This window comes from Talpa europaea (genome assembly GCF_964194135.1).
Source record: "Talpa europaea genome assembly, chromosome: 1".
NCBI classification, from domain to species: Eukaryota; Metazoa; Chordata; class Mammalia; order Eulipotyphla; family Talpidae; genus Talpa; species Talpa europaea.
In genome coordinates, this window is record NC_140073.1 from 62,772,999 (window position 1) to 62,844,698 (window position 71,700).

The 71,700-nt window shown below is 47.0% G+C and overlaps 2 protein-coding genes across 4 annotated transcripts; both read right to left on the reverse strand.

The window, feature by feature from the left end:
- Positions 1-19,537: 19,537 nt before the first annotated feature.
- On the reverse strand, positions 19,538-27,356 carry POLR2D (RNA polymerase II subunit D; the record flags this gene model as incomplete). 2 transcript variants are annotated; one of them, XM_084246866.1, is made up of 4 exons in its annotated part: positions 19,538-19,616; positions 20,936-21,031; positions 24,463-24,643; positions 27,284-27,356. In XM_084246866.1, 4 exons carry the CDS (start codon positions 27,354-27,356, stop codon positions 19,538-19,540), a joined length of 429 nt encoding a protein of 142 aa, XP_084102992.1. The 2 variants fall into 2 exon arrangements, with proteins under 2 accessions (XP_084102992.1, XP_084102993.1); XM_084246867.1 differs by lacking the exon at positions 20,936-21,031.
- Positions 27,357-34,294: 6,938 nt separating this feature from the next.
- Positions 34,295-40,904, reverse strand: AMMECR1L (AMMECR1 like; the record flags this gene model as incomplete). Of its 2 annotated transcripts, XM_084241047.1 has the most annotated exons (6): positions 40,449-40,904; positions 38,626-38,736; positions 38,212-38,326; positions 37,506-37,596; positions 36,072-36,168; positions 34,295-34,406 (listed from the first exon to the last, which is right to left on the reverse strand). In XM_084241047.1, exons 1-6 carry the CDS (start codon positions 40,853-40,855, stop codon positions 34,295-34,297), a joined length of 933 nt encoding a protein of 310 aa, XP_084097173.1. In that variant the 5' UTR covers positions 40,856-40,904. The 2 variants fall into 2 exon arrangements, with proteins under 2 accessions (XP_084097173.1, XP_084097174.1); XM_084241048.1 differs by lacking the exon at positions 38,626-38,736.
- Between the last annotated feature and the right edge of the window lie 30,796 nt (positions 40,905-71,700).

Below are 71,700 nucleotides of genomic sequence, written 5' to 3' on the forward strand. Positions count from 1 at the left end.
CATGATTTCGATCCCCAGCTGACCAAGGAGCTACCCACATGGCACAGCAGACCTCTCCTGTCTCGCCCGCTGCTCCCCTCAGCAATGTATTTCAGTAGATCCGCCTGTTCTGTTCCCCACTCTGTCTCTGGTGTATCCTCTCACCCCTGCCCCTCTGGCAGTTCTTGTATGCATAAATAAATCTTAATATAAATAAATCTTAAAAAAACAATTGCAATGGGAGAGGGTCTTCTTACTGTACATAAGTTCACTTAGGGTAATGAGTTTGGGGTTGGGCAAATGTTTTACAGGTTCCTTTAACCAGTTTGTGTGTTATTATTGTCTTTGAATTAAAGTAACTTTCAGAAAAAATAAACTACAAGTCTACAACAAAAATAAATAACCTGGGCCTCCCTGGTGGCGCAGGGGTTAAAGTCTCAGCACTATCAAGCTACTGTCAGCCACTGTGACATGAGTTCACTCACATGGCTGACTCACATGGCGCAGCAGACCTCTCCTGTCACATCCCCTGCTTCCCTCAGCAGTGTATTTCGGTCAGTCTGCCTGTTCTGCTCCCCACTCTGTCTCTGGTGAGTCCTCTCACCCTTCCTGCAACTCTGGCCTACACCCCAGTCTTGTATGCATAAATAAAATTTTTTTTTTAAAAATCAAATAACCCAATTAAAATATGGGCAAAGGACTTGAACACACATTGCTCCAAAGATGATATACAAAGGGACTCTCTGGAGGCCTAGGGGTTAAGTTTCAGCTCTATCACTGCTATGGCTTAAATTCGATCCCTAGCCAGGGAGCTAACCCACATATGGTGCAGCAGACCTCTCCTGTCTCACCCGCTGCTCCCCTCAGCAGTGTATTTCAGTAGATCTTCCAGTTCTGCTCCCCACTCTGTCTCTGGTGAAGCTTTTCACACACACACCCCCGCACCTCTGGCCTACACCCCAGTTCTTCTACACAAAAAGAAAAAATATATACAAATAGCCAACAAGCATATAAAAAGATGCTCAACATCATTAATCACCAGAGAAATGCAAATTAAAACTACAATGAGAGGGCCTCCCCGGTGGCACAGCGGTTGAGCGCTGAGTTGCGAAGCTGCCCGCGGCCTCTGCGGCGCCGGTTCGATCCCCGGCTGCTCCCCGGCCACCGAAGGAGGGTCCCACATGGAACGCAGACCTCTCCTGCGGCCCGCTGCTCCCCTCAGCAGTGTACTTCGGTCCTTCTGCCTGCTCTGCTCCCCACTCTGGCTCTGGTGAATTCTCTCACCCTCCCGCGCTTCTGACTGTACCCAGTGCATGTATAAACAAAAAACAAGCAAAACAAACAAACAAATAAATAAATAAAAACATGCCTCTATTAAAAAAAAAAAAAAACTACAATGAGATATATTCTCTCACACCTATTAGAATAGCTACTATCCAAAAACATTAAGTGTTGGTGAAGATGTAGACAAATTTTAAACCCTTTTGCACTGCTTGCGAGGCTGTAAAATGATATAACCACTGTAGAAAACAAGGCAAAATTAAAAATAAAAATGTGATAAGAAAATAAAAACATGAGGCCGACAGGAGGAGAATTGGAACTTGTGACTTCGGTGTGGTCACATTTATCCAGAAGGGACATTAGGTCTATAAGGTGAAGCCTGACTCCATAGGTCAACAGAGACCTGCTCAGTCCATCCTGCTCAGTTCTCTCCAGAAGATAAATACTCTTAAAACAGAATGAGCATCAAGAAACACTTCAAGGTGCTTATAACCCAACAACCAAGGCCCAGCCTCTGAGGGTCCCTTAAATGTCAAGTCACTTCGGCCACCTTTTACCCCTCAGAGAATTTCTGTAACCAAGCTCTTCACTGAGTTTGAAGCCATCCACCCTTACTCTCTCTGTAAGTCAGTCTCACTGTTACCTTTGATCAAACTCCTGTGAAGCAATCATGCATGGTAGTATGCCCTTTAAAGGGAACAAGCTTGAATCTTCTTTTCATATTCTGAATTACAGCCAGGTTATTAAAATGATTTGAAAGAAAAAAAAATAAAAATACAACTACTATATGATCCAACAACCTCACTTCTGAATACTTATCTGAAAGCAGGATCTCAAAGACCCATCTTCACAGCAACACAATTCACAATAGCCAGGAGATGGAAGCAAGGTACATTTAAACAAAATGTGGTCTATGCCTACAATGGAATATTATTCAGCTATTAAAAAAAGAAGGCCAGGGCCTTCCTGATGCCCTAAGAGGTTAAGCACAGCACTTGTGAAGCTATCTGGACCCTCTGCAGCACAAGTTCGATCCCCAGCCAGCCAGAGAGCAACCCACATGGCGCAGAAGACCTCTCCTGCCTTGCCCATGGCTCCCTTCAGCAGTGTATTTCAGTCTCCCTGTTCTGCTCCCCACTCTGTCTCTGGTGAATCCTCTTATCCCACACACCTCTGGCCTACACCCCAGTTCTTGTATGCATAAATGAATAAATCTTTTAAGAAAAAAAGGATATCAAATCACGTTATAATATGAACGAAACTTCAGAACATTATGCTAAGTCAAAAAGACTAATATTGTGGGCCTCCCCGGTGGCGCAGCGGTTGAGCACTGGGTTGCGAAGCTGCCCGCAGCCTCTGCGGCGCCGGTTCGATCCCCGGCTGCTCCCCGGCCACCGGAGGAGGGTCCCGCATGGCGCACAGACCTCTCCTGCTGCCTGCTGCTCCTCTCAGCAGTGTACTTCGGTCCTTCTGCCTACTCTGCTCCCCGCTCTGGCTCTGGTGAATTCTCTCACCCTCCCGCGCTTCTGACTGTACCCAGTGCTTGTATAAACAAAACAAACAAACAAATAAGTAAATAAAACATGCCTCTATATGTTAAAAAAAAAAACTAATATTGCATGATTCTGACCTTGAGAGATTTAAAGCAGTCAAACTCCTAAAAACACGAAGCAGAAAGGGGACTACCAAACTGGATAAGAGCAAATGGAGAGTTGTTGCTCAAGGGCGCAAAATATCAGTTGTGCAAGAGGAAAAAAGCCCTGAGATCTAAGGCACAACGCCTATTTAACACTATTAAACTGCACACTTAAAACAGCTGCGATGGTAACTTCTACCACAATTTAAAAAAGGGGTGGGGAATCAAAATTTTTCATGGGGCCTCCCTAGTGAAGCAAGCGGTTAAGTCGCAGCACTATGAAGCTATCGGCAGCCACTGAAGCACAAGAGTTGATTCCTGGCCAGGGAGTAACCCAATGGCCCAGCAGACCTCTCCTGTCTCGCCGGCTGCTTCAATCAGCCTGTTCTTTTCCCCACTCTGTCTCTGCTGAAACCTCTCACCCCCATACCTCGGACCTGTACCCTAGTTTGTGTATGCATAATAAATCTTAAAAAAAAAATTCATGGTATGCCACTTTTATAAGAAAGGGAAAATAAGGGCCTCCCTGGTGGTGCAGGGGGTTGGGCACAGCACTGTGAAGCTGCTGACAGCCTCTGCAGCAAGAGTTCAATCCCAGGCCAGTTAGGGAGCAACCCACATGGCATGGCAGACCTCTCCTGTCTCGCCAGAGACAGAGTGGGGAACAGAACAGACAGATGGACCGAAAACACTGCTGAGGGGAGCAGCAGGCGAGACAGGAGAGGTCTGCCACGCCATGTAGGTATCTTCCTGGCCGGTCAGGAATTGAACCCATGCTGCAGAGACTGTGGACAGCTTCACAGCGCTGTGCTCAACCCGCTATGCCACAGGGGAGGCCCCATTAATGAGATCTTAAATGACTTCATTTCTTTATAACTGGTTCCTCCAGTTAAGCTAGGGTCTGTGTAACTGCCTTTTGTTACTTTATGTCCCCTACTCCTTGGCACTGTGCCTTAACCATTTGGAGCAGGTCGTAAATACAAAAGTGGGTAGGATGGTAAATACAAAAGTGTTTTAGGCTGAATTTGTTACAGGCATCTACTCTGTTTACTGTCTCACTTATTAAGATGCTTTTAAGAAGCAATTTCTGTTTTTTAAAAATGTGGGATATTGGGCCTCCCCTGGTGGCACAGCGGTTGAGCGCTGGGGCTGCAAAGCTGCACGCAGCCTCTACAGCGCCAGTTCAATCCCCGGCCGCAGGCGAGGATCCCATATGGCGCAACAGAACTCTCCTGTCTCACCTGCTGCTCCCCTCAGCAGTTTATTTCGTCAGTCTGCCTGCTCTGCTCCCCGCTCTGGTGAGTTCTCTCACCCTTCCGCACTTCTGACTGTACCCAGTGCTTGTATAAATAAATAAATCTTTAAAAAAAAAAAAAGTGGGATATTCTGGTAACTTGTTTTCAATCCCTGTATGTTAGGAGAAACTGTAAACATCCAGAAAAGTTGAAAGAATAATTACCTTTCATTTAGATTTATCTGTTGCTAACTAGCATTTTGCATTAGCCCTCTATATGACTTCCTCTGCCCCCAACCAACTGAAACTGAATTGTAAATATCATGCTCCATAAACACCTCAGGAGGCATCCCTTTAAAATAACACTATTTTTCTACACTTTCCACCTTTTTTATTTCAAACTAGGCTCCGACCTAAGATCACATAAAAACACACTATCCTTGTTATTATGCCTAAGGCAATTAACATTAAATCTCTGGCATGGACTTTTTAAAGAATGTTCACTTTGGGGCCTCCCCAGTGGCACAGAGGTTAAAGACACAGTGCCATCAAGCTATCATCAGCCACTCTAACATGAGTTTGCTCCCAGGAAGCTAACACACATGGTGCTACAGCCCTCTTCTATCTCACCCCCTGCTCCCCTCAGCGGTGTATTTCAGTAGATCTGCCTGTTCTGCTCCCCACTCTGTCTCTGGTGAATCCTCTCACCCTCTGCACCTCTGGCCTACACCCCAGTTCTTGTATGCATAAACAAACAAATCTTTTTAAAAAATTTCCATTTTGGGGATTTTCTGATTGAATGCATAAAATGTCATTTACCTTACTTCCCCAATCCTTTTATTTCCTATTACATGAAAATTAGATCTACAGAAGTTTGATTAAATTTGGGCCAAATATTTTTGGTGGAAATACTTCATAGGTAATGTATGTATTACATCAGGAAGGACATCTTTAGTCCTAGAGATGATGCATTAATGTTATGGGGACTGCCTGATGTTAGTTTGCTCCATTGTTTGCAATGTCGTCTACTTGTTTAGTATGGTGTCAGCCAAATTTCTTCATTGGAAAAGTACATTATTGGGCCTCCCTGGTGGCACAGCGGTTGAACACTATGTTGCGAAGCTGTCTGCAGCCTCTGCAGCACGGGTTCCATCCCTGGCCCTGGCCGCTGAACGAGGGTCCCACATGGCATGACAGACCTCTCCTGCCTCCCGTTGCTCCCCTCAGCAATGTATTTCGTCGGTCTGCCTGTTCTGCTCCCCACTCTGGCTCTGGTGAATCCTCTCACCCTCCCACGCTTCTCACTGTACCCAGTGCTTGTATAAATAAATAAATCTTTTAAAAATATATATATACTGAAAAGGAACATTATCCTGGGCCTCCCCAGTGGCGCAGCAGTTTGAGCACAGCGCTGTGAAGCTGTCCACAGCCTCCGCAGTGTCTGTTCGATTCCGGCCGGCCAGGAAGATTCCCACATGGCACGGCAGACTTCTCCTGTCTTGCCCGCTGCTCCCCTCAGCAGTGTATTTCAGTCCTTCTTCCTGTTCTGCTCCCTGCTCCGTCTCTGGTGAATTCTCTCACCCTCCCGTGCCTCTGGCCTGTACCCAGTGCTTGTATGAATAAATAAATCTTAAAAAAATAATAATTCCAATACCATAATTTGGGAAAAAAAAGAAAAGAAAAGGTACATTATCCCTTTATACCTAATAGCTGATGATTAGGTTTGGCCTAGTCATTATTTCCTGGGGGTTTTCTAATTCTGTTATTTGTTTACTAGCTTTTTTCTGTAAAAAGGAGCTTTCACTTTTCATATTTTAAACTTGTGAGTTTTGAAATGAACTTATGGGAAAGTTGAAATAGTAGTACAATAAATTCCATACACTTTTTCATTTCTATTCACATAGAGCATTTGACACCTTTTGACGCATTTGTTTAATCCCTCCATCCATCTCTTCCTTTCTTTTCCTCTTGTGTATTTTTTCCTGAACTCTCTAGAGCCTTTCAAAGACATTATGCACCTTTCCTCCTAAGAACCCACAATGCCAACAAATTCTGGACAGTTAGTTAACATTGGTACAATATCTAATCAAGTTTCTCTAGTTGCCCCATTAGCGTATCTTCCAGAATTTTTTCCTTGTAAGTCAAGACCCATTGTAATTGTCTCATCTCTTTAGTCTTTGATTAGAACCACTTCTTTGCCCCTTTTTCCTTTATGACTGGCATTTTTCACAGCACTGTGAAGCTGTCTGCAACCTCTGCAGCACGAGTTCGATTCCCCTGCCAGCTGGAGAGCTGCCTACATGGCACAGCAGACCTCTCCTGTCTCACCTGCTGCTCCCCTCAGCAGTGTTTTCAATCAGTCTGTCTGTTCTGTTCCCCACTCTGTCTCTGGTGAATCCTCTCACCCTCCCACACCTCTGGCCTGTACCCCAGCTCTTGTATGCATAAATAAATAAATCTTAAAAAAAAAAAGGCCTCAATGGGAGATTTAACTGGATTAAAGAATGAATAGAATATGAACTGTCTGAAAGAAGGGAAGACAGGCAAAGAGGTCTTATGGTCAAGGAGCAAAAACAAACCAGGTCAATGTGACATTCCGATTCCCATAGTATCATATGGAGAATTTTTCTAAAAAATCCATTCCTCGGGCCTCCCCGGTGGCGCAGCGGTTGAGCACTGGGTTGCAAAGCTGCCCGTGGCCTCTGCAGCGCCGGTTGGATCCCCAGCTGCTCCCCGGCCACCGGAGGAGGGTCCCGCATGGCGCACAGACCTCTCCTGCCGCGCTGCTCCCCTCAGCAGAGTACTTCGGTCCTTCTGCCTGCTCTGCTCCCGGCTCTGGTGAATCCTCTCACCCTCCCGTGCTTCTGACTGTACCCAGTGCTTGTATAAACAAATAAATAATCTTGGGAAAAAAAAATCCATTCCTCAATTTTTACAATGCCTAGGTTTTATGACTATTAAAAGATAAGAGGGCCTTCCTGGTGGTGCAGAAGGTTGAGTGCAGCACTGCGAAGCTGCCCGCAGCCTCTGCAGCAAAGGTTCAATCCTGGCCAGTCACAGAGCAACCCACATGGCACAGCAGACCTCTCCTGACTCTCCCGCTGCTCCCCTCAGCAGTGTATTTCGTCAGTCTGCCTGTTCTGTTCCCCACTCTGTCTCTGGTGAATCCTCTCACCCCCCCCAACACCTCTGGCCTGTACCCCAGCTCTTGTATACATAATATTTAATAAATAAATAAAGACTAATATAAATCATTTGCAAATGAGGAAAAATGTTACCAACAAGCAGAAGAGTTTGGAACCTACATCACTAACAAAGACAAAATACAGTGAAGTGACTTATCATACGTATATCAACAGAGAAACTTTCACCAGCCTCCCCCCAAGCCCAAGAAACAATTAACATCTCTTATGAGCAAAAGTCTGGACACAGAATCTGGAACAATATATGGCGGAAAACTAGGACAATCTGGAACCTTGAACAACAAATCTGGACTGTTTCAACATCATGAAAAATTAATAATGAAAATTTCTAAACTGCATGCTCATTAATACTACTTAATCTAAGTAGATCAATACCACTTTATCTAGGGGCTCCCTGGTGGCCCAGGGGGGTGAGGCGCAACATATGAGGCAGTCTGCAGCTTCTGCAGCACGAATTCGATCCCTGGCCGGCCAGGGAGCAACCCACATGGCGCAGCAGACCTCTCCTGACTTGCCCTCTGCTCCCCTCAGCAGCGGATTTCACTAGATCTGTCTGTTCTGCTCCCTACTGTCTGTGGTGAATCCTCTCACCCTCCACATCTCTGGCCTGTACCCCAGCTCATGTATGCATAAATAAATTTTTAAAAAAACTATCTAAATTAATACTACTTTATCTAAAAACACTCATAAAAGTCCTAATCTTTGGCTAAGTAACTTCAAAGGATTACATAAAAACATGCAAATGTGAAATTTTTTCAGATATCTTTGTCAATGTATTTGCTGTAGTTATAAAGCTTTATTTTGACTTTTATTCTGAAATATGAAACAGTGTGAACTTCTATAATAATCAAAAAACAAGGCTGACCCAAAGGAATGTAAAAAATACATGCAATTATTACTTAGCAGAATTCTAAATTACAAAAATATAATTAAAACCTTTGGTCAAGATTAAACTGGGATGTCAAAAATCTATCCTTTGGGCCTCCCCGATGGCGCAGCGGTTGAGCGCCAGGTTGCGAAGCTGCCCAAAGCCTCTGCTGTGCCGGTTCGATCCCCGGCTGCTCCCCGGCCACCGGAGGAGGGTCCCACATGGGGTGCAGACCTCTCCTGCCGCCCGCTGCTCCACTCAGCAGTGTACCTCAGTCCTTCTGCCTGCTCTGCTCCCCGCTCTGGCTCTGGTGAATTCTCTCACCCTCCCGCGCTTCTGACTGTACCCAGTGCTTGTATAAATAAATAAATAAAAATAAATCTAAAAAAAAAAAAAAAAAATCTATCCTTTTAATTTTTCCCCAACCAAGGAATGTAAACTAAAGCCAGCAACTTCATACAAGGACTTCTTCCTGAGGCACTGAGATGCAACGCCAACTTTCTACCAAAATTCTTCCCAAGAATACAGAAAGATAAAATTTTTCCATAAATTTCAAGACAACTGGCTAAATACAGAACTTCAAATCTAAACACAAATTCGAACGGATACAGTGTTTTACCTCCTACTAGACAAGACCAATTAAAAAGTGCAAAAATATCTCATAGTAACAAAATATGGTTGTCAAATGCAATTAAGATTAGGAAAAGAAAAATGCCCCCGGGGGACAATTAACAAGTTTCCTCTCGGCGCTCAGCCTCTGGATGTCGTGAGAAGATGAAGGGACCTGCCGCGTCAGGAGCCACCCCCGGAGCGTGCTGCGGGCCCCGCGCTCCCGGAGAGGTGACTCCTCCCGACCCCGGCGTGCGGCCCCGCTCCGGCGGGCTCCGGAGCTCCCGCGCGGGTAACCGAGCACCCCTGCGCGGAGACGCCGATGACAGCCCCCGCCCGCGCTGACTGGCGGTCAGGACCCCGCGGTCTCCCCAGGGCCACGACTGGCGCCAGCGCCGACTCCCCCACGTCCTGCTCCGAGCGCGCGAGCACGGGTTCCAGCCCCCAGCGCCGACCGCAGGCGCCGCGCGGAGGGCAGGCGCGAGGAGCCCCCGGGGCGCGCTCGCAGGCGCCCGGGCTGCGGCGAACCCCCGCGCCCCGCGCCGGCCCCCGGACGACCCCGCCAGCCACGCCGTCCGGGCCAGCAGGGGGCCGAGCCTCCGCGGAACTGCGGGCGTCGCGCTAACGTCCCGCGCCCCCTGCGGCCACGGGCGCCGGAGCCACACCCCGCCCCGAGGCGGCCCCGCCGCCCCCGCGCCCGCCCCGCCGGCCCGCTGCGCCCTAACTTCTCGTCCTGCCCGCGGGCCCACCGCCGCCTGCGGGCGGCCGCGGTCCGGCGCAACCTCCCCGGCGGCGCAGGCCCCAGGCCGGCCCCGGGCCCGCCCCGGCCTCAGACGCCCCGGCCCGCGCCCGCCCCCGCCGCCCCGAGCAGCCCGCGGGCGCCCGCAGGCCCCAGGCACGCAACGGCCGAGCCCGAAAATGGCGGAAAGCGCCGCCGCCTGCGCAGGCGAGGAGGCCGCCCGCCCGCGCTTACCCCGGCGCGGCGCAGAGCTGCTCGCGGACGGTGGGCGAGGGTCCGTGTCCGCGGCCAGCGGCGTCTTCCCCGTCCGGCTTCCCCTCCGCCCCTCTCAATCCCTCTCCTCCAAGGGAGCAGGCGCCATCTTCCCCTGCGAGCCACCGAGCGCACGCCGTTGCGTCATCACGCATTGGCAGACGGTACTACGTCACGTGCGCCTGGGCCGCGAGGGCCTGGTCCTCGATCTGCGCATGTGCCGAGCTGGGGGCGGGGCCCGGCGGCGCCGCACGCGGCGGGCTGAGCTCTTTGTTCTCGCGGAGCGGCCGGGCGCGGCGCGGGCACCGTGGCCCCCTCGTGCGCGCGCATGCTCCGCGGTCGCTGCTGCGGGACGCGCTGCGCGGGCATCGGCGGCCTCGGCAGTTTGTGGGCGACGCGACCCCCTAGCCACCTGCCTTTCCAGCTGTGAAATGGGGTCTCCTAACAGCACTTACAAATTTGAGTTAATCGGGGCCTCCCTGGTGGCGCAAGGGGGTAAGACGCAGCCCATGAAGCTGTCCACAGCTTCTGGCGCGCGGGTTCGAGACCCGGCCAGGGAGCTACCCACTTGGTGCGGCAGACCTCTCTTGTCTCCCCGCTGTTCCCCCAGCAGTGTGCTTCTGTCAGTCTGCCTGTTTTTCTCCCTACTCTGACTCTGGGGAGTCCTCGTGTTATAGAGCAACCCCGATATTAAAACGGGTTCCTGGCTGTGGGTCCTCACCCACGCGCGCTTTAAAGGGACTTATGAATACTCTACTACACACACACACAAAAGGTTAATAAAAGGTTTATTTACAAGAGAAAAGGAAATAAGGAAAATGTACAACTCAGGGAAAAATAGGGAAATAAAGTCTTTAATGCGTCCTACCCGATCCAAAGACCTGGAAACCCAAAGTCACTCTCCGAGCTGGCCGGGCGCTGCGAGCTGGCGGAGAGCCAAAATGGGGGACCCCCTAAGCCCACGTGACTGCCTTTTATATCCACCTGGATGCTTAAGCCCACCATCAGGTCCCAGCCACCTTCCTTTGGTGATGATGGGATTTGGAGTTCCCAGTGTCTTTGACTTTGACCTAGGGTGGGGGTGGAGTCCACAAAGCCTATATGGAATTAGCTTTGGGACATCCTTTTCCCCCTAACGCACCCTCCCACACCTCTGGCCTGTACTCCTGTTCTTGTATGCATAATTTTTTTTTTAAAGAATATTTTTGGGGCCTCCCCGGTGGCGCAGCGGTTGAGCGCTGGGTTGCGAAGCTGCCCACAGCCTCTGCAGCGCCAGTTCGATCCCCGGATGCTACCTGGTCACTGGAGGAGGGTCCCGCATGTCACGCAGAACTCTCCTGCCGCCCACTGCTCCCCTCAGCAGTGTACTTCGGTCCTTCTACCTGTTCTGCTCCCTGCTCTGGCTCTGGTGAATTCTCTCACCCTCCCGCGCTTCTGACTGTACCCAGTGCTTGTATAAATAAATAAATAAATATTAAAAAAAAAAAAGAATATTTTTGATAAACAACTATTACATTGGTATTGATGGCAGGAAAATAGAAAAATACAACCAACTTAAATGCCCATAGTAGAGAATGGTTCGATAATGGCACATCCATTTAACATGTTCTTGTGTGGAGCATGAAGCATGGTGGCCTGAGATAAGCAGCCTGGGGCTCTTAGTAACAACCTTTTTGCTCGGTTCCTGATATACAACTTAGTCCCTGACATGAATCTTGCTTCACGTTAGACCATGAGGCAGAATGGACCTCAGGGGTCCCATGACACTGACTCTTTACTCACTCCTTGGTATGCAACTATACGACTCACCTTTTGGTATGTAGCCACATCATGTCTGACCATGCACAGCTAGCTGCCAATGCAAACCCACCAGGAACCTTGTAGAAACTGAAAGTGCTTACATATAAGCCCCTGACTTCCTACAAATTGGGCTCAGCCTTTTGATGCAAATCCACTGAGTCAGCATCAGTGCAAATAAACCTGCATTTTTTTAAGATTTATCTATGCATACAAAAAGTGGGGTACAGGCCAAAAGGGGAGTAGGGGGGTGAGATGACTCACCGGAGACAGAGTGGGGAACAGAACAGGCAGACTGACTGAAATACACTGCTGAGGGGAGCAGCAGGCAAGACAGGAGAGGTCTGCTGGGCCATGTGGGTCAGCTCCCTGGCAGGGGATAGCACTCGTGCTGCAGTGACTGCTGATAGCTTCACAGTGCTGAGACTTCACCCCTTGCGCCACTAGGGAGGCCCTAAACCGGCTTCGTATTAGCCCTGGTGTCTAAGTTTCCTCAGTACCATATAATAGTGTAGCCTTTAGAGTATCTATACAAAGTTTCAGTGGTAACATCAGAAATGCCCATCATCTAATTGTAGTGGGCCATAAACAGCTGTACACATGTATGTGTAATAAATATCTAAGGAAATAAAATGATAGGATTAAGAAAGAATATGGAAGATCTGAATAGACATTTCTCCAAAGAATTGTAGGTCAGGTGCAGCAGACCTCTCCTGTCTCCCTGCTGCTCCCCTCAGCGGTGTGTTTCAGTCAGTCTGCATGTTCTGTTCCCCACTCTGTCTCTGGTGAATCCTCTCACCACCACCCTCTCCCAACCCACATCTCTGGCCAACACGCCCAGCTCTTGTATGCATAAATAAATAAAATCAATCTTCAAAAAAATAAGTAACCAAATCTGCAGAGGGTTTAAAGGAGTTTTGACAGAGGAGAGCAGAATCTTGGAGGACTAGAAGGCATCTGCCAAGTGGAGAAGAGAGGTAGGGCATTCTAAAGAGGGCGTAGTATGCTCCACTCAGGACAGGCCACACTAGTGGGCCTGACAAGTTTACTGTGGCTGAACTGTGTAAGGATGAGTGAGATGTGAAATTCTCTCACCTCTGTCTGGAGTAGCACTTGTAGACTAAACAAACTCCTTATGTGACAAAAACCTAGAAACACGTATTGATAGAATAGGCCTACCTACCACCATGGCCACAACCAAAAATAAAATAAAATTAAGAAGTGAATGTATTGAGCTTTTAGGAAAACAAGGGAAATCTCCAAGGGCAAGAAACCAACTGGAAACTGAAAGTCAGAGTGACTAAGTTCAAAGTAATGCTGCAGCAACCTTGGTGGGAGTCAGAGTTGGTATCAGGTCTGACTGAGAGGCTTCAGTGTATCCTCCACGTGCGGCTGTGAGGCTGTGCACAGTTAGCACTGAGCCCTGCTGCACAAAGCAAGGAATTTGAGGGCCTCCCTGGTGGCGCAGCGGTTGAGCACTGGGTTGCGAAGCTGCCCGCGGCCTCTGCAGCACCGGTTCAATCCCCGGCTGCTCCCCGGCCACCAGAGGAGGGTCCCACATGGCGCGCAGACCTCTCCTGCTGCCCGCTGCTCCCCTCAGCAGTGTACTTCGGTCCTTCTGCCTGCTCTGCTCCCCGCTCTGGCTCTGGTGAATTCTCTCACCCTCCCGCGCTTCTGACTGTACCCAGTGCATGTATAAACAAACAAACAAATAAATAAATAAAACATGCCTCTATAAAAAAAAAAAAATGAACAAAGCAAGGAATTTGAAAAGCTGTCCCCTTATTGCAAGGTGGGATTCTTGGGCATATGCAGGAAGAAAAGGATGCTTTTCACAATCCAAGGCTTTGTGTTAAAAAAAAAAGAAAGAAAGAAAGAAAAGAAAAAAGAGCAACAGCAGCAGTGGGGCCTCCCTGGTGGCATAGGAGTTAAGCCTCAGCACTACCACTACGACCACCTACCTTTGATCCAGAACAGGGAGCTAACATACCTATGGCGCAGACCTCTCCAGTCTTACCCGCTGCTCCCCTTCAAAGTGTATTTCACTGGATCTGCCTTTTCTGCTCTCCACTCTGTCTCTGGTGAATCCTCCCATCCCCTGCACCTCTGGCTTGTACCCCAGTTATTATATGTAAAAATAAAAATAAAATCTTAAAAAAAAAAAACTAGCAGCAGCATCCTCTGGGAAATCAAAGCTTAAAAGTTGTGCCACATGTGAGATTGAATTAAAATAACATAGAAGAGCCTCCCCAGTGGTACAGCGGTTGAGCGCTGGGTTGCGAAGCTGCCCACAGCCTCTGCAGTACCAGGTTCGATCCCTGGCTGCCAAGCGAGGGTCCCACATGGTGCGACAGACCTCTCCTGCCGCCCTCTGCTCCCCTCAGCAGTGTACTTCGTCAGTCTGACTGTTCTGCTCTCCCCTCTCGCTCTGGTGAATTCTCTCACCCTCCCGCGCTTCTGACTGTACCCAGTGCTTGTATAAATAAATAAATAAATCTTTTAAAAAATGGGCCTCCCCGGTGGCGCAGCGGTTGAGCGCTGGGTTGCGAAACTGCGCACGGCCTCTGCGGCGCCGGTTCGATCCCCGGCTGCTCCCCGGCCACCGGAGGAGGGTCCCACATGGCGCGCAGACCTCTCCTGCCGCCCGCTGCTCCCCTCAGCAGTGTACTTCGGTCCTTCTGCCTGCTCTGCTCTCCGCTCTGGCTCTGGTGAATTCTCTCACCCTCCCGCGCTTCTGACTGTACCCAGTGCATGTATAAACAAAAACAAACAAACCAGCAAACAAATAAATAAAGCATGCCTCTATTAAAAAAAAAAAATAAAAAAAAAGACTGTTTAAAAAATAAATAAATAAAATAACACAGAAAACTGTACTAAAAAAGGAGTGTTTTCATATTTTGATCCCGAGGCTGCAGACTGAGAACTGGCACCCTTTCTTATTTCTGTACCCTCAGTGTATACAACAGCATGTGACACAAAGGAGATAGTCATTAAATAATGTGGAGCAAAAATCACCTTAAAGGCAAAAAATCACCTTATTTTCAATACCTTTGAAAATTAATTTTTTTAAAGATTTATTTATGTATACAAGAACTGGGGTACAGACCAGAGGTGTGGAGGGTGAGAGGGTTCACCAGAAACAAAGTGGGGAACAGAACAGGCAGACTGACTGAAATACACTGCTGAGGGGAGCAGCAGGCAAGACAGATGTCTCTGCGCCATGTGGGCAGCTCCCTGGCAGGGGATGGAACTCGTGCTGCAGAGACTGCGGACAGCTTCACAGGTTGCCTCTTAGCCCCTTGTGCCACCAGGGAGGTTTGAAACTAATTTTTTTAGCTTTTCCTTAATAATTTGGTGATTGAATATAATTATGCCTATATTCCTTGCCCTTTTAAAAACTGAGGTCTTGGGGCCTCCCTTGTGGCTCAAGGGGTTAAGATACAGCAATATAAAGCTATTTGCAGCTATAAGAGTTCAACCCCAGGCCAGGGAGCTACCCACATGGTGCAGCAGACCTCTCCTGTCTCGCCCGCTGCTCCCCTCAGCAGTGGATTTCAGTAGATCTGCCTGTTCTGCTCCCCACTCTGTCTCTGGTGGATCCCCTCAACCCCCACACCTCTGGCCTGTACTCCAGTTCTTATATGCATAAATACATAAATCTTTACAAAAAAACTAAACTAAAATTTGGTTTTTCTGTCACACTACCTTCAAATGCTCAATACCTTTATGTGACTATCATCAACCATACTGGACAGAGGAGATATATAGAGTATTCCTATTTTACAGAGAATTCTGTTGGATAGTTCTACCTTGTCTTTCACAACTTCCAGGTGTCTTCTGGGCTCTTTCTCCTCTGAACCCTATCTCATAAAACCCTCCAATTTTATTATTTCAGACGCAGTCTTGGTTCTCCCTGCAGCGCCACACTGAGCCTTCTCAAAATGGGACTGTGTTTTTGCCCTTACTCAGTTCTTTTTTTTTTAATTTATTTATTTATGCACACAAGAGCTGGGGTACAGGCCAGAGGTGTGGGGGTGAGAGGGCTCACCAGAGACAGAGTGGGGAGCAGAACAGGCAGACTGACTGAAACACACTGCTGAGGGGAGCAGCGGGCGAGTCAGGAGAGAGCCATGTGAGTAGCTCCCTGGCTGGCCGAGGGATTGAACTCGTGCTGCAGAGGCTGCAGATTGCTTCATAGGTTGTGTCTTTTTTTCTTTTTTTAAAAAAAGATTTATTTATTTATACAAGAACCAGGGTACAGGCCAGATGCACGGGAGGGTGAGAGGATTCACCAGAGACAGAGCGGGGAACAGAACAGGAAGACTAAATACACAGCTGAGGGGAGCAGCAGGTGAGATAGGAGAGTCTGCTGCACCCTCAGCCGGGATTGAACTGGCGCTGCAGAGGCTGTAGACAGCTTCACAACGCTGTGCAACCGCCTGTGCCACCAGGGAAGACCCCACAGGTTGTGTCTTTTTTTTTTTTTTTAAATTTTATTATTTTTTTTTAATAGAGGCATGTTCCATTTATTTATTTGTCTGCTTGTTTGTTTGTTTTGTTTATACATGCACTGGGTACAGTCAGAAGCGCGGGGGGAGGGGTGAGAGAATTCACCAGAGCCAGAGCGGGGAGCAGAGCAGGCAGAAGGACCGAAGTACACTGCTGAGGGGAGCAGCGGGCGGCAGGAGAGGTCTGCGCGCCATGTAGGACCCTCCTCTGGTGGCCGGGGAGCAGCCGGGGATGGAACCGGCGCTGCAGAGGCTGCAGGCAGCTTCGCAACCCAGCGCTCAACCGCTGCGCCACCGGGGAGGCCCTCACAGGTTGTGTCTTAACCCCTTGGACCATCAGGGAGGTCCCTTACTCAGTTCTTAATAAGTAGCTCCTAAGTACCATTCAAGGCAAAATGAGGAACACAAAACTCCAACCAAGTATTACCTCACCTTTGATGGTGGACAGCAGACATGCCCTCACTGCTGGCAATACTCACCCATTCTGCCTTAGTGCCAGGCAGCCCCTTCTCAGGATGAAACCAGAGCGTCACAGGGGGACATATCACCAAGTAAACCCTACTTGGGGCTCCAATCTCTGTAGGCCCATTTACAGCTCTGGTTTGCAAATACAGGTATTTTTTTTCCTAATCAGAGCTCCTTACAGCAACTAGAGGGCAGTAACCAAATGCATTACTTCATTATTTTTCACAAGTCAGGTGTCAGTTTAGATCCTTAGTAACTGCTTTTGTGTAACACTGCATTATCCCAAAACTGGGAATAATCTTTGGCAGGAAGGCTCCCCCGGGGTGTAAAATTCTTGTCAATGCTCATAAGTGTAATAGTGTGAGATAAGTGTATTTTTTTTTATTTATTTATTCATTTATTTGTTTGTTTTTGTTTCTACAAGCACTGGGTACAGTCAGAAGCGCGGGAGGGTGAGAGAATTCACCAGAGCCAGAGCGGGGAGCAGAGCAGGCAGAGGGACCGAAGTACACTGCTGAGGGGAGCAGCGGGCGGCAGGAGAGGTCTGTGCGCCATGTGGGACCCTCCTCCGGTGGCCGGGGAGCAGCCGGGGATCGAACCGGCGCCACAGAGGCCGCGGGCAGCTTCACAACCCAGCGCTCAACCGCTGCGCCACCAGGGAGGCCCGATAAGTGTATTTTTAAAAATGCAATGTATTTAAAAATGAAATATCATGTTGTCTTTCAAACGCTTCCTAGCAAAAAATATAACACAGATACAGCAAATAGTAGTTTGTTAACTGTAGATGATGAAAACATAGGTGGGTGATATACAAGATATTTGTCTTAAATTATTTTAGAAAAAAGTCACCATTAGCATATCCTGTGGAACTGTTTTTTTTTAAGTAGCTCATTCCTACTTAATGTTAAATGGTGTTTCACTATATGGATAAACATTTAGTTTACTCACTGGGTGATAGGGATTTAGACTGTTTCCAGTTTTTTGACTATTATACTGCAGTTTGTTTCCATCCAAGTATTTATGTTGGCTTCAGTGTTTTAAAACTAAACCTAAAACATTAATGTTTAATAGACTCTTCTGCGTTTAGGTCCTATCCAGTAATGTTTTTTTTTTTTTGGATTTATTTATGCATATAAGAGCTAGAGTGCAGGTCAGAGGTGTGTGTGTGGGGGGGTGAGAGGATTCACCAGAGAGGGGGGAACAGAACAGGCAGATACACCATTGAGGGGAGTAGCAGGTGAGACAGGAAGGGTCTGCCTTGCCATGTAGTTCACCTCCCTGGATGGGGATCGAACTCGTGCTGCAGTGGCTGTGGATAGCTTCACAGTGTTGACACGCAACCCCTTGCATCACGAGGGAGGCCCCAGTAATGTTCTTTTTCTAAACTTTAGTTTACCAGATTTTAATAAAACCAGAATGACTACAATTTTCAGAAAAGGCTGATTTAGCTTTCTGGAGGTTTGACATCTGTTTCATAAATGAAATAGGGTCAATTATATGATGAAAGACGAAACTGGACTTTCAGTGGTCCACTTAATGCAGTATATATACACATGCTGATTTTTAAAGATGCGCGCCTGAAACCTGTTACAATGCAATGTTAAGGCAATGAAAACAAAAAAATCTATGGAATAGACACTTTTGTTATCCACATTTTTCTTTTTTTTTTTAGATTTTATTCATTTATGCATACAAGAGCTGGGGTACAGGCCAGAGGTTAATGTTAAATGGGGGTGGGTGTGGGTGGGTGAGAGGATTCACCAGAGACAGAATAGGGAGCAGAACAGGCAGATCTACTGAAATACACTGGTGAGGGGAGCAACGGGGGAGGCAGGCGAGGTCTGCTGCACCATGTGAGTTACCCCATGGCCTGCCAGGGATAGAACTCGTGCTGCAGTGGCTGTGGACACCTTCACAGGCTGTGTCTTAACCCCTTGCACCACCAGGGAGGCCCTGTTACCCACATTTTTCAATTGATAACACTGGAAAGTATCAAAGAAATGAGGCTGCCTAAGGACACAAAGATTATTTCCTTCAAATATTAAGAACACTGGTGATTTAGAAATCTTATTTCAGATACTGAAATAATTTATAAAAATATTTTATTTTTGCCTTAGTCAGCAGTTGACATAAAAAAAGCCAATGTTGTTCTTTCCCCAACTTTTCACTTGAATCATGAATGTATTTAGAGCCAAAGATGTTCTTCTAAACAAACCAGAGGTTCAGACACGAAGCTTCACATGAAGGTCCTTCAAAGATCTTTGTGTCTGGCCTGCAAAGGAGTCTTAATTTGGGAGTGACAAAATAAGTGCTTTAGGATTATTTACTCCAAATCTACATTTAGTAATAGTCTAAGGAAAAAGGCAAAGTACCTGTCAACCTCAAGGCTTGGCCCCTACAATACATTTATCTCCACATCTAACTGCTTTCCATAACAGGCTTTTCCCCAACCTGCTGAGGTAAAGTATGATGATGCCAAGGGTTTCTCAGTCATTAAAATCATCATCCCTTAAGAATTTCAAACAATGATACCGATGTGGTTTAATTCTTCTTTTTGCATTTAGGTAAGACTATATCCTATACCAGTCTTATTATGTTCTAGTACAATTTCAAAAATTAGAAAACACACTGAAATTAAAATATGAAATGTTAGGAATCAAAAATAACACAGGGGCCAAAAAGTACGGTATGAGGTAGTCAAGACTGTAGCTTATATGCACATCACCCCACCTCACCCCAGTGACGAGACCAGGAAGCCACAGACAACCACAACATCGCCTCACCATAATTACATGGTCATTATGGTCCATCAGAAAGTCTGAAATAGCAACCTAGACCAAGACAAGTTGCTCATCCAAAGGAAGCCTAAGTGTCCTCTGCACTAGAACTTCCACGCATGGCGGCTAACACCCTGGGATGGCAGTGCTGTACTAGGGTGGCGGTTCCTTCAGCACTATGTCAGGAGATCAATATTGAAAGCTGCGCTTAGTCTGGATATCATCAAGTATCTGCTGGAGTTCCTCATCTTCAAATCGCCCCTCCAGACTAGAAAAAGAAAACAAAGAGTGTTTCAGCCATAACATTTCTCCACCTCTGCATTCACCCCTACTCACTGACACCTTCACCCATCAACTCACTTTCCTCCCTTTCCTTTTAAAAACATCATGGTTTTTCAAATACATAAAGGATATAGAAAATATGGGCTTCCCCGGTGGCGCAGCAGTGGAGCGCAGGGTTGCAAAGCTACCAGCAGCTTCTGCCATGCCGATTCGATCTCCGGCCATGGCAGGAGGGTCCCACATGGTGCACAGACCTCTCCTGCCGCCCGCTGCTCCCCTTAGCAGTGTACTTTGGTCCTTCTGCCTGTTCTGCTCCCCGCTCTGGCTCTGGTAAATTCTCACCCTCCCGCGCTTCTGACTGTACCCAGTGCTTGTATAAATAAATAAATAAATCTTAAAAAAAAAATTACTTAAAAAAAAAAAAAGATATAGAAAATAAGTTAACTTTAACAGTTATCCCTATTTTATTTGAATTTTAACAACATAACAGGAACTGATGGCTCTGTGCAAATAGATGCTCCTCCATTCAAATACCTTCCCCCCCTCCCCAGAAGTAACTACTTTCCTTAATTTGGCATTATTCCTATGTATAGTCTTTTATTCTCATCTCTCTCTCACACATAAGCAATATGCAGCACTGTATCAAAACTTTAATAGGGCCTCCCCGGGTGGTGCAGCGGTTGAGCGCTGGGCTGCAAAGCTGCCTGCAGCTTCTGCAGCGCTGGTTCAAGTCCCAGCCACCCGTGAGGGTCCCACATGGCGCGCAGACCTCTCCTGCCGCCCGCTGCTCCCCTCAGCAGTGTCTTTCGTCGTTCTGCCTGTTCTGCTCCCCGCTCTGGCTCTGGTGAATTCTGTCACCCTCCCACGCTTCTGACTGTACCCAGTGCTTGTGTAAATATATATATAAATCTTAAAAAAAATTTTTTTAATAAAAAAATTTTGGCACTTGTTGACATTCTAGATAATCACTTTCTTCACTGCGATGTAATAAACAGTATATGATCATTCCCTTGTTGTCTGACAATTGTCAAGTTTTTGCTACCACTAATGATGAAGCATGAAATACGTATCTCCTTATGAACCTGTGTGCACTGTTCTCAGGGCAGGTATCTAGGAGTGCATTTTTGGGTGACAGGGTATATTCATCTTTAACTTTACTAGAGCTAGCCAAATTGAGCTCAAAAGCGATTTTACTAATTTGCACATCAGTGAATGAAACTTTTGGCTGTTTCATGTTTTTGCTAACAGTTGCATGCTATCAAACCACCATTTTCAAGTTCTTAAAAAGGTACTCTTCTTACTAACCTTGGGATCAGGGCCTTGGACTCTTCAGCAGTCTCCGGGCAAAGATTGGCCAAACAGGCCAACTCAAACTTGTGAAGTTTTTTCTGGAGCAACAAGCTGATCCACAGGAGAGAAAGTCAAAACAATCAAAACTACTGAACAGAAAAACGGATCATTGCAATCTCTATTCTTAGTGAATAGGAAGTTACAAAGAAATAAGGGAAAGACAGGGGCCTCACTGGTGGCATGAGGGGTTAAGTCTTAGCACTATCAAGCTATCACTAGCCACTTCAACACAAGTTCAATCCCAGGTCAGGGAGCTAACCCACATGGCTCAGCAGACCTCTCTTGTCTCGGCCGCTGCTCCCCTCAGCAGTGTATTTCAGTCAACCTGCCTGTTCTGCTCCCCACTCTATCTCTGCTGAATCCTCTCACCCCCCGTACCGCTGGCCTATACTCCAGTACCTGTATACATAAATAAAATCTTAAAAAAAAAAATTAATGCTACCATCTTAGAATCTATTCCAAATATTTTTGTTTTAGGACATAAACACACATTGTTTTATAAGTTTTTGTTAACTTTTAAAAAGCTATTTTCATTTTGTAAAAAAAATACTATAATCTTAGTACATGAGAAGAGGTTCATAATGCCAAATATATATGTACCTGGAGGGATCTGTGGTAAAATGAACACATGCTCATTTACAAACAGTACAAAAAAATAGCAAGAAAATGAAATAACCTGAACTTCTACCAGAAATAAGCAATGTTAATATTTTCACGGAGAGTCCCTCACCTTCCTTTCTTTGATTTTTAAAAGGAATCATAACAAATGTTATTTTGTAACTGGCCTTTTTTCACTCAACATAATAGCTGTTTTCCATGCTGGTACACATAGAGCTCTGCCTGAACACAGCATTCTATTGAAAGGCTGTGACATAATTTATAATCAAACTTCCTGATGCTAAACATTTCATTTGTTTCCAAACATTCACCATTTGAAATAATATTTTTTGAACATCATTGTGAATGCACTTCTTTTTTTGGTTTGTTTTAAAGATTTATTTTTATTTATGTATCCAAGAATTGGGATGCAGACCAATTCTGCATGGTGGTGCAGGGGATGAGAGGATTCACCAGCTAGAATAGGGAGCAGTGTATCTACTGAGATACACTGTTACATGTTTTAAAGACAAGTTCCTGGAAGTAGACTTATTTATTTATTTAAAAAGATTTATTTATTTATGCATACAAGAACTGGGGTACAGGCCAGAGGTGTGGGGGGTGAGAGGATTCACCAGAGACAGAGTGGGGACAGAACAGCAGACTGACTGAAATATGCTGCTAAAGGGAGCAGCGGGTGAGACAGGAGAGGTGTGTTTTGCCATGTGGGTTAGCCCTGGGTGGCTGGAATAAACTTGTGCTGCTGAGGCTGCGGATAGCGTCACAGAGGCCCTCAATCACAATTTTTTTTTTTTAAAGATTTATTTATTATTTATACAAGCACTGGGTACAGTCAGAAGTGCGGGAGGGTGAGAGAATTCACCAGAGCCAGAGAGGGTTGCAGAGCAGGCAGAAGGACTGAAGTACACTGCTGAGGGGAGCAGTGGGCGGCAGGAGAGGTCTGCGCGCCATGTGGGACCCTCCTCTGGTGGCCGGGGAGCAGCCGGGGATCGAACCGGCGCTGCAGAGGCCGCGGGCAGCTTCGCAACCCAGCGCTCAACCGCTGCGCCACTGGGGAGGCCTCAATCACAATTTTTAATGACAATATGGCAACCCATCAAATGGATATACCACAATTTATTTAACTATTGAATATTTAGGGTTTTTTGTTTGTTTTACTCTTGGCTATCATAAACAGCTATCTGGAAAGTATATGTATATATATACTTTTTGTCCATCACTTTTCCTTCAGGCAATAATTCTCAGACATTTTCACAAAAGTAGAGACAGCAAGTACCCCTGGGCAACCTGGGCACAGAGGTTCAAATGACTCTGCAACTACAAGTTTTGAAGACTCATGATTTTATTTAAGAATCCATATGTGTTGTTTTACTCCAAATATGGTGGTATCTGCTTGATTTAATGTAGAAATGTGTTAAATGACCTACTATCAAGTAAAACTTATACTTTAGGAAGAGGTGCTCCTTTTCCTGTCCTATTCCACCTGCCTTGGCACACCACTGTTTCCCAGGGTACAGTCAACCCAATCTGAGAAGCAATGCCTTTGAAGGCTCAAAGTTGACCATCTTTTGAAACGTAAGCAAAGATCCAGAAAGAATGCTCCTGATTTATACTTATTAGCACATAGATACCTAAGGCATTTCAGGTGAATAATAAATAATCCCACTTTCAGGCCTTTTGCTAAGCACGGGGGTTAAAGTCTCAGAGCTATCAAGCTATCGCCAGCCACTGCAGCAAGAGTTCAATCGCTGGCAGGGAGCTAACCCACATGGCACAACAGACATCACCTGGCTCACCAGCTGGTCCTCTCAGCAGTGTATTTCAGTACATCTGCCTGTTTTTTGTTGGTTTTTTTTTTTAAGGATTTATTTATGCATACAAGAACTGAGGTACAGGCCAGAGGCGCAGGGGGACAGGATTCACCAGAGACAGTGTGGGGAATAAAACAGGTGGATCTAGTGAAATACACTGCTGAGGAGAGCAGCGGGTGACCCAGCAGAGGTCTGCTGCACCATGTGGGTTGCTCCCTGCCTGGCCGGGGATTGAACTCGTGCTGTAGAGGCTGTGGATAGCTTCACCATGCTGTGCTTAACTCCTTGCGCCACCAGGGAGGTCCAATAAATAAATCTTTTTTAAAAAAAAAAAAGGGGGGGTCCTCCTTGGTGGCACAAGGGGTTAAAATACAACCTATGAAGCTATCCACAGCCACTGCAGCACAAGTTTGATCCCTGCCTGGGTGGCACCCACATGGCACGGCAGACCTCTCCTGACTTGCCTGCTGCTCCCCTCAGCAGTGTTTTCAGTAGATTTGCCTATTTTGTTCCCCACTCTGTCTCTGGTGAATCCTTCATCCCCCCAACCTCTGGCCTATACCCCAGTTCTTGTATGCATAAATACATAAATCTTAAAAAAAAAAAAAGCAGCAGCAGGTGGTCAAAAAAATTTTTAGCCTTATAAGCAATTTTTTAAATTCTGAACAAGATTATTATCTACTTACATTAAACACATAAGTGATGGCCATGGGAAAGGGAGTTTGGGTTGGAAAAGGAGAAAACATCTTTTTACCTGCAGGTGTCCAATAGTTTGAATAAAAACTTTCTTTCCAGCAACAGCTCTCCTGCCTTCCTGTGACTATGCAAATGTTTCTCTTCATCAAGCTTCTCCATTTGCAAAGAAGCAGAATCTCCTCCCAAGACTCCCTGGCCTGTGACTATGGAGGCTTCTCTTTTAACAAACCTGTACCTTAAAGGGGCAGCTCTTTCTGCCCTCTTATGTCTGTGCATGCATTCTTACTTCCATTCCCTTTTTTATAATAAACCCACCCTTTTGAATGAAAACAAAACACCTTTCTTTTTAGCACTCACCTACGAACACTGGCAATAGTCTCTCTATTTTTGAAACGGCTGAAGCGGGCGGTATAGTTTAAAGTTTTCATGAAGACATCAGAAAGTTCCTGTTCATCTTCTGCACTCTCATTCTGCTGTTTTCGATGCTCCAGAAGCATGTGAACTTCAGAATTTAGAAGAGTCTCAGCTGTTTCAAACTCTGTGAGAAGCATAAATGTCAGCTAAAAATATTCCTTCAAAAGTCATCTTCTAAATGTTTGTTTTGCCTTGAGACTAATAGCAAGTCTCAGTACCTGCAGAAGTCTAGAGGTCTCACTCTCACAATTTTACCCTCATCCAAACTTGTATACCACAAGGCACATGAAGTTGCTGACACTAAAATACAGCTCAATTGGGTGAGACAGTTATTAGGGTCAAAGAACCTGACCTAGCCATGCTATTTATGGCACCATTATTCTAATTAGGTGAGTTAGTGATTTAAAAATGCAGCTTAGGGCATCCCAGGTGGCGCAGTGGTTGAGCGCTGGGTTGCCGAGGCTGCCCACAGCCTCTGCGGCACCAGTTCAATCCCTGGCTGCTCCCTGGCCACGGGAGGAGGGTCCCGCATGGCACGCAAACCTCTCCTGCCGCTCGCTGCTCCCCTCAGCAGTGTACTTCGGTCCTTCCACCTGCTCTGCTCCCCGTTCTGGCTCTGGTGAATTCTCTCACCCTCCCGCGCTTCAGACTGTACCCAGTCCTTGTATAAATCAATCAATCAATCTTGCATAAATAATGTTTTTTTAAAAAATAAATAAAAATGCAGCTTAACCAACAATTTCCCTCTAGCTTGCATGAACTAATAATCTTTCTACTTCCATGGTATTAACACTAATCTCAATTTAATGGCCCTCCCTGGTGGCGGCAAGGGGTTGTCTCAGCACTATGAAGCAATCCGAAGCCATTGCAGCACTGAGTTCATCCCAGGCCAGGAAATAACCCACAGGGTGCAGCAGACCCCTCCTGTCTCGCCTGCTGCTCCCCTCAACAGTGTATTTCAGTTCCATCTGCCTGTTCTGCTCCCCACTCTGCCTCTGGTGAATCCTCTCATGCCCCCACCCCCCACCCCAGCTCTTACAGGCATAAATAAATAAAATAAATCTTAAAAAAAAAGAACTATTACATATTATGCAGAGTCAAGTGTTTAGAAATACACATTAATAATTTATCTCAGGGGGCCTCCCTGGTGGCGCAAAGGGTGAAGTCTCAGCACTATGAAGCTATCTGTGTACCCCCACCTCTGCCCTATACCCCAGCTCTTGTGTGCATAAATCTTTAAAAAAGCAGTAATTTTTCTCAGAGATTCTCCTCCCAATACTGTTCACCTGTGACTATTCAGCTGTCCATTTTTTCCTAGTAAACCTGTCCTTTAAAAAAGTTTTTTTTTTGCCTCCCCTGGTGGTGCAGCGGTTGAGCGCTGGGCTGCGAGGCTGCCCGCTGCCTCTGCAGCGCCGGCTCGTATCCCGGCAGCCCATGAGGGGCCCACCAAAAAAAAAAAAAAAAAAATATTCTTCTTCTTCTTTTTTTTTTAAAGAATGTATCTCCAGGGCCTCCCTGGTGGTGCAAGGGGTTAAGCACCGCACTATGAAGCAATCCGTGGCCTCTGCAGCACCAGTTCCATCTCCAGCCGGCTAGGGAGCATCCCACATGGCAAGGCAGACCTCTCCTGACTCGCCCGCTGCTCCCCTCAGCAGTGTTTCAATGAATCCACTGTTCTGGTCCCTGCTCTGTCTCTGGTGAATCCTCTCACACCCAGCGTCTCTGGCCTGTACCCCAGCTCTTGTATGCATAAATAAATAAATCTTTAAAAACAACAACAACAACAAAAGAATGTATCTCCAATTGTGTTTTTGTACCAGTACAAAATTATGGAGCAGGCACTGGGTTTGAGGTCAGAAATCTCTATCCTCTGTATTTCACTAGAATGTAGTTTGTCATCTACGGCTAATTCAAGTATTTGCCAGCACATACGTCTTGTCTTTGATTCTCATTTAAACTAATCCCTTTGCCCCCCACCTGTCTCTCCTTTCCCGCTATGGAAAAATCAATCCTCTTGGCCTAGGTATAAGCAACCTTTTTTTTAAAAAAAAACATTTTAAATATTTAATTATGAATACAAGAACCGGGGCACAGGCCAGAGGTGCGGGGGTGAGAGGATTCACCGGGGCCGGAGGGGAGCAGGCAACTGAGGAAACACCGCCGACGGGCGGGGGAGGGTCCGCCGCGCCGCGCCAGCAGCTCCCGGGCGGGCAGGGAGCGTGTGCCGCAGGGGCTGCGCGCAGCTTCCCGGGCTGCGTCTGGACCCCCCGCGCCACCAGGGCGGGCCTGTTACCCACATTTTTCGACGGACAACACTGGAGAGTATCAAAGAGGTGAGGCCGCCTGAGGACTGCGCTCGGCGCGGCGCTCCCCCGGGAGGCCGCGGGCAGGCGGGCGGGGCCCAGGCCCTGCGCACGCGAGGGGCGACCGCGGCGGGAGCCCCACAGTAGGCGCCGCCCCGGCCCAGGCCCGCGAAGACACCAGCGCGACGCGAGCAGCACCCGGGGCGCCCAGGGGCGCGGCCTCGGCCACGCGGCCCCCTCGGCGCGGCCCGGGCGGGAACGGCGCCTCGTCCCGCCCCGCGCCCCGCGGCCTCCCCGGCACACGCCCACCGGGACGCCCGCGCCCCGGGGCCCCCGCGGGCCCCCCGCCCCTCCCTGCGGGCCCCCCGCCCCTCCCCGCGGGCCTCCCGCCCCGGGGACCCCGCGCGGCCCGGGGAGGACAAAGCGACGGCCCCGCTGCGGGCGGCGGCCCCAGGCCCTGCCTTTGGGGAAGATGAGCTGCGAGGCGTCCTCCTCCACGTCGCCCGCCCGCGGGTCGCCGCCGCCCGCCGCCATCGCGACGCCCGGCACTGCCGCCCCCGCCGCCGGAAGCGGAAGCGCGGGACCGCGGGAGGGCGGGGGCGGGGCCTGTCGGGGCCGCGGGAGGGCGGGGGCGGGGCCAGAAAGCGCCCTGCGCGGGTGGGGCGACTGGGGGCCGCGGCCGTCGGGAGCCGCAGCCCGTCCTCCGCCGACTGGCCCTTTGCTTCTTACCTGGCGCGGCCTGGGCGCGAGCCCTGCAACGCAGCTTCCTCGCGCGCGGGCGGTGACACCGCGTCCCGCGGGACGGGCTTGGGGAGAGGCAGGAGCTCTCTCAGTGCTGTCCCGAGGCGCCCCCGGCGGAGAGCTGGACCGCGGCCGCGCCTTCTCTCCACGATCAGAACCTTTCATGGACAGTCATGGTTTGTCCTGACGCTCCTGAGCACGGACCTGCTGGTAGTGAGAGCCTTCAACACAGCGATTGCAACACTTAGATGATTCATAAAGAAGTAAGCAAATGAAAAATGATAGTTTTTAACCAGAGAAAAACAGCTCCACAAATAAAGGCGATCATGACAGCACACAGGTTGGCCCAGTACTGCACGTATTTGGATATCCTGGAAACCATCACCCTAACAAAAAATGAACTATAAACTAGAATATCTACCTTTGATTTACATATATAATTTTTACAAAATTAATTTTTTCTGTCTGTACTGAGAGGGAAAGTGTATTGTGTAAACTAGTAGGGTATATAGTATTGGTAGAGCTTAAGTCTGTCAAAGTATTTTCCTACACGGTTCATTAGAGCCTCAGGAAGGAAGTTTTTTTTTTTTTTTTGAAGTCTTTTTTTAAAAGATTTATTATTTATGCATACAAGAACTGGGGTACAGGCCAGAGGTGTGGGGGGTGAGAGGATTCACCAGAGACAGGGTGGGGAGCAGAACAGGCAGATTGACTGAAATACACTGCTGAGGGGAGCAGCGGGCAAGTCAGGAGAGGTCTCCTGCACCACGTGGGATTGAACTTGTGCTGCAGCGGCTGGGGATAGCTGGGGATATGCTTAACCCCTTGTGCCACCAGGGAGGCCCATCAAGGTAGAAGTCTTAGCAAAGAGTTCCAGGACATGCAGCACCTGGGTATTGAAAATTGACCTGGAACTCAATGTCAGCCTCTTCCTTTCATCATTCCAGCAGGCCGTTACAGAGCACCAGCTACTTATTGGACCTTGCCATGTTCTGGCCAAGAGCTAGCTGGATAGCCAACACTTGGGATCTTCTGCACTCATACTGCAGGAGAGATGTTGGAGAGCAAAGAAAGGAGAATAGGGCCTTCCTGGTGACACAGGGGTTAAAGTCTCAGTGCTATCAAGCTATCACCAGCCACTGTGGCAGGAGTTCAGTTCCATCCCCAGCCAGGGAGCTAACCCACATAGTGCAGCAGACCTCTCCTGCCTCACCCGCTGCTCCCCTCAGCAGTCTATTTCAGTGGATCTGCCTGTTCTGCTCCCCATTCTCTGGTGAATCCGCTCACCCTCCCACACCTCTGGCTTATACTCCAGTTCTTGTATGCATAAATAATCTTTTTTTTAAATAAACAAATCTTTAAAAAAATTCTTGTGGACTGAATCACATATGTTGTATCCCTACTATAAAATGATACTACCAGTTCTCTTTATATTGTTCAGAACTTCTGAATTTAAGCTATTCTTCCATAAGTTAAAAAAAAAATTGTTGGCACCTGCTGCTGGAAGTCCTCTGCTAGGTGATACAAAGGAAGCCAAAGGAATAAACACGCTATTAATACAGTCCTCAGAAATACAGAGGAATGGGTTATATGGGGGTTTAGTGTGATTCCAGAAACAGTCTTTGATTTCCAAGCAGTCTTCGGAAGGCTGTCCTGGGAGTTCTGGATTTGGATTCTAAGACTTTGTGGCAATGTTACAGGGCAGCAGTGATCCTAAAGTTGGTCCGCCCCATCGTACTATGCTGGTGCTGTTTTTGACTCCCTGAGAAACCCACTCTTAAGATCTTGCTTGGACTTAGTAGACCACCAGTTTCAAGACAGGAAGCCTATTCTGACTTGGAAGGCTGAGCACACACCATTATGCCACCTCCTATGTGCTCAGAGCAGTGGAGAGCTCTGGAGCCTTTGCCCCTCGCCCAGTAGTTCCCCTCTACACCTAGCAGTGATGACAGTCCATCAGAGAGTCAGTCATACAGCCGTTGCACCACATGGTAGGGCTTTGGCAAAGCATTTCCAAAAGGCTGCCTTGAAATTCACAGTCCTGACACAAAGCAGGAAAAAAAGCTCAGGCTGACTCCTCAACAGTTAAGATTTGAACTCAAGGGGCATCCCTGGTAGCGCAAGGGATTAAGCACAGCACTGTGAGGCAAACTGCAGCCTCTACACCAAAAGTTCAATCTCCAACCAAACAGGGTACTACCCATATGGTGCAGTAGACCTCCCCAGGCTCACCCACTGCTCCCCTCAGCAGTATACTTTGGTCCTTCTGCCTGTTCTGTTCCCCACTCTGTCTCTGGTGAATCCTCTCACCCTCCTCCACATCTGGCCTGTACCCTGGTTCTTGTATAAATAAACCTTTAAAAATAAAATCTGTGCTTAACCAGTAGCTTGTAGTCTATTTCCAAAACTACTAATTCTGACAGCATGTCTGCCAGTGGCCATATGCTTGAGTTCTGTCAAGTGGGAGAAACTTAGGGACCTCCCTAGTGGTGCAAGGGGTTAAGTAAGCACAGCGCTGCAAAGCTGTCGGCAGCCTCTGCAGCACCAGTTGGATCCCCGGCCAGCCAGGGAGCTACCCACATGGCACAGCAGACCTCTCCTGACTGCCCGCTGTCCCCCTCAGCAGTGGATTTCATCAATCTGCCTGTTCTATTCCCCACTCTGTCTCTGGTGAATCCTCTCACCCCCGCAACACCACTGTTGTTGTATGCACCCCAGTTCTTGTATACATAAACAAATCTTTTTTTAAAAAGTGTGAGAAACTTAGAAGTGGGTATCTTTAAAAAAAATTCACATCCTTGCAAATCAAAGTTTAAAGTGAAGGGTGACCATCCCAGTATAGGACGATTAAAAAAAATTATTTTTTGTAATGAACCCCAAATGCATCTTTCCCTTTCTGGGCCACTCCAAAGCATAATCATTTCCACTTAGATCAGACTAGACCACATGTCCTAGGGGTTTTGCTTGGATCAATATTACCAAATGATACCTTAAATTTGAGCATTTTTCCCTGTTCAGTGTTTAGGTCTTTGGGTAAGGTCAGTTTTACCGGAAAATCTGATGAAAACTATGATCATTCTTTCCAGAAAAACCCACCATTTAGGGGGTTCATGAACACCAGTTCAGAAAACGAGTCTAAAACACAGTTGCTACCAACCACAAAAAAAAAAATAGACAAGTGCAAGGTTATTGGATGTTGTGAAAGTAGTGTGTAGGTTGACTAATGTTTGGTTCACTGTCTACAAGAACAAGATGGCTACTACCACTACAAAAAAAAAAAAAAAACAGGACAAAGAACAACTTTTACCCATTATGATTTATTCTCTACAATACTTCGTTAGAGAGTTCAATGATTTGCACTCAGAAGTTACATAGCCAAGAGGCAACCAAGAGGAATACAAAGAATTGGTCTGAAGTCTTTGCACTGAAGGCCATACAAAGTCTCTTGCTTCAGGAAAAAAAGATAAGAATGAGAAACAAATAAAACATATAGCTCTCTAGGCTCCAGAATCTCAATAGAAAATAACATTAACAGTTAGTGAAATTGTAGGTGTTAACATACCATGGAAAACAGATCTTGTGCAAATATTAAAATTAACACCCAGGACTTCTGTATAGATGATTTTTAATATAAACAATAAAATATATATAACATCTCAACTACAAACCTTTCGCGTTGAAAGGGTCTCTAAACGTGAGTTGCTTTAATATTATGAAGCGAAAAAGTTTAACCTCACAGTGGAAACAATCCAACACCAACAAACTCTAGTGGTCAAAGACATTCTCTGTTAGTTAATGTAAAACAAGGACAATTCATAATTACAGAATGTCCTAGCTGTGGGTATTGAGACAAGCTAACTTTCCAGACCAAAAGGCACTCACAGCTAGGGATGAAACGAACTCCGAATCACACCAGTCAAGCTGGGCTGGTTCCTTTCAAACAGTGGTCATCTACTGTTCAGCACGAGCAGCCCAAGGACAAAGCAGAAAACATTCCCTTCTCTCTAAAACCACCACTCACACATGTACCGGCCACCCTCATCACTGCCTTGGTGGAGCACATGGAAGGCAGTTCAGTCCCAGTTCGGAGCCGTCATCTCCCCATGCAAAGCTGCCACATGGATGATCCAGACTTAGTATTTTTCCTGAGAGCCACCTGCCACACATCTTCATGAGGTGACCATGAATGTGCACTTCCAGGCTGCTTCCTGCTAGGCCCCTTCCAGGACACTGACAATGCCATTCCTTATGGCGCCAGTTTTCCTTGGTCGACTCCCGAGTACCTCTGACAAGGCAGGAGGAACTTGAGTATCTCCACGAGTTGGACTTACATGGGAGCAGGAGGGAATGTGCAGGGAGTAAGGCTTCTTCACTCCAAAACCATTGAGCCCACTTCAGTGTGGTGCTGGGCTTAACCAGCCTGATTCTTGTGCACTGATTTTTCTCCCCATTTTGTGGGTTTAGAATTTTTCTGTTCATTTTTTTTAAATGGCAGGTTATCCTGCCCCACCCTCAAAAAATAAAAAAACATACTATACACTGGGGAAGACAAATAGGGCAACATATCTACGAGAAAAAATAGGCTTGAAGAGCATGGCACTGTAAATGCTTGCGTGGCCAGTCTCACTGAGCGTGCTCAGGGGTGAAAGTTTAGCACCAATTTTTTTGCTTTTTTTTTTTAATCTTTAGAAATTAAACACAACTTTTAACATAGAACACTTGAACAGTAATGAGTGTAGCCCTATGTATCAATACTGTTGTACAAATTTGAGGTGGGTGGTTTTGTCCAGAGCTGACCACCCTGACATCAATCCATGGCACCTAAGAGTAACTGTCGTCACATTTGTTTGTACAAGACATTTATTATTCTCAGCAGCAGGATGAAACAATCCCTCCACCTTCAAAAGCTTCCCCCTCCCCCCCACTAATATTGCAAGGGAAATGCGAGATCACAGCACAACAGTTAAGATGGGGTGATGTGGCCTGGCCTGGGCATCCCGATGTCAGCCCGTTTCCCTTTCACACCCCATATCCTTGTGAGCAGTACAGGATGGTTGCCACCAAGCGAATCTGCTCACCCTTTCAAGAAATGAGACAGCAGTGCCTAGCACGTGCCTCATTCCTTAGATCATGTCCCCCCCGCAATGCCTGGCAGATAACTCTTGCGTATCTGCCCCTTTCAAAAAGCCGCACCATCTCCACATAAACTTTAAAATAAATTAAAACACTGTGTTCACTGAGTCGATACCCAATCCCTTCAAGAGTTTTCTAAGTATGTGGCTGAAAACCAGTGTATCACCCATGGGTTCCTTTCTTGCAACTGGCCACGTCTTCCTGTGAATCATTTCGGCAGGGCCTGTAACAACTGTTTTCAAAGTATCCTCCAAGTTCTCAACTTCTATGATCTCTGCAACCAAATGAATGGAGAATAGGCAAGAGGGAAGAGAAACGTGCTGACAGCTATTTGGAATCAGCAACAATGGGTTAGGGAACTATGTATGCCACATGAAAGTCTGAATGACCTAGAATAAAATGAACTATTTGGGACTATGCCCTAGTGGGGTGAAGATTCCCAGCAAGTTAGGCAAGATAAAGGTTCACCTTATTTAATTACAGAGCTTTGTTCTAAAGTCCTGTAAAGGACTGAAACATTAACAGTCTTTCCACTTCTATAGGCAAATTAGAAAAAGGAACTCCTCTGCTTAAAGGTCCCTCACAATATTTGCCTGAAAAGAAAAACAGCTTGGAGACCCTGGATTCTCTCCTATGTCATGTCTTCTAAAGCCCAACCCAAGTGCTTCTTTGAACATCTATGCCTTCTGAGAACCTAGATCCAGTTATAGGCACTGCTACCAGTAGAGGGTGAGGTAGCCAGGTGGTAAGGAAGAGGTCTCTCCTTTCACACTGCATGCAGCGATGACATCAGGACCTCCCATGGGCATCCCAGTCCATTCCTCAGCAGGCTACACCACAGAGCTCTGTTCAATACCAGGAGACTCAATGCAGGAAGAGTGCCAGAAAATCCAACTTATAGTGGGATGAGAATTAAAACCTTCCAGGCTAATTGAGCAATGAGATCTGCAACGCCATCCAAAGGGCTTCCGATCTTGATGTGGGTCTCTATCCAGGAGCCTCAAAGGACTCTTGGTGCCCACGTTCAACCCTAACATGGCGTCCACTTATGAAGCATGAAGGTTGTGAACAACTCTTGGATGGTACCCAATAAACTGGAAGTTTAAAAAAAAGGAATTTAGAACAACCTAAAAATGTTTCTTGTTGGTCTCCGTTGCCCAGACTGCCAAGGGAATACACCTACTTGATCTGGGGAGGCTGGAGGGATGTGTGTGGGGTTAAGCCTTCATGGATCATCAATTCCAGCTTCCATTGTGAGGCCAACGCACAGGCAGCAAGCAAATCACCAGTGGTAACTGCATGCCAAGGGTCTTCTGAACCCGTAAAGTAATTCTTACTAGTCATGGAGGAGCCCCAATCCAACGGAACCCCATATTGAGGAAAGGCTGAGATAAGGCTTGGGCCCCTCAAGTTCTGTTTCATTCAATATAACCCCGCCCCTCCCTCAGTCAGCTGGGGGCAGACTTGGCAACGGAAGCTAGCATCATAAAATGGTGCAGTAATAGAAGTAACTGGACCAGGAAGAGGAGGCATCTGCTCCAATGATGTCATAGCCATTGGTGGCCACAGGGGGGTGGGACTGGTCATGCAGCCGTGTGTCAGGAGTAATGATTGTAGAGGGGCGGGGCATGAAGAGTGCCATTCTGGAAACAGTGCTGTCGAGAAGCAATATATTCTGCATAACTGATTGTCACCTTCTCACTTCGATACCTGTATAAGGAAACAGGAAAGGGTATTAGGAAGCTGAAACACTCTACTTTGTGAAGTCAGCAGAGAAAACCAAAAGCTTATTCCACATTTTCAAAGAATAAAATGGAAGACCAAGAGCAATCGTACTTACAGAAAATGAAAGACAGCACAAGAAAACAATGTTGTTATTACAAATGAACAAGATGAAAAAGCACAATCACAATTCACCCCCGAGAATGAATTTTCTGCACATCCCACCTCTAAATACTACATATGCTTATCATCAGGCTGCTCTTAAGCAATCTGCTACTGGGGTCTGGATGAACAATTTCAAGATCAAATTAGAAGGGTGACAGATTGGAGGATGGCTGCTCCAATGCCCAGTGTAAACTGCTTAGCTACTTTTGGGTTAAAATGTGATAAAATCGATAAATATGCAACCTCAATTTGCAAAAAAAAAGCAATAAGCAAGTTATTTATAACTCAAAGGGGGCACAGATACCTAATTCTAGTCAAATTCTGATGAAGCAGGTTAAAGAATCCTGGGGCTACACAGGACAGGTTTCAATTCCCAGATGAATATGTCATATCATTTCACAGGGTCATCAGAACAGAATTCATAGCACTTTGGCCTTGCTCTGGAAAGAGCCATGAGTCAGGATGCGAAGCATGGGGTGTTACAAACCTATGGAACCTACTACAGACCACAGGAGCTGGGTGTGACAATCCTTACCCAGAGCCATCTCTTTCCCACTGTAATCACTCCTCCACTGCAAGGTGATTATTCCTGAATTTTGACAGGGAAATGGCTGTTCAAATAAATTATAATAATAATAATATAATGCTTTGTATTTGAAGATTTTTTTTTTTTGGACTCCAAAGCATTTCAAAATCACTGGTTTATCTTCCAAACAGACCTGTGAGGTTAGTATATGATTATTCAGCATTTTAAAAATGTGGAGGCCAACAGAAGCCCACAGAAGTTAAACCTCTCATTTCCATAGGTATGGGAAGTGAACTGACATCTACTGATCACCTACAATGTTGCCCAGACCTGGGCCAGAAAACTTTCATACATTTCATCTTACTGCACCCTAAAACAACCCCAAAGCATTATCATTCACTTTTTACAGACATGAAACAGGCTAGGAGAGGGAGCATAACTGACCCAGGTCACATGGCTAGGAAGTCAGGGAGCTAGGAGTCAGACCCCAAGCCTACATGCAGTCTACAACACCAGGCACTTCCCTAAAGAAGTATCTGCCTCAAAAAGGCAGAGGTGTTTCTTATAACTCTTGTAGAAAGCATTTTCCAACCATTCTGTTAATGTGCCACCTGTATCCCCTGCCACCTGACTGCATCGTGTGACTCTGGACTTGTGCACTGAAAGCCTTCTCTTGCTGACTTCAACCTCCCAACTCAGCCTCCCAGCAGGTGGGTCTGGCAAAGACATCCAGGACTCGCTCAGCAGCCTAAACATAGCTGCCACTCTGCTGCAGAGATGCCCAGCATGCTAGAGTCTTTGCCCTTGTTGCCACTGCTTCCTTGGAGCTTAAACTCACCTATGCTTCTTTGGTATAGGGACAATAGCAGAGAAAACTTTTTTTTCTTCCCTTTCCATCAAAAGTATCCTCCATCCAATCCCAACTAAATTAAAATGACAAGGAAAATGAGATAGTGGCTTACCTGGTGAGTTTGATGGTTTTTCTGAATTCACTGGTAATGGGAGCCTTAAAGCCACCTTTCCTGAGCAAGGAGTCTATTGTTTGGATCTGATCCCAGTCTGAGGAGAAGAGGCACATTGAGGTCAAGGCATAGGATTCAGAGTGGGACGTGTCCTAACATGGTCAGAGAAGAGTAATTGAGTCGGCTAGGGCAGAAGAAGTTGCCCTGGGCACTGGCCACATCCCTGGAGCCCCATCAACCTTACTGATGGAAGTCCAAGTAGAACCTCTGAGAACGCAGATGACAGCCTGACACATGCCATTAATGGCCATCCCCAGTTCTTCTCCGCCAACCCCATCCCTGCCTCTTTCCTGTCGCATGTGACCCCAGGATAATCATCAAGGAGTAAACATAGTCCTAATGTAGACTGGCTGGTTGACTTAGTGCTCAGGTAACCCAGGGCTGGTCTGTGGGAAAACAGAATACAAATTCTACAGCTTATATTCCTTTGTGTGACCTTCCTTCATTTTGATGACTTCCTGAAGTCCTGCTTTCTAGTATAGAGAAATAACAGCAGGATGGAAAGTATTCCTTTAGGAAAGGCAGGAAAGTTGTATATGCATACATTATTGTCATTCTTATACAAACACATCAAATTGAAAGCCAAAGAGTATCTCTTAAATTACTGTAGTAGTGCCCCACTTTTTAAATTTTCCCAACCAATGTTCAGATGACAAAAAAACGAGTTTGATCAATTTACCTAAGTTATATCACATTTCACTATTAAAAAATACTTATGGTATGCCTCCTTGTACAGAACTGTCAGGTTAATGACCTCAAAGAGGTGGTTAAAAGGTTTCCACTTAGAAAAAGTGGTTACAGATCACCAAATGCATAAGCAACACATCAACAGTATTCTCATAGTCTTTTAAAGAGAGAACCTGCCCAATCCACTTACTATCTTTAATATCCCATTATAAAAACTAACGAGTGCTGTCTTTGAAAGATAGGAGAGATTGCGTTTTGTCTCCCTTCCTTTCACCTCCGCACAAGTGTATTATTGTTTAACAACTCATAACCAAAAGATCAAACCTCACCAATGTGGGCAACTTCCTTTTACAATGAATTCCATACTACTGCCTAGCTGATTGTTGGAATTTTGCTACAATTACCATGGTAACTTTGCAGGCCAGGAAACAAAACTGTTCACTGAAATTAAGTGAAATGAGGAGATTGAAAAAAAGAAGTTTTTTTTCATCTGTTCTCTTTTCCCAGCTTCTACATCTTTTGGGGAGTATATTTCTCATTCTACATAAATTTGATAGATATTACCAGGAAAAAAGGCACTGACTCTTTGTTGTAGTTGCGCTATAAGACAACACACTCCAGTTTCCTACCCTTTAATTAGCAATACTGAACAGTACTGTTCACTCAAATTCCATTTGTCTAACTCACCTTGTTCCTTAGCAACCTCAGGTAAGTATGTGGCTGTACGTTTGACGCCTTTTTCATTGATGAATTCAATTCGAATCCCATGGACCCCTACCTGCAGAAAAATACAAACAAATAAATGGCATTAACTTATTCTAATGGAATGTCAGTCATTCTCATATAAATCAACATTGTCCCCTGACCAGCTTGACCCATGCCTGAAGGGAGAATCTCTTGTTTTCATGACTTTCAGGTACAGAGGCCAAAAAAGTTTCAGCTTGAGACTATACGATGGTTACAGAAATAAAATCTTTCAATAGCTCATACAATACTTTTAAATATTTCACCTTTAATCGAATCCATTAAATGAAGATGCCACAGGGTTTTGATCTAGTTTCATGACTCTTCACATCTGACTAATAACTCTTTACTCAAGAGCTTACCAAGAGGGATGTGGAACACTCTCTTGTATCCCCATTATTACTTCTTATTGATGTGGGGGAAGGATGTGGAAGAGAGTGGACTGGGAGATGGGAGAAGAATGTCTTTACATTTCTTCCTACTTCTAACGCCACAGCACCTTTCCTGTCACCTATGTTGCCCACAATTGCTTCCAAACTCAGCTTACACATTCTTATACCCTCTCTCAATGAAGGAGATACATTACCATGTACTAACCCGAACCCAAATGCAACGAGAGATGCAGAGTTCCAAATGCGGCTGTTCTCACCTCCCAGTCCAGGTAATCACTGGCATCCTCAAAGTTAGTAAGGAGGGAGACAGAGCAGAAAAGTTTAGGCAGCTCCTCTCGGGTCAGGGGGGGAAATCGGCTGTCCTTAAGTGCACTGGAGGGGGACAGAAAATATTAAGTGAGGCTGCTCTGGAGTTAGGCGCCAACATCGTGCGCTTGAATACTTATGAACTCTGGGTTATACAGAAAACATCTATCTATTAGCTATCAGCACTAATATGCTAACAACAATCTAATGTTATTAAGTGCCTATACTTGGTGACTCACCAGAATAAAGGCCCCCGCATTTCCTGATTACCAAAAAAAGAACACTCAAACTTTATCACTTAAAAGAAATAGGCAGTTGTTTCCGGTCTAGTCAATTTATCTACGGTTTACGTCTGGTGGCATTACCTGGTTAACGTGTATTCCCTGAGTCCTGAATGAAGATTCATGGCTGAGAAGGTCCCAATGCAGCCACGAAGCCGCTTGTCCCGCCCTGTCTTCCATGTCACAAAGAGTGGACTAAAAAAGCAAAACAAAACATTCTCCAGCCCCAAATCAATCATGGTTAAGAAGACCTGTGGCTCTGTCCCTGATTCATTTCTGTTACTCCTGCAGAAGACTCTTATCTGAATTGCGGGCTATCACAAGGAATCTGCCTTTCTGGGATTTGTGCAGACCCTGGCTAGAAATGGGGATAAAAACTCTACCAGGCGGCATGAAACAAACTCTCTGAGCAACCCTTTCTCTGCTCCTAGCGGACAGCCTGAATGCACTTGAAACCAACATATACACTATTTCCCTCTTCCTCTGCCCAGGACTCAACTTTATTTGTGGTCTTTCTCCTCTGCTGTGTTCCCCACCAAGATCCTTCATAAAGAAACATTTGGCTTGAACTGCTTCCCCCTATCTGCAAGCATTCCCTCAACCTCACAATGTTTTCAATTATTCTGCCCGGCAATCACACACATATACTTATTGCTCTTAAGTTTTCAGAAAGAAAAAACAATGTTTCCTCAAGTAAGCTTATTGTTAACAGAAGCTGCTACTTTCTGCTTGGAGGCTGAAGTCAGGTCATGTTACATCAGATTGAGTGACAGATTTTTTAGAAAGAAGGCATGGGGTGCTCTTCTTCCTTCTCCTTGAGATGCCTCCCTATTTTTGAGCCCTCACCACCTGGAGTCTAAAATACTTCCAAAAAAAGTCACCCAGACTTCCGCTGTCTGCAGGAGGGAAGCACGAGCTGCTGAACCTGACAGTCAGCACATGATATGCTGAGACCACCACCCGCCCCTCCACAGCCAGGCCCTCCCCTGCAGGGCACCCTGGATCCAGAAGACTGGAGTTCGGAATTGCCAGTCAGCACATTGCTCTCTGCAGGTCCTCTCTGACGCAATCACATGGGAGTGACTTCCCCTCCCTCTGCCCAGTGTGCCACCTCTGTAGCTGTGTGCGTGCGTGCGTGTTTCCCCAGAGCCAGTACTTTCCCTCCACCCTGCTACTTACTGCCCCATGGCACTAGACACGGCCTCAGAATGGCATTAACAGTGAGGAATGCAGCATCTCCTAAAAACAAATGTCAAAAAAGCAGCAGTAGCTAGCTCAGAGCTGCTTCCAATTCTGAGGAAGAAGAAAATATTGGCATGAGTTTCTTTATGCTTTATACATGTTCCTTATTCAAGTCATTGACACCAAGAGAAGACTTGGGAAAAACAAGTTTTGAACTAAAAACAGTAAAGTGGATGCTGACGCTCTGAGGTGGAGGTCAACAGTCCTAATGGACTCTATGGGAATGCTAAAGAATAGAGTGCACATCATAGCTCCCACCAGATGAGCCCTCGTCTCCAGCACAAACCTTAGACACTCCCAGTTCTCTTGGATTTTCACACTACCGGGGTCCACAATGGTGTAACCTCTCCACTTGAGAGGATGATGACCCACTCACTGACATAGGAACAACATAAGAGCCAAGAATGACATTCTCCAGACTTCCACAACATTAACAAGCCTATATACCTACCGCCCCCAAACAAAACTAGTCTGCCTCTGTTACTCAATCCAGTGAACATCTAGGTATTGTTTGGACATTTCTTATCACCTTATTCACATTATCCTTTGCCCAAGTTAGGGTAAAGCGTTTTCTAGGTAGCAGGCTCTCTCAAGAGCACGCACAGTTCCAGAAAGATGCCATCATGCCCTTCTCACTGTCTCCCACACCTAGCTGTTTTACTCACTAGGGGTCGTTGGTGAATCTGGGGAGTCGCGGCTGTGGGAAGCCATAGAGGTGACAGTAGAGGACGTCAAAGCAATAGCAGCACATCTCTGCAGTCACCACCAGATTCTTGGTGGTGTTGGCAGTTCCATTAGGCCGGGGGAGAGGGCTCAGAGCTCCCGATGCGGGATTCATTCGTGTGATGGGAGAGTTTCCAGGTCCCAGAGTTAAGTCCGACACATTCTCCCGCCCACTGCTGCCATCCACATGCTGGTGGTTTTGAAGCGGTCCTGAACTGGAGCCGGGGGCCGTTGTGGACTGGTTCCCGTGACTGTGCGCTCCGCTTCCAGATAGTTTGGGCTTCTTGACCCCACAACAGCCTGCTGCCAGCTTGGGCTCGAGTGGAGGAACACAACGCCTTTTTCCCATCCTGATTCAGTGCTTGAGGCCTGGAATGCTGCAGAACCCTGACCAAAGAGAAAATAGTTAAGCATTAATTTGAATGGCTAAACAGAGAAAACAAATAATAAAAAAGAAAGTCATCAGATTCTCTTTCTCACCCAGATCACATGATCACATGATCACAAAGGTCACAGAGCAGCAAGGCGAGAAGAGACCCTGCATTCCCTACCAGGGACTCCTGAATTTTTCCTAAAGGGAACTGCTCCTCATTTTCCATAAAGCTTATGATCGCCGTGGATGAAAGCTGGCAATGAGAACGGCCTCTTGCCCAGGACTCCCCAGGGCAGGAGAGTGGGTTGGCAGCCTGAGTGATGCTGGATAAGGACATTTTGAGACTAACTGTAAGGTTGCACTTGGCCTGTCAGACTCTTTATCAGGTTGCTTTCTCTACCTTTTGGAGGCTCCAAATTGAACCATCTATTTTTAAAGAACCCCAGAGGAACTTTCATGCTTTCCCTTGTTAACGACATCCTTCTGCACTTTCCTCCTCACTAACCTAAATCTACCTGTATAATTCAGTCCTAAACCCAGGTGATGGTGAAAAGCAGTGAGCTGCATTCTGGAAAGAGCACACCTCCTAGCACAAGGTTCCCACCTTTCTGTGCTCACAGCTCTCATTCTCTAATGCCTTATTCATTGTCTTTGTTCTCCTCTGAACTTACTCCAATTTCTACACATCTATCTTTTCAGGATTCCATTCAAAAAAGCTACAACCATGCAGAAACCTTTATTCACACAAATGACCCAAGTTTCAGTCCTTTTGTGAGGTAGCATTTCTGCCCTGTCATAGCAAAGTTTGGCTGCAAAGCCATTCAGCTTAACAGGAAATAGCATCAGACAGGTCAGAAAACCAGAACATCCCATCTGATGATATAAAGGGGAGAAATGACTATTCATTATTATTGTTTTTCTTAGAAAGCCTAAGTAAAATATACATCTTATAACATTATCAAAATCCTGTCTCTGTTGTCTGAAAAATGTCAATGATCAACAGAATCAGTAACAGAGATTCTAGTTATTTCAACGTTGATAAAACCAAAGTTTGTAAAATTCCGAATTTCTCAAGTCATTACCTACGTTAGTTTTAGTCAAATACACTCACACAGACACACTCTCTCCTGAAATTTTCCCCTGATTTGGACATGTAGCACGTAATTGCCTTTTAGGCATTGCTCCACAAAATAGTATTTTGGCTGCAAATCCTACAACCTTTAAATCAAATTAGATATTGAAGCACCCATTTACTATGCCATTACTTCTATAAAAACAACTTACCACTGTAGATGGGGTGAGATATAAAAATTTCAAATATTATGTATGCTCGTGATATATGCTAATCCATAACAAAATACACATTGGGCCTCCCTGGTGACGCAAGGGGTTAAGCTATCCGCAACGACTGCAGCACAAGTTTGATCCCAGGCCAGGGAGGTGACCCACATGGCGCAGTAGACTTCTCCTGTCTCACCTGCTGCTCCCCTCAGCAGTGTACTTTAGTCAGTCTGCCTGTTCTGCTCCCCGCTCTGTCTCTGGTGAATCCTCTCACCCACCACACCGCTGGCCTGTACCCCAGTTCTTGTATGCATAAATAAATAAATCTTTAAAAAACAACAACAAAAAACCCTCAAAGTATACATCTAGGGCAAGTCTCAATGAAATGGAAATCACAAGCCATCAAGGAGTAACAGCCACATACTTCAATTTCTTGCTTGAAATGGGTTTCTTTTTAAGCCTTATTTTCTTAACAAATCCTTAAATAACTAGAGTGCTTCTGAGCATGGATGTTGTTGTCTTGTTTAGACTATTGAGAGAGGGAGCAATATGTCTTGGTTAAAAACACTGTCTCCAGTGCCAAATGGCCTGGGTTCAAATCCTTACCATTCCAGGATTAACTTCACCATGACTCAGTTTTCTCAAAATGGGGAATAACAACAACAACAACAACAACTTGTCTCACGGGGTTGCTAGGACAGTTAATGAGTTTGACATAAAATGCTTAGAACAATGTCTGGCATGTTGTGAGCATGAACATATTTAACTCCTCTTTTCCTCTGGGCTCTTGATCACCTGATGGAATTAGGATGAAACCTCTAGTAGGGCCAGGACTCCGTGAGGCTTACAGCAGCGCTTGCACTGAACAGGTATCCTTTAAGCAGTATTTCACTGAATCCTCCAAACCACTAAGCATGGCAGATGATATTACTATTATTTCAAAGAGGAATCTTGTATTTAAAAGCAAGACAATCTGCCCAAAGTCAGACCTCCACTGAAATGGTCATTAGGATTTGGGCCACAATCTATCTGTCAGACTCCAAGGCCTGGGTCTTCCCACAAAGCCACAAAGAAAAGAACAAGATCTGTCAATAACATCCACTAGAATCAGTCTCTATCCTAAGGGCATGTTTAAAAACAAGAATTACATTCAAGGTTATACTAAAAACTAACAGCAGTCTTTGGAATCTTGCCAACAGAAATGGAACAGGGAAAAAAAAAAAAAATCAAAACCTAAGCCCAAAGCCAGTATCTCAGCCATCATCCTGAAAACTATCAGTACCACTGCCCTTGGCATTTGAACCATAAATGGATGTCACTGACTTTCGAGTTCTTGCTTAACCTTCTACCTTATGCTTAATGGTGGGCAGGCAGCTTAGGACAGGTGTTGAGCTAAGCAGCAGGACTATCTCTAGAGAGGTAAGAGTCTTAATAGGCCCAACAGGGCCCTGAGGCTCTGCCTCTAGAGAGACCCAACACTCAAAAGAAACAAACAAAATGGGGGAAATAAAGGTTAAAAAAAAATTCTTCCCTCATTCTCATACTAGAGCACACCTGAACAGCTAAATGTCACACGATGGTGGCAACTCAAGATGCTCCTGAACAGGTGTTATCAGCTACTGACTGGTGAAACACCCCTACTGAAAATGCAATAGAAGACATTTTCAAACCATGTCAAGGCAGATGAACTGAAGTCTAGAAGATTGCCTACATACCACTGACAATCACTGATCTGCACTGGAGCATGACCACAACTGATACCAAGTGCTCACATGTGGCAATTGCCCCACACTCTCCCAAATAAATTACTTGAAATCAACTAAAATCTTACGGCTCTTTAGACCTAAGCATTTCTCTGGAGGCCGCTAAGAAAACAATTGAATCAATACTCTCAATTAGTGACCAAAGGCAGAGTTAGAGCCTTTCTGCATTAAAAATATATTAGAAGCCATTTCTTTAAAAATTCATTCCATAAACATTTAATCTATGGAAAATTTCAAACATTAAGTGGAAGGAATAGCATAATGAACCCAACACATAGCTTTAACAATTTTCAACATACGGCCAATCTTATTTACCTATATCCTTATCTACTTATTCTCTCTTTCTTCTAATGAATGATTTGAAATCATGTTTTCAAGGTGCAAATATCTGTCAGAACACAGAAAATAGGAAGTGAACTACAGTTCAAGAATGTGAAGCAAGCCAGGGCGTTGGTAGTAAATAAAGATTTTGCACTTAAAACATCAACCACTCTATCTACCAATTTTATCAAATCTTTCTCTACAGGTTTGAGACTCTTCTAATCCTACTCCAACAAAATGGCTACCTTCCCACAACTAAGTAGCCACGGATTCAGCTCCCAAGAGTCCCCTACGATGAACAGAGACATACTTTGTTCCAATATCTCTGAGACTATAGAAGGCAGGTCAGAATAATAATAGATACAATACACTAACTAGCTGTCTCATCAGCTTTAAACTAACACTCCTACTCACATACTCTACCTCTTGTAAAAATGTGTATGAGTTTGTTCTTGTCCTTCCCCCTAACCTCATAAAACTACCAACAAGGGTACTGTGATCATAGCAGAGTAACTGAATAGTCACTGTGAAGCCAGTGCCTTTTAGTGAACTGGAGTTAGGTGTAAAAACCATTGCTTTCTGGAAGCTTGTATTACCAAGACTTTCCAGATGGTTACTCAGCTCGACTCAAGGGTCACTCTAAAAGCCAGCAATGGTCATCTCATACTTTTTCACTTTAGAACAATCAATGTGAATGAACTAGTTAAAACTGAATTTCCACCAAGTGGAGGCAATAGCCATACTTGACAAAAAGCTGGAGAAAACAGGAATCACTGTTTTATGTTTTAAGACCTCCTAACCAAGCAAACATCAAATAAAGTATTTTCAGTGTTAAAAAATGGTCAATACACCTTTAACTTGCAACACTCAACAGGTCCTGGCCTTCCCTAGGGTCAACAACAAAGGCAACTGGGACACCCTCAGGGATGATGAACAGTGCTGGGTGGGATGTCTTACAATCTTACCTACAGATCTCATACTAAGTTTATTTAAGTTTGCTTTTTTAATAAAAAGAATGCTGAAAGCACAACCTGGTTTCCCCAGGTACTGACTTCACAATGTGTCAGAAGCTCAGAGTGACTGAATTACAAGGGACTTTTTAAAAAAATTTATTTATTTATGCATTCAAGAACTGGGGTATAGGCCAGAGATGTGGGGTTGGGGGGAGGGGTGACATGATTCACCAGAGACAGAGTGGGGAGCAGAACAGGCAAATCCACAGCTGAGGGGAGTAATATGGGCGAGACAGGAGAGGTTTGCTTTGCCATGTGGGTGTCAGCTCCCTGGCTGGCCAGGGATTTAACCCATGCTGCAGTGGCTGGCAACAGCTTGATAATGCTGTCTCCCCTGTGCCACCAGGGAGGTCCCAAGTGTCTATTCTTATCAACAACATCCACTCTATTCTGCCCAAACCAAGGAATTGTCTAACAACCACTTACAGCAAAATGGATAAGCAATGTGGGTATTTCATCCTAAAATTAGATCAAATATTCCTAAGTCCACTTTTTGATTTGATTCATGCTGTCAGCTGTCTTCTTTGCTAGAACATATCCATTATGTCAGTGTTGGTGTTGACCTCACATGTTACAGAACTTTAGGTGGCTCAAGGCTTTCCTCTGACAGTTCATACATTTTTTTTTTTTAAAGATTCATTTATTCATGCATACAAGAAGTGTGGTGGGGGAAAGGATTCACCAGAGACAGAGTGGGGAACAGAACAGGCAGACTGACTGAAACATACTGGCTGAGGGGAGCAGCAGGTGAGACAGGAGAGATCTGCTGCGCCATGTGGGTACCTCCCTGGCTGGCCGGGGACTGAACTCATGCTGTAGAGGCTACTGATAGCTTACTGATAGCGTAGTAACCCCTTGCGCTACCAGGGAGGCCCCAGTTCATACATTTCTTGAAAAAAAATTTTTTTTAAATGATAGGATGCTTTAAGAGCTACCCACTGCCAGGCTGGGGGTGGGGGAGGAGGACTATGATTTCAGGAGGTAATATAAATTGTTAATGTTTATAAAAAAGGTTTATAAAAAAAGTTTTGAGAACACTGATATGACTGGCTGGGTTGGAGGGCTTCACCTCCCTGGCTGGAATACAAGTTGCTGTCTTTCCAGAAAAGCTCCCATCTTCCCAGAATAGAGTCTAGGCTTTGCGGTTACAATCTAGGTTCAAACCCCAAATGCAATGGACCACATACTGGCTATGCAAATTCAGGCAGGTTGTCCCATCTCTGTGGATTGGGCTCCTGCTACCACATGGGGGTTATTTGTGATCATCCAGTAAGACAGGAAAAGCACCTGGCAATTCTCTGGAACACGAACTATTCCTTATTAAAGAATGTACTTCTGCTAATACCACCACTACCTCTACTAATAAAAGTAGGGTTGGTAACAAAAATAACATACCTCTGCTTTTATACACTTTCTAGAGAAATAAACTCCTACATAATAGAATTCTGTTAAGAACTACCCTTAGTCTAAAAAGATATTATTAACACGGGATTATTACTCTGGTTACCTTGATTGATGTCTGGCCTTTTGGGAGAGCAATGGCTTCTATTAAGTCATTTACTATTCTTTTCATTGTGAGATATCAGAAAACACAAAAAATATTGAACTCTCTGATGGGTGTACACAGTTTTATTATACCAGGGTCCTCACTTAAGCTTATTGACATACTAAAAAGAAACTAAATATGCTTTTGTGTAAGTATCCAGCACTGATGGAATATTCACTATGTAAGTATATATCTAGTTTAGCGGTACAACATTAAGTACTGTGTCAAAGTAGTTACATTTCAAACAATAACTAGACTAAAAATATCTGAAAAAGGAAAAAAAAAGTCCAGATTCACCCTCTGAAGACAAATCTCAAAACAGCTTATTTAGGGGCATTTGGGGGATAGAAAAGAGACAAAAAAGTCTCTGCATTTTCATTAGTTTAATTAGTGTCCAGATGTCAACTTTTATACAGAAGAGAACAGGCTGTTGTTTCCTTTGTAACACAGAGAGTTGAATCAAAATTTAATTTAGTAATTATGAGAGTAGTAATTCTAGTAGCTCTAACTCTGGTCTACTTGTGGAATCACTCCAGGAAATAGATGAAAAAACCACAAACATTTTGGTAATCATTTCACAATCATGTCTATGTTTTTGAAGCCCCGTTATACATATACACATATCTAAAACACTGGCTGTGTGATAAATTTGTCCTGAAAATACACATCCAGGGTCTCCCTGGTGGTGCAAAGGTTAAGACGCAACCTATGAAGCAATCCGCAGCCACTGCAGCACAAGTTCGATCTCCGGCCAGGGAGCTACCCACATGGCGCAGCGGACCTCTCCTGTCTCACCCGCTGCTCCCCTCAGCAGTATACTTTGGTCAATCAGCCTGTTCTGTTCCCTACTCTGTCTGGTGAATCCTCCCCCGTGACACCCTGCACCTCTGACCTGTACTCCAGCTCTTGTGTGCATAAATAAATAAATCTTAAAAAAAAAAGATACACATCTATCTATAGGTTTCTAAAATATATAGATTTTAAAAAACGTGCAGAATTAATACATTTTTATGTGAACTTAGCCTAAAGAAAAATACGAAAACAGGAGTTAAAACCTTCGTTGTTTTTAGATGCCCTCTCCCCACCCTTTTGATGTGCTCTACGGTCAGGTGCAAAATGTTTCTGGGCTTCTGTTTCTCTCATTTGTAAAGTGAGAATATTTGTTCCCTGCCTCCCCCACAGGAGGAAGGTGTATCTCCAATAAGATGTGAAGCACTCTGAATAATTCTTACAATTTTTAACACACCAACATTAATAAATTCAAGAGGATGTAGCTAGCATAACAGAAATTTTTCCAGAAGACTGTTAACATGTAGAATTTAATTATTTTCAAGAATATCGCTATAGCATATTTAGGGCAAAAGGTTTCATTAAGTCGCTGGAGATAAAGCCATACTAAAGAACCTCAATAATTGACCTTGATTGGGAACTGCATTATAACATCTTTTGTTGTCTTAAAAAAGAGAGTAATTTAGGGAACGGTGGGCCCAAGACATTATGTATTAAAAAACATAAAGGGTAAATGCAATGCTATTCCACCACCTAGGTCACGCTAATGGGATTATGGAAAATAGTACGTTTCTGCATACTTAAAGTTACTTTAAAAAAGAGTAAGTAAGAGGAACATCATCAATATTAGGGATTGTCCCCCAGAAATAGAAAAATACAAGCAAAGTAAATCAACATCCTGAAGTCCCAGCACAGGCAAGAAACAACAACAAAACAATGACATTTTATTCTAATTATGTACAAGGTAATACTCACTGAAAGCAGAAAAGTTTGTAGTGCCGGAGGAACAGCTATAACAGAAGAAAGCTACTTTGTTTCTGAAATGAAATTTCTTCCTTCTGAGTCCATTCCTTCTTCCTGTACCTGAAATGGAAATGCAGGACCAGTGAAATACCAAAATCAATGGAGTGCAGTGGTAACGCATGATTTTTGAAAAATTACAACTCATCTGAGCAACTTCTAGGGGAAAAAATAGCCAGAGAACAGGCTCTTCTTACTTCAAAACACTTCAAGAGCTAAGCACGAGGCGGCAACAGCAGCTCCGTGCCCCGAATCACCTCCTCCCCGGCGCGACCGCCCAGGGAGGCGCCGAAGACCGGGGTTCGCTGGACCCGCGCCCGAGGCGCCCGCCAGAACTTCTCCGCGGCTCCTCCGGGTCGCAACTTGCTCCGGGGCCGGGCCACGCCGCCCGGCTCCCAGCCGGCCGCGGCACCGGCGCTGCGGGCCCGGCCGCGCGGCCAAGGGCAGGCCCGGGCCCCACGTGCGGCGCCGGGGGACGCCCGCTCCGCCCCCGGCCGCGCCTTGGCCCGCGACTCCCCGCCGGCTCTGCCCCGGGGCTGTAAACAGGGGCCGCCGACCCGCCCCTCGGGGAGGCCGGGCGCGGGCCGGGCGGGGCGCGGGGGCAGAGCCCGGCAGGCCGCGGCGGGCGGGGGCGGCGGGCGGCGGGCGGGGCGGGCCGGCGGGGAGGTCGGGCCCGGCGCGGGGCGCGGCCGGGGGGCGGGCGGGCCGGAGGGGCCGCGCCGCGGGCCCAGACGCCGGGGGGCGGGCGGGAGGACGAGGCCGCCAGGAGGCGCCGGAGACCCCCAAACTTTGCCGGGCCCGGAGACTACGAGCCGGAGCGGGCCGGTCCCGTGCCCGCGGCCCCGCCCGCCCTCGCGGGCCGCGCCCCGGCCCCGGCCCCGGCCCCGCTCCCGGCGGCGCAGCCCGACTTTCCCACCTTTTCTCCTGGCCCAGGCGCGGCCGGGGCGGACGGGACCTTTCGCGCGCTGCCTTCGCCCCCTGCCTCATGGGGCCATGCGCGGGGGGGCTCCGGAGAAGCGGGCCGGGCCGGGCGGGCGGGCGGGGCCGGAGCGGCGGGGCCACTGCTGGAGGGATTTCCCGGGCAGCGGGAGGACCGAGGCGAGCCGGGACCCGAGTCCTCCGATATCCCAGCAGCCACCGGAGGCAGTGAGGTAATGGGGGAGGAATGTCGGGAGTCCTCCAGTGGCCCACACGCCCTCTAGCGCGCCTCGAAAACCATAGAGCTCAGGGAGCCGCCGAAGCACCGCCCCGCTACTGTCACGTGGACCGAGCCCGCGTGCTTCATTGGGTGACGCCCAGTCCAGGGGGTTGAATTTAGGAGAGCGCTTCCCACTAGCGAGGCCGAGTACCCGGCAGTCGGGCCGCAGTCCCTAGGCAGGGAGAGTGACGGGGAGCTCGCTGGCCCGGAGATCTTTGAGCGGGCCGAGTCGGGCCGCCGGCTGCAGGCCCGCGCGCGCGCGCTGCACGCCGGGAGTTGTAGTGCGGGGGAGATCGCTGTCAGGCCCGCGCGCGCTGCACGCCGGGAATTGTAGTGCGGGCGGTGCCGGCGGGCGTCCAGGACGCGCTGGGGCTGCCCGCCCCCGGCCGGCCCCGCGAGCTCCCGGCGGCTCCGCCCGCGGCCTCCCCTCGCGGTGCCGGCTCCGTGTCTCCCCGGCTCGCGGCCCCTCCAGCGGCCGGGCGGGCCACGCGGAGCGAGGGGCCGCGGGCCCGGGGCGTCGGTGCTCGCCCGGCCCGGGGGGCGCCCGGACCCCGCCCGGAGGCGCCGCCCGCCGGCAGTGTGGGGCGTCGGATGAAGACGGCCAGGAGGCTATTAGGGATTTAAAAAATTAGAGGTAAATTATTTTACTGTCTGATACTTGAGATTCGATGTGATTTAGCACGTCTGTTTTCCTGACGGAGGGCGCCGGGTCGTGTACCCGCCCCTCCTCCGCGCCCCGCCCCCTCCTCTCCCTTACCCTCTCCCCCTCCCCTCCCCCTCCCTCTCCTCCCCCTCCCCTCCCTCCCCTCCCCCTCCCCTTCCCCTTTCCCTCCCCTCCCCCTCTCCTGCGTCGCCCCCGCGCCGCCCCGCCCCCTAGCCGCCCCGCCCCTCCCCGCGCCCCACCGGCTTTGGCGGCACGCGCTTTGGGACGCGCGGTCTGGGGAGCGCGGGAGCCACGGCGGCTGCCCGGGGTTTGCTCTTCTGGGTATGCACGAAAGCATCCTAACGTGCTTGTCCTCCAGGAGCAAAGAAAAGTCTCCAATAAAAAATGCAAATCATATCTAACAGTAAAGCTTTACAGCAAAAACCCTCTGCTCTAGAATGCATACTGTGCTCAAGCATAATACGATTTACTGCTCCAGACTGTAGGGATAATTCCCTGTGGGCAGCAAAAAGGGAGGACACGGAGTGGTTGGGTCTTCCTGGACTCAGCGCTCCCAAAGAGAACCTGATAATGGGCAACAGAAGGAGGAGACAGGGCTATGTTTTATAGAGGGGAGCGGACTGTTTTAATAAGGAGATATCTCCAATAGTTTTTAAAGTTTCCGTCAATCTTGATTTACTTGTCTGCTGTTGAGGCTACATTTGCCAGTTTTTAACCTCTGTCTGCCTGAAAAGCTACAAATTAGAAGATCATGGGGCCTAGAGCCAGAAAGGCAGGAGGCAGCAAGCCAGAGGTAATTTTTGTTTGGTTCTGAATAAGAAGACCGAATCCTTACTAAAAATAATAATCAGAATTTCACATAGTGAAGGTCTTTCCCGCTGGAATTCTTAAAACCTGGTATCTGGAAAAGGGCCTCAGTCTATTGCTCCCAGGGTGGTACTACATCTCATTAAACAGCCCACAGATAAGGAAGTTATTGCTCCCTGGTTATCAAGCTGCCGGGAGGTAAATGATAAGACTAAGGTGAACATGAAACACTTACAAATTAAAACAAAAACAAACATTGCTCTGAGTTGTCAAAAAGGCATTTTACTGAGAAGTTGGGCCCACATTTTTCTGCTACTATATTCTGCCATTGTTAATGGATACCAAAAGGCTAAGGGTTGGAACTTTAAAAAGAGCTCACTTTGGGGTCCCCTCATATCAGCAAGCAACCCTCTGAACTAATGTGATGATAAATTAGGAACAAGAGGAAGAAACTGAAGGCAGTATATGCCATAAATAGAGAAGATAGTGTGTCTTATTTTCTTATTCCTACACATAATACAGAAACCTGATACATAGTAGGCATGCAATAATTATTTGTATCCAGAGTGAGGAAATGAATAAAAAAGCCATAAAACAAATGGGAAATAATCTGGTTGGGAAAAGCCATCTGCAGAAAATCTCAAGCCCTCTACATGATCTTGAAATGTCATTCTAATTTGCTATGACATAGTTGAACTACTCTTTACCAAAATAACTCACAAGTCATCTGCCTCCATGATACACAGCTTTCCATCATTTCTTACACTAAATAATTATGGATATATGGTAATGTAAGTGACTAGATCTGAATTGTCCCCACCACAAAAAAGAAATGATTACACTGTGAAATGAAGAAAGTGCTAGTCAACTCTATGGTGGTAATTGTACTGCAGTATATAGAAGTATCAAAACACATTTACACCTAAGTGTTCATGATGTTATATGTCAATTATACCTCAATTTTTAAAGAAAATACGTGGTCAGCTTTCAAGAATTGGTTTTAAAGTTTGTCTTTGACCCTTTTTGTTTGTTTTTTCTATATTCTACACATAAGTGATACCATTATCTTTCTCCTTCTGGCTTAGTTTGCTCAAGGACTGTGGATGTGTTGGGAGTGAATGTGCTATGGTAACTACACTTGAAGGGGATGATCCTATACTGCTAAAATGCAAGGATGTAAATTAATGGTACTTCAATAAAATAATACGAAAAATGTAACAGTGAGATTGATTGAAAAAATTAATATAAACAAAAATAACAAAGATTATGTGATAATGATTAAGAGAGTGTTACAGATTACATCGCTGTGAAAAGGGAGAAGCATTAAATGGGTGCCATTTTTCCCACTCCCCACTTACATGCAGCTGCCTTGGATTACAAGTCCCAGTTTGCCGTGAATTGGACTTCCTCAGAGGGGCCAGGGCAGCTGGGAAGGAGTAAGGTGGGTATGTAAAGGAAGGGAAACAAAGGAGATGAGACATGAAGGAGAGATATTAGAGACACTTGGAGGAGATACATGGGTGAAGGACCCTGGGGAGGCTGTTTCTGGTCCTGGCAGGGCCCATGGTATGTTAAGTGTATGGTGGATTCTATGGTATATTTTGATTTTAGAGTCTCCTGTAAAATATGAGCTCTCTGGGACATACCTAACCCCTCAGTTGCCGCACTTTGAGCCAAGCCTGTTTGGCTGGGTATTTGCCCTGAGGGGATGTATAATTTTTAGACCTTTATTAGGCATGTCCTTTCATTTCCACACCGGCACTCCCCCCCCCCCCCAATTAGATTAAAAGTCTTTTACACGCTTCCTTGGCCTTTGTGTGCATGGGTGACTGGACCCTTTTTAGAATCTGCATCCTTTAACAGTTGAGATCCTTAGATACCACTTGGCCCCTTGGTCTTTTCCTATCAAGAGGACATTCTGAAGTTAAACTGCATGGGTTTAAATTCTAGCCTGAACAGTAAATAACTGTGAACGCAGGGCAAATTAATATTTCTGTGATTTGTAAAATGGACATTGCGACAGTACCTAACTTGGGGTTGTTAGGAGGTTTAATAAGTTTATACACATAAAGCTATTATAGGATCAGCATATCAAAAATGCTCAATAAAAAAAAAAAAATCAAACCCCAGAAAACAGAAGTGCTCAATAACTGTGAGTCTCATTACTATTAGGGCATTGAGATAAGCATGAAATTTAGCCTGCATAACTGACATTCTTAGACTTTTGGATTCACACCTTGGATGCATGGATTAGCTAAAGCCACTTGCAAACTCTTTGTAATAAAATAAGTCTTCAGGGGAGTTATTGATGGGTGATAGAGATTTCATCTATCCTATTTTCCAAACTCACGTGAGTCTAGAACTGATAAGAGATAGAGTCTGAATCTATCAGACCCATAAAAGGCAGACATAGAAAGACTGTTTTCTTCAGAGATAGTGCTTATCTCAAGTGCATCCTTCCAGGATAAATCCAGCTGGGCATTTAAAAGGGTTAATGAATACTAATCTGGTTAAAATAAATCTTTGTATATACAGATGTGTACATGTGTTGAATATTTCAGAAATATGAAGATGTTTTAAAAATTGATGAAATCCACTGTATTTTGTTTATGGTACATACAGTTAAGCTGTATTTAAGGAGCTGTGTATTTATTTATTTATTTAAATGCACTTGTCCCTCCCTCAAATCTCTGTTAAATGTCAACTTCCTGCCAAGCATTTGTTGTTAATTTATTATTATTATTATTATTTTTTTTGCATGGAAAAACTGGAGTATAGGCCAGAGGGGTGAGAGGATTCACCAGAGACAGAGTGGGAACAGAACAGGCAGACTGACTGAAATACACTGCTGAGAGGAACAGTGGGCGAGACAGGAGAGGTCTGCTGCACCATGTGGTAGCTCCCTGGCCAGGGATAGAACTTGTGCTGCAGTGGCTACCGATAGCTTCATAGTGCTGCATCTTAACCCCTTGTGCCACCAGGGAGGCCTCTTCTACAAATACTCTTTTTTTTTAAGATTTATTTATTTATTTATTAATTTATTTATATATACAAGCACTGGGTATAGTCAGAAGCGCGGGAGGGTGAGAGAATTCACCAGAGCCAGAGCGGGGAGCAGAGCAGGCAGAAGGACCGAAGCACACTGCTGAGGGGATCAGCGGGCGGCAGGAGAGGTCTGCACGCCATGTGGGACCCTCCTCCGGTGGCCGGGGAGCAGCTGGGGATCGAACCGGCACTGAAGAGGCTGCGGGCAGCTTCGAAACCCAGCGTTCAACCGCTGCGCCACCGGGGAGGCCCTACAAATACTCTTTTTTTTTTTTTTTTTAAAATTTTTTTTTATAGAGGCATGTTTATTTATTTGTTTGCTTGTTTGTTTGTTTGTTTGTTTATACATGCACTGGGTACAGTCAGAAGCGTGGGAGGGTGAGAGAATTCACCAGAGCCAGAGCGGGAAGCAGAACAGGCAGACTGACGAAGTACACTGCTGAGGGGAGCAGCGGGCGGCAGGAGAGGTCTGCGCGCCACGTGGGACCCTCCTCCAGTGGCCGGGGAGCAGCCGGGGATCGAACCAGCGCCACAGAGGCTGCGTGCAGCTTTGCAACCCAGCGCTCAACCACTGCGCCACCGGGGAGGCCCTACAAATACTCTTAATGTCTGGAATGTACTGAGAATTTTAATTGCTTTTTTTTTTTTTTTTTTTATAGAGGCATGCTTTATTTATTTGTTTGCTGGTTTGTTTGTTTGTTTGTTTTTACATGCACTGGGTACAGTCAGAAGTGCGGGAGGGTGAGAGAATTCACCAGAGCCAGAGTGGGGAGCAGAGCAGGCAGAAGGTCCGAAGTACACTGCTGAGGGGAGCAGCGGGCGGCAGGAGAGGTCTGCACGCCATGTGGGACCCTCCTCTGGTGGCCGGGGAGCAGCCGGGGATCGAACCGGCGCCGCAGAGGCCGCGCGCAGTTTCGCAACCCAGCGCTCAACCGCTGCGCCACCGGGGAGGCCCTTAATTGCTTTTTTGATGGAGCTATAACATTCATGTAAAATGCACAAATCATAGGTATACAACTTGATGAATTTTTATGTTGGTATACATCCATGTAACCACCATTTGAGATGTAGAAATTTCCAGCAGCCCAAATGACTCTTGTGCTTCCTCCAGGATACTTACACCTCTTATAAAGATAACCATCATTCTAATTCTATTACCATGGAATAGTTTTGCTTATTCCTTTTTTTTTTATAGATTTATTTATTTTATGTATACAAGACCTGGGGTACCAGCCAGAGGTGCAGGGGGTGAGAGGATTCACCAGAGACAGAGTGGGGAACACAACAGGCAGACTGACTGAAATACACTGCTGAGGGGAGCAGTGGGCAAGACAGGAAAGGTCTGCTGCGCCATGTGGGCAGCTCCCTGGCTGGCTGGGGATCGAACTCGTGCTGCAGAGGCTGTGGATATCTTCACAGCGCTGTGCCTAACCCCCTGTACCACCAGGAGACCCAGTTCTGCTTATTCTTGAATGTCATTGAAATGGACTCATCCAGTATGTATGCTTTTGTGTCTGTTTTTGTTGTTGTTGTTGTTGTTCAACATTGTCTCCAAGAAACTCATCTCTTTGGCTAAATGTAGTGATAGTTCATTTTTTTTCCTATGCTGCATAGACTAATTAAGATGCTATTTAATGAATAACTGAATGAATACTATTGAATACATATTGACCGAATATGCCACACATCACTATTTAGCATTAATAAATTTTTTAAAGACTTATTTAAAGACTAATCCTCTTTGGTGAGAGGATTCACCAAAGACAGAGTGGGGAACAGAACAGGCGGATTGACTGAAATAAACTGCCTAGGGGAGCAGCGGGAGAGTCAGGGGAGGTCTGTTGGGCCATGTGGCTTGCTCCCTGGGATCGAACTCGTGCTGCAGTGGCTGTGGATAGCCTCATAGGCTGTCTTAAACCCTTGTGCCACCAGGGAGGCCCTAGCATTAATAATTTATTGTATTTTTTAAGGCAACATTAGTTTACTATGCTATGATTCAGAGGTAGACGTTCAGACATTTTCAATGTATATTACCACTATGTGGCCATACTTCTTTGAGTCTAGAGATTTAAGTTTTTTTTTTTTTTCTCCAAGATCTTATGAGTAATGCAACCTCAGTGTATATAGTTCATCCTCAAATCACAATGGTTAAAAATGGCAATTGCAGCCATCAGGAGCCAGTCAGGAAGGTATTTGAGATGTAGAAATTTCTATAGGTATTCCAGAGATATCAATACATATAGCCTGTATAACCTGAGGGTTATGTCACCTATCCTTTCTGTGGAGAACTTAATTTTACTGACAGTTACACACTGATTCATTATATTGGTGACATCTCGCAGAAGGGACCTGAGGAGCAGGTAGTGCCAGGTACTTTAAATATATTAGGAAGTCACAAGTATCCCAGGAAGTGGAAAATACCCCTTAATCCTGATACAAATATTGTATCAATTAAGGTTCAAAAATAGAAACTGCTCTAGGCATTTCAAACAGAAGGGTGTAATAGAAGGTGACTTGATTGTCTATGCTGAGAATTCCAAGTAGAATGAAAAAAACTTCTAGAACTAGTAAGTTAGTTCCATAAGACCACAGGATATGTGAGTAATGCACAAAAATCAATTGTACTTATCTCTCCTAAGGATGAGCACATGGAAGCTGAAATTTAAAATATATACCAGTTACAATTACTTAAAAATCATGTAGGTGTAAATCTAACAAAATAAGGCCTTATGTAATGAAAACTACAAAATACTGATGAAGGAAATACAAGAAAATGTAAAAATGAGGAGACATACTGTTTTCATTGTTTGGGAGACTCAACGTAATGAAGATATGGTTCTTCCCAAATAGATGTACATATAGCTCTAATGCAGTTCCTTTAAAATTCTACAAAGTGGGCCTCCCTGGTGGTGCAGGGGTTAAAGACAGTGCTATGAAGTTATCGCTTGCCACTGCAGCACAAGTTCAATCCCTGGCCTGCCAGGGAGCAACCCACATGGCGCAGCAGACCTCTCCTGTCTTGCCCCCTGCTCCCCTCAGCAGTGTATTTCAGTAGATCTGTCCTGCTCCCCACTTTCTCAACCCCCTCACCTCTGACTTACACCCCAGTTCTTGTATGCATAAATAAATAATATCCTTAAAAAAAAATACCAAAATTCTACAAAGGCTTTTTGAAGACATAGAAAGCCTTATTCTATGCTAACTGTCGGTATTTAGTATTGGGCACCGTGAGATATATGTTGAGCTGAGGTGAGAAAATGTACTGGAACCTGTATGTTGTAGACTAATGTTAACGCAATACAAAATAGAATAAAGAGAAAAGCTTATTCTAAAAGTCATATAAAGAAGAACATGGACTAGAATATCTACATAATTTTTGAAAAAGAAAAAGTAGGAGACTCACTCAACCTGATACTAAGTCTTACTTGACAATATATAGTTGCAGTACTCATGATTGCAATATGTTGATATTGCAGTGATTCCAACTGATTGAGATTTTACATGTATTAACGTTCTGATGCTCCTGACTGGTGGAAAGGTCGGGGTAGCTGAGGGACTTTAATTATCAACCACTTGTTTAGGAAGACACTGATAAATAGACCTGCAAAAGCCAAGCACAGATTAGAAACCTGGCTCTATGAAGAGGATTCTCCTAAATAAAAATTAACAAGTACCCTGATAAGAATTGTTTGAGAAGTTGCATAAATACAGGTACCAAAGATGATGCCATTTGAGATCTTATGGTCTCCATGAGAGCCACTGAGGACTCTCCTCCTGAGAAGTGCTGCTCCCTCCTTGCAAATGGACTGATTCCTGGAGCTCTTGGCACTGGTTCTTGTCCACTTGGTGCTGTCTGTCTCCTGAACTTTGCCAAGAGGCTCATTACTTTCCCCCTCTCCCTGCCAATTTAATTGTATGGTTATATTATTACGTGGGTTCTCTGCAATAAATTCTTATTGTGGCTATATGTTATTTGTCTTGAGTCCTGAGTGAAACCTTCCTGCTTCTTGGAAGTTAGTTAACACCCTAGAGATTCTGAATTGATAAAACAGGGATAAACATAGATCACAAAAAAGAGAACCCAGAGATAGCCTATGCAAGTCCAGCCAGTTGGTTTCTGACAAAGATGAAAAAAGCAGCTCAGTGGAGGGAAAAAGCCTTCAACAAATGGTGCTGGAGTAATAAACATGGAGAAAAATAAAGACTCCACTTAAGCTTGAACCCACTCCCTAATATTTTATTTATTTATTTATACATTTATACAAGCACTGGGTACAGTCAGAAGCGCGGGAGGGTGAGAGAATTCACCAGAGCCAGAGCGGGGAGCAGAGCAGGCAGAAGGACCGAAGTACACTGCTGAGGGGAGCCACGGGCGCGGCAGGAGAGGTCTGCCTCGCCATGTGGGACCCTTGTCGGTGGCCGGGGATCGAACTGGCGCTACATAGGTTGCGGCAGCTTCGAAGCCCAGCGCTCAACCGCTGTGCCACCAGGGAGGCCCCCACTCCCTAATATTTTTAAGGTTTATGCTCCCATCTCCATATTGAAGAGCTCTTTCATCCCGGCATGCCATGACTCTGACTTCCTGCATGGGGGAGTATCTGGGAACTAGGGGTGGAATTAGTAGCCATGCTTGCATGTCCCTGAACACATGCAGGCTGACTCAGGTGCTGTCTCTCGCTTCCGGCCCGATGTGCACCTGCTGCTCCTGGAAAGGAGACGTGCACTGGACACACAGGGGAGAGACAACTAGAGACGCTTGCACGTGGTGCTTGGAAGAGACACGAGGGTGAGAGATTTGTGGAGCGGCTGCTCTTGCCCTTGGCAGAGAGGCAGAGGCAGCTGATCCTGTATATTCCCTGTCGTCTTCTACCCCAGCTCTCAGGACATGCCCAGCCCCTTTCTCGTGGTTCCCTGCTGAAGATACCTTAGATTGTGGCAAGCTGTTGAGACTTAGGGGCCCTGCTTTGAACTGGGCCAGGCATTTTGTTGGGCATTTGCCCATGGAGCATGAATAATTTGGGGGATTTTATGGGAAACTACAATGCATATTTTTTTTACCATTTATTTTATTTATGCATCCAAGAGCTGGGGTGCAGGCCAGAGGTGTGGGGGTGGAGACTTCACCAGACAGAGTGGGGAGCAGAACAGATGGAACCAGTGAAACACACTGCTGAGGGGAGCAGCGGGGAGGCAGGAGAGGTCTGCCGCGCCATGTGGGTAGCGCCCTGGTCGGCCGGGACCCCCTGCAGAGCTGCGGACAGCTGCCCCGCGCTGCGCTTGCCCCCTGGGCTGCCAGGGAGGCCCAGGAAACTACAGTAGTACTGGGAATAGCCTTTCTTCTCCTCTCTTTATGCACACTGATCACATGACTTGGAGAAACTGGAAAGAAACCTGCTGGATTTATTATTTAAGCCTTTGAAACATTTCCTGTCTGAAGGGAAAACCAGCCATTTCACCTGCGCGCGCTGTGGCGGTTGCTCCTCAGAGCTCTTTAATGCAACAGTGTGCTTCCGGGATTGTGGAAGGGACCAATCGGGTGCGAGCGGTGAGCTGATTGGTGCTAAATGGCCCAATCAGACTTTCGCTACCAGGACCCGCCTCTCACCCGCCAGTCAGTTGAGGCAGGTGAGCCTCAGAGCCCTTTTATGTAAAGCCACTCCCTGGCTGTGGATTGGACCAATCAGGGGCTATGGGCTGGTTGGTAAATGGTCCGATCAGCCACAGATTGAAAAACGGGCCAATCAGACTTGTGGGCGGGGCACTGAGAGTATATAAGCCAGGGTGGGCGAGAGCCGATTCCAGTCCATGGAGGAGAGGGGCGGCTGCAGCTTCCACAGGAGAAGGCGAGCAGGGGACGACGTTGTTCCTGGCCTCCGAGACAGGGCGCAGTGGCGTCCAGCAGCCGCCCTCGGGGAGGGAGGGCCCGGGGACCCTGCGGCGGGCTTGGGCCTGCTCCAGCGCAGAGAGGCGCCCCGAGGCCCGGGCCTGCGCCCCCGGAGCTGCTTGCAGCTGGGCCCGCCCGCGCCCCCAGAGGGCGGTGAGCTGGGCGTCCCCACGCCGCCTTGGGGGACCGGGGGCAGCCGCCACCGGTGCCGGCGCCGAGGCCGCCCGGGAGACGCCGCCGCTGTGGGGCGGGCGCCCGCGGCCTCCCTGCGTGGGGGGTGAGAACCCCCCCCCCCCGGGTTTCCGGGCTGGGGGCCTCCGGCGACCGCGCACGCGGGCGGCGGCCCCGAGGAGACCCAGCGTCGCGCCGGCCACCGCCCCGGGCGGGCTCTGGTCCACAGGCGCCTGTTGTGCGTGTGCTGTGTGGCTAGAGGCCTGTTTTTGGCTTTTGGCCTTTTGGAGTTTTTTGGTGCCCCTCTGGCCCCACAGCCGGGGCGGGTGGGTGGCCGCCTCATCCTTCCATCCGGCCCCCTGCCTTGTTGCCCTTTCGTGGCCCTCACTGTCCACCCCACACTCATCACTACCTGGGCCATAGGTTGTAGAGCTTCATTAAAAGAATAAGTAAGAAATAAAGTGGGCGCGCAGGCCTCTCCTGCGGTGCCCTCTGCTCCCTCAGCAGTGTACTTCGTTATTCTGCCTGTTCTGTTCCCCACTCTGGCTCTGGTGAATCTTTTCACCCTCCCGTGCTTCTGACTGTACCCAGTGCTTGTATAAATGAAAAGAAAAAAAAAAAAGAATAAGAAATAAAGTGTCCCTGGACAATTCAAATGGCTGCAGACAACAAAAATGCCTCTGCCCTGAATGAGGAACTTGCTAAACTCTTGAAGTCTAAAGGAGGGGTGGTGTGTTTGTAACAGTGTCACCTGAAAAGGGGAAGTGCCATGTTCCCTGCCCCACCTAATGAAGGGTGGAGCTAAGTGGTGAGGGGAAGTTGAAAAAGACTTAGGAGAGAAGATGGGAAGACTTGGAGGGGGCACATGGAGTAGAGAGACATGTTTAGAAGAAGCCACACTTGCTTCTTGGCCTAGGACTTGCACCAGGGACTTGGGGGACATAGAAGGAGATGTTTAGAAGACACAGGGTGAGAGACCTGTGGGAAGGCTGACAATGGCAGCCTTTATCTTGACTTGTACTGTGATTTTGCTTCTTTCCTTCCAGACTTGCATGGCCCCTTCTGTGCCTCTCCTATGGTTCCCTGCCAGAAGGTGCCTTAGACTTGTGGCAGGCTTTTGAGCCTCAGTGGACCCACTTTGGGTCAACTCTGTTTAGCTGGGCATTCACCTAGTGTAACAGGGTGGTCCCCAGGAAAGGGGGAGGTTCCAGGTTCCCTGCCCCACCCAAGGAAGGGTAGAGCTGAGCAGGAAGAGGAGAAGCTACAGAAGAGACTAAGGAAGGAGCAGGATGGAGCCAGAAGGAGACCTGGAGGAGGCGCATGGAGCCTAGAGACACGTAAAGAAACTGTGCTTGTCTTTTGGTCATGGACTGGGTGACACAGATGTGGGTGAGACCCGTGGGGAGGTGACAATGGCAGCTTTTATCTTGATGTTGATTTTGCTCTTTTCCTTCCGGGCTTGTCCGGTTGTTTGTGACCCTTTTCTGTGGGTCCCCACTGGAAGATGCTTTAGACTTGTAGCAGGCTTTGGGGCCTTGTTCTGGGCCAATCCCATATGGATGGAGTTTTACCCACGAGGGGACGGGTAACTTTGGGTGCTTCATTTAGAAACTTGACTCTTTGCCTTACCTGTATTGTTTCCTAGTTTTATTAAAGTTCCTTCCCATTAAAGTCTCATGTGTTTTGTGTTGATGCGGCGGATGGCAGAACCCATTTAGAATAGGCAGGTTTGTGGGGTTTGGGCTGCCCCTCTCCCTGTCCTATAACACTAGGAGGGGATGGGTAATGTTGGATGTTTCATTGGGAAACTGTTGTAGAGCAACCCTGATACAAAACGGGGTGCCTGACTGTGGGTCCTCACCCGCGCGCTTAAAAGGACTTATCAATGCTCTACTGCAGGCACACGTGAAAGGTTAATAAAAGGTTTATTTACGAGGGAAGGGGAAATGAGGAAATGTACAGCTCTGGGAGAAAAGTGGGAGACAAAGTTTTAAATGAGTCCTACCCGATCCGCCGATCAGGAATCCCAAAATGGCGCTCTCAGAGTTGGCTGCCAGCCAGGAGCGGTGAAGCCAGGAGGCGAGCGATCGCAAGCCAGAGAGAAAACAAGGCCCACGTGTTTGGTTTTTATATCCAACCTGGCTGCCCAACTCCACCCTCAGGTCCCAGCCACCCTCCCCTTGGTGGTGATGGAATTTGTCTTTCCCAATGTCCTAATGGCTTTAGTCTGGAGTGGGGGTGGAGTCCACAAAGCCTGTATGAGATTATCTCAGGACATCCTTTCCCCCTAACAAAACTAGTACCCTTTCTTTATTGCACATTAATTGTATTAATGTTCTCTTCTACCAAGGTCTTATTCACTAAGAGTATGTTTGTCTTTATGCAGCACATGACAGAACTTACCAATATTTAATTAAGATTTATTTATGCATACAAGAACTGGGGTACAGGCCAGAGGTGTGGGGGGAGAGAGGATTCAGCAGAGACAGAGTGGGGAACAAAACAGACAGACTGACAGAAACACACTGCTGAGGGGAGCAGCAGGCGAGACAGAAGAGGTCTGCTGCGCCATGTGGGTTGCTCCCTGGCCGGCTGGGGATCAAACTCGTGCTACAGTGGCAGTGGATAGCCTTATAGTGAGGTGCTAACCCCTTGCACCATCAGGGAGGCCCCAGAACCTATCGATATTTAGAGTGTGTGAGATTTGGAGGTCCCGGGGAGCCCTCAGTGTGCCCATTAATGTGTAGAGAAAAATTATTTGTGTAACTAAGCATGCCCTCCCTATATGGAAGATTCCCCCCAAAGAAGTCCAGAGCAGTTGTCCATTTGTCTGATCCTCGTTTGTGTCAGTCTCATTAAGGAGTAACTTTCTAGTTTCATCAGTGGAATGAGAATCACAGACTTTTTCCTCAAAAAAGTCTCACAAAATACAGGCAACGGGGCCTCCCCGGTGGTGCAGCGGTTGAGCTCTGGCTTGTGAAGCTGCCCGCAGCCTCTGCCGCACCGGTTCGATCCCTGGCTGCCGGGCGAGGGTCCCACATGGCGCGCAGACCTCTCCTGCCGCCCGCTGCTCCCCTCAGCAGTGTACTTCGGTCCTTCTGCCTGCTCTGCTCCCCGCTCTGGCTCTGGTGAATTCTCTCCCCTCCCGCTCTCTGACTGTGCCCAGTGCTTATATAAATAAATAAATCTTTTTTAAAAATTAAAAAAAAATAGAGGCAACAAAGCAACACGTAATGCTTCCTCCTTTTCCTAGAGTTGAGGGTGAGATGCAGTTGGGGGTAATCTGGGAGCCTCCAACCCAAGAGAACTAACTAGCTCAGAGTGGTGTTGGGTTCTCAGAGCAGCGTCCTTGGGTTACCTCTGAGAAAGTTTCATCAGAGCTCCCCTTTCAGTGGCACGTGGTGAGTTTCCCTTGAGGATGTATTTAGTTATATCCAACAGGGCAGCTTTGTTATACAAAAGGGAAGGAAAGGATGAATCCACAGACACAAGCAAGTAGAAAAAACTGTCCCCAGAAAGGGATAGTGTTGTTAAAAGAGACACCCGTGTGGTCGCAGGCGGGCAGCCCTGGGAGGACAGCTGCTTCTGCTGTGTTGTGAAGGGAGAAGGTTGGTGAAGAGAAGCACCTGCATCGGCGCAGCTGGGCAGGAGGCCATATCTTCCAGTGCAGAGATCACCCTGACTCGGTCTTCTATTTGGGAGGGCCTCATTCCTTTGTGGGATTGTTAACTGTTGTTAAAGTCATCGTTTCTAGGGTTGGCACCTAGGATTCTATATTTGGTTTGACTGTGTGATTTTTTTTTTACAGAGGCCCTTAGTCTCCATAGTCCCACCTCAGCCTACACCTTGCCTGCACCTCTGGATACTTCAGTTTTCTATAGCTTGTTTCGCGACTAAGTTAATAATTTCTATCCCCACTTCCAATTTCTGGTCACATGATGCCTCCTTCCCAAATTTTCTACTCTTACCTGCCATCAGAGGGAATGTAACTGGGCAAGGTGAGGGGTACTGCAGAACCCCCAAACCTGCCTACTGCCTCTTTGCCATTTACCACATCAAGACAAAACATATTCTAGTGCATAAGACCTTTAATGGGGGGCCTCCCCTTGTGGCGCAGCAGTTGAGCCCTGGGCTGCAAAGCTGCCCACAGCCTCTGCAGTGCCGGTTCGATTCCAGGCCACCGGCGAGGGTCCCACATGGCGCACAGACCTCTCCTGCCACCCGCTGCTCCCCTCAGCAATATATTTCGTCGGTCTGCCTGTCCTGTTCCCTGCTCTGGCTCTGGTGAATTCTCTCACCTTCCTGAGCTTCTGACTGTACCCAGTGCTTGCATAAATAAATAAATAAATCTTTAAAAAATAAAAAGACCTTTAATGTGAAGGAACTAAATACAATTAGTGTGCAATAAAGAGAAGATAAAGAATAGATAAAATAGTTTCAAAATCAAGCACCCAAAGTTACCCATCCTCTCGTGGGTAAATGCCCAGCCACACAGGGTTGGCCCAAAGCAGGCAGCGGAGGCCCAAAAGCTGCCACAGTCAGCCACAAGGCACCTTCTGGTGGGGACCATAGGAAAGGGGCAGAAGGGGCCCGACGGGTCTGGAAGGAAAGGAGCAAACTCAGAGTACACATCAAGAAAAAGGGGCCTCCCTGGTGGCACAGGGGTTAAGTCTCAGCACTATGAGGCTGTCTGCAGCCTCTGCAGCACGAGTTCGATGTCCAGCCAGGGAGCTGCCCACATGGCGCAGCAGACCTCTCCTGTCTTACCCACTGCTCCCCTCAGCAGTGTCTTCAGTCAGTCTGCCTGTTCTGCTGCCCACTCTGTCTCTGGTGAATCCTCTCACCCCACACACCTCTGGCCTGTACCCCAGTTCTTGTATGCATAAATAAAATAAAAATAAATCTTTCAAAATTATCAAGAAAAAGGCTGCCAATGTCAGCGTCCCCCCAGGTGTCTCACCCACGTCTGTGTCATGTGTCTCCTTCTGTGTCCCCAAGTCCCTGGTAACACTCCAAGGCCGAGAGCAAGCGCAGCTTCTCCATGTGTCTCTCTGCTCCCTGGGCCTCCGCCAGGTGCCCTGCTGGCTCCCCTCTCTTCCTTCCTTCTCACGCTCCTGTCCCGCTTCTTCTCCTCCCAGAGACTTGGCCAGGCACGGCACCTGGGGTCTCCCCTTTTCCCAGGGACCCCCCTGTTACGGGAAAGTTTCTTCCGTTGCAAGCAGAGGTCACTGGAGAAGGGCATGAATTTATTTTCAGCAGCTTCGAGGAAACAGATCCTTCCTTGTTGGCTCCGTAGTTCTGTGCGCAGGGCCGGGCTCCGGGGCCTGGTGGCTGCTCCTCGACCAGAGGGGGCAGCTGCTGTGCCCTCCTTGGAACAGGTCACCCGATCTGGTCCTGGGCCTTACAGAGTGGAGTGAGATCTCGAGGAGAAGGGGCTGGCGGAAGGCACAGACTCCCCCGGTCACCTGAGCTCAAGGTCTGTCCCGCTGACCCCGGGAAACTCAGTCCTGGCCCGAAGCATGAAGAGCCGCGGCGCGCGGGCGGTTGGCCAACTTTCTACTGAGGTTACATAGACTTCAGCTGTTTCAGCAGAACATTCCTCCCAAATCCTCATTATAAAGTAATGCTTTTTTTTTTTTTTTTATATAGAGGCATGTTTTTATTTATTTATTATATTTGTTTGTTTGTTTTGTTTATACATGCACTGGGTATAGTCAGAAGCGCGGGAGGGTGAGAGAATTCACCAGAGCCAGAGTGGGGAGCAGAGCAGGCAGAAGGACCGAAGTACACTGCTGAGGGGAGCAGCGGGTGGCAGGAGAGGTCTGCGCACCATGTGGGATCCTCCTCCGCTGGCCGGGGAGCAGCCGGGGATCGAACCGGCGCCGCTGAGGCCGCAGGCAGCTTCGCAACCCAGCGCTCAACCGCTGCGCCACCGGGGAGGCCCTAAAGTAATGCTTTTTGTAAGATACTTCAGGAACTTTGGCAGGAAAAGGGAACTTTCTCGAGATGAATTCATTTATTGGAATAGAAGAAGTGCCACAGACTGAAGCTGTGTGTGCCACCCCTAACAAAAATGCAGATGCTGAAACCTAACCCTTAATGTGATTCTGCGAGGAGATCGGGCAGTTGGGGTGGTTAGGTCGGGAGGGTGGGGTTCTCAGAAGTGGGAATAGTGCCCTTATAAAAGTAAGAGGCCCCAGAGAGCTCCCTGCCCTTCCACCATGTGCACGTCTGGTGAGAATCTGATTGTCTGTGTATCCGGATTCTGAGCCTCCCCACACACTGGTATCTGCTGGCACCTTGACCCTGGATTTCCAAACCTCCAGAACAGTGAGAAACAATTTTTCTTGTTTATAAGTCCTGTCAGGATATCATTTAATAAGATTAAAAGCTAAGCCTCTACTCTCTGCCCAGCAGGCAAATTCGGGAGGCTTGAATGGATAGGGTTGCCATGGGAACTGGGCCTTAAAGCCTAGAATCTATTTCCTGAGTAGCAGAGCTCTAGGAATGCGGAAGCAGGGTCAGGACACCTTTTACATCAAGGTCAGTGCCCACAGCCGGACAGCCCAGTAGGTCACTGATGCCCTGAGGAAAGCACAGGAAAACGGAGTAGGGAGCCTTGAGACCCTCCCTCCGCCCCCATGCAGATGACCTCCCGTCTCCCCCGCTGCTCTGTCCTCCACTCTGTCCCCGGTGAACTCTTTCACTTTTGTGCCCCAGCCCTCATCCCTCTTTCCCCTGCCACAAGTCCCCCAGTCTGTGGCAGTCCGTTGCCTGGAATGGACTGAGAAAGAGGTAAGATAATCAAGATATGGTTCAATATCCACTAGTTTGACTCATTCATTCATTCAGTAAAGGTTTAAAAAGTGGTGTGTATGAGAGACCCATGAGGAGAGTGACCATGGTAGACTTTATCTCGATTTGTACTTTGATTCTGCTCCTTTCCTTCCAGACCTGCCTGGCCCTTCTGCCCCTTTACTATGGGTTCCCACCAGAAGGTGCCTTAGACTGTGGCAGGCTTTTGGGCCTCAGCTGCCCTGCTTTGGGCCAACCCTGTTTGTCCAGACATTTACCCACTAGGGGATGGGTAACTCTGGGTGTTTTATTCAGAACATTCTTTCTTCTTCTAGCTATTAAAAAGGTTACACTCTGGCCTCCCTGGTGGCATAAGAGCAGCAGACCTCTCCTGTCTCACCCGCTGCTCCCCTCAGCAGTGTACTTCACTCAGTCTGCCTGTTCTGCTCCCCACTCTGGTGAATCCTCTCACCCACCCCCACCCCCCTAGCCTACACTCCAGCTCTTGTATCCATAAATAAATAAAATAAATCTTTTTTAAAAATGTTACATGCTAAACTATGTTTTGTCTTTATGTGGTGGGTGGCGAAATATCTTTATATATGCAAGTCTGCGTGTCTTGAGGTATACCTCAGTCTGCCTGCTAGTACTAACACCGTTGAGACTGAGTATAAGAGTGAGAGGAACACCTTTGCTACTCATAAGAAGGCCCTTTCAAAGGTATCTGGATTTACGTGAATAAGTGAGGAAGTGGGGATAGATCGCTTCTGTATGGGGCCTAGGAACCAAACGTGATTAGAGGGTTGGAACTTTTGGTTCACCTCTTCACCTCCGCACCTCTGGGGAGGAGAGCGGGCTGGAGATTGGGGTTGTCCACCAGTTACTGCTGAAACCCAAGTTTGGTCACTTGCCACTAAAAGCCAACCGTCAGAAGTATTGGTGGCCCCTCTATGACCTTAAATTGTCATCTGAAGTGTGGGTAGTCTTAGGAGCTAGTGGATCTGATGCTAACTAAGTCTTGGTGGTTTTGGGTTTTGGGGTTTCTGGAGTTAGTGTGGAAAGAATTCACAGCTACATATTTAGAGAAGTGTAAGCAAAGTTTATTAGAGACAATAAAATCATGCCTGAAAAGAGATCCAGGAGCAGAGTCCTGGGTAAGAACGACTGTGAGGGAATGGTGGGGGCCTTGTCTTAAATGGAACTGTTCACACCACCCTTTCCTGGGGTGCACTTTGCAGGCACTCCTGGGGTATAGTTTATCAGTCCTGACAGTAAGTAGGTTGGGCAGAGGAGAGTAGTTGGCCTGGTTGTCTCCGTGTCAACCAGGTCTTCCCCTTCCTTGGAAGGGGGGAGAGCATTTGGGTGTTTTTGGGGTATTTCTTGTCCTGCTTAGGGGAATTGCCTTAACATCCAGAACCTGGCCAATTTTGAGGAATTGTCCCCCTCTGGGAGCTTCTTTCTCTCCTTGGGCTTTATTGCCTTCCTGTAGGTTGTGGTGGGAAGCTGCCTGTCTCTCCCCTCTTAGCTTTTCTTGCCTCTCCCTGGGCTTTATCAGTCCTGGCAAGTGTTTCCTGGGGTCCTGAATATAGTTGGCTCTTTAATTTTCTTTCTAAATTTTTTAAAAAACATTTTTATTTTTATTTATTTATGCATACAAGAACTAAAGTGTAGGCCAGAGGTACAGGGGGTGAGAGGATTCACCAGAGACAGAGTGGGGAGCAGAACAGGTGGACTGACTGAAACACACTGCTGAAGGGAGCAGTGGGCAAGACAGGAGAGGTCTGCTACACCTGTGGGTCAGCTCCCTGGCTGGGGATCGAACTCATGGTGCATAGCGCTGAGACTGAACCCCTGCGCCACCATGGAGGCCTTGTTTAATTTTCTTTAGGCATTGCCCTCCCTGACCTGAATGTCTAATACTGGGCAAGTCGTGTCAGAACTGACTTGAACTGAATTGTTGGACACTCAGCTATTGTCAGAGAGTATCTAGGAGTTGGTTCCAGAATACAGTGACAGGCAACCCTTTTTTCTGGCTCCAAAAGAAAACAGTTGTGGGCCTCCCCGGTGGCACAGCGGTTGAGCGCTGGGTTGCGAAGCTGCCCGCAGCCTCTGCAGCGCCGGTTCAATTCCCGGCTGCTCCCCGGCCACTAGAGGAGGGTCCCACATGGTGCGCAGACCTCTCCTGCCGCCCGCTGCTCCCCTCAGCAGTGTACTTCGGTCCTTCTGCCTGCTCTGCTCCCTGCTCTGGCTCTGGTGAATTCTCTCACCCTCCCGCGCTTCTGACTGTACCCAGTGCATGTATAAACGAAACAGACGAACAAACAAATAAATAAATAAAACATGCCTCTATAAAAAAAAAAAAAAAAAAAAAAAAAAAGAAAACAGTTGTGGGGAAGGAGCCTATGCAGGCAGGACTGCCAGTGAATCTGGTGCAGAGTAGGTGCCTAATAGCTGTAGAAGAGAGGTTCATTTAAATCACTTGCTGAATATTGCAATATTTGGATGTCTGGGGTATTCTGGTACAAGTTACAGAATATTTATCAAATATTCTGATTTGTAATCATTATCTGTGCCCTTCACTTTGAAGTTAGCTCTGCAGGACAGGAGAGGCCCAACTTACCAATCTCATTCTGAGTTTGTAACATATAAAACCTGTGTTAAAAAAAAAAAACACCTATTTCTTCACTTTCTCTATTACTTGCAACCCTCTTCAAGTGAGACAGAAAATTCTCAGGCCAGCTGCATAGAAATACATGTGTTAACCAGAAAGAGAGTGGGTTGTTATAGGGCAGCCCCGATATTGAACGGGTTGCCTGGTTGTGGACATCCTTTTCCCCCTAACAGGTGAGTAGGAAAACGGTAAGGAAGACAAACTCCTCAAAAATAGGCTGTTGCAGCTTGAAGGCTCAGGACAGTGGTTTTGAAACCAGAGTGGTGGGTGCTGTGAAGGGGATGGGCTACCACACAGAAGCAGCCACGCTCCACCTGAGAAGTACTCTAGCAGTGTCTACATGGGGTTTGGATCCCAATTTTTATATTCTTCACTAAAGTCACCAAATTTGGAGGACTGAATTGTATTCCCCTCCCCGCGATTCCTGCGTTGCTTTCCTAACTCCCAATACAGAACAGAGACAGCGGTCTTAGCAGACAATTAAGGCTTACTGAGATCATGAGGGTGAGACCCTAATCCAACAGGACTGTGGCCCTGTAAGAAGAGGAAGAGCACGTGAGACCCCTCTCTCTGTACCCCTGGCAAGTGTGGACACAGTGAGTGTGAGTTTTATAAATTGGGCCTCTCCTGTCCTGTGGAGCCAAACTTCAAAATGAAGGGCACAGATAATGATTTCAAATCAGAATCTTTGTCTGCAAGTCAGAAGAGCACTCTCATAAGAAACTAATTCTGCTGGGTTGATCTTGGGCTTCCAGCTCCAGAATTGTGAGAAACGCGTTTCTGTTGAAGCCTGCTGATTTTTGTGGCATAGCAGGTTGAGCAGGCTAAGTTATCTTCAAAGATAAAAAGATCTGCCCATTGTTAGCTACAGAGATCTCATTCCAGACTTGTGACTCTTGAATTCCGTCCTCTGGTTTAATTCCCCAGTGCTGTATTTATAATTGGTCCTTGGAGTACAGCAATGCTGTTCTCTCTCTGAAGTCTGTCTTCCACAATACTGGGGAAATGTGGGCTGCCGGGCAGCATGCTGGCTGTCCCCTCAGGAGACTTGGATTCTAGCCTCTGCTCGGCTTTTGAGAAAGACTCTCCCAGTTTCCACTCTCACTCTCTTCACTTGCAGGCTGAAGGAAATGGTCTAAAATTTGTTATTTTCAAACTTCTGAGCAGCAAGAAGTCTCTTTTCAAGGATAATCTTCTGTGGAACCCCAATATATAATAATACATCAAAGTAAAGCTTCCTGGGGAGAAAAAGGAGAAGTGGAAGCCTCTTACTCCACTGTAGCTCGTGGCCTCTGAGGAAGGTTATGGATCCTGCAGGCCTGAAGAGACCTTGGTTTATAACAGACACCCTGGAATCATTAGTAACAGCACCCATGTTCACTCTTTTTTTTTTTTTAAAGATTGATTTATTTATTTATACAAGCACTGGGTACAGTCAGAAGCGCGGGGAGGGTGGGTGAGAGAATTCGCCAGAGCCAGAGCGGGGAACAGAACAGGCAGACTGACGAAATACATTGCTGAGGGGAGCAGCAGGAGGCAGGAGAGGTCTGCGCGCCATGTGGGACCCTCCTACGGTGCCCAGGGATCGAACCGGCGCTGCAGAGGCTGTGGGCAGCTTCTCAACCCAGCGCTTAACTGCTGCGCCACTAGGGGAGGCCCATTCACTCTTAAAACTTTTTAAGACCTCAAACTGATATCTAATGTTATTGATTGAACTTAAAATGTGGAGCTTCAACACTGCTCCATTAACTTTCCTTAATACCTGCCTTCACTTTTTTTTTCTTTTTAAAAGATCTATTTATTTATTTTTTAGAAGTGCTGGGGCATAGGCCAGAGGTGCAGGGGGTGAGAAG